The following is a 72,089-nucleotide window of genomic DNA, read 5'->3' as shown; positions in this document are numbered from 1 at the left end:
GAGTCACGAGGGCAAGCAGGCTCTGCGTCTAGAGGCAACAGTGCTGGTCATGGACATGGTGCATCCTCATCAGCACGTGGCCGTGGGACACGCTCGTCCTTGTTTTCGGCAGTTGGCCGTGTTGAGCCGCAACATGCCAAAGACTTAGTAGAGTGGATGACGGGCTCATTCCTGCACTCCAACTAGAGTATCTGTGAGGGGTTGCAGTGTTGTGGCACCAGCACCACCACCAACAAAGGCCCAATTTTTCTGCCTCTGTTCAACAGGGGCATGTAATTACAATTCTTGATCTAATATTTCACAGCAGGGCCCATTCCTGTGCCCACCAAGAGTAACTGTGAGGGCTTACAGAGTTGTGGCACCAGCGCCAGCACCAAAGGCCCAATTTTTCTACCACTGTTCAACAATGGCATGCAATTACAATTCTTGATAGTTCACACAACAGGGCGTTCCAGCCCCCACCAAGACTAACTGTGAAGGTTTACAGTGTTGTGGCAACACCAACACCTAGGGCCCAAATTTCTGCAGAGTATATACGGCAGGCTCATACTTTCAAACATCCAACTTACAAACGACTCCTACTTGCAAACGGAAGGAGACAACAGGAAGTGAGAGGAAATCTACCCCTAGGAAGGGAAATACTCTTCTGTAAGAGGTGTCTCCTGTCCACTGATGCTGTATCACCAATCCTGGTTTCACTAAAAAACCCAAATTTTCAAAACATCATTTGTCATTGGGACAAAAAGTGAATTGCAATCTTCTGAACAGATGCACACAGACAACAAAACAAATGTTTACAGGGGTGATAACCCTTCTCTATCTTTTCAGAAAAGCTTAAAAATAGATTTATTGGCTGGAGCTACACTTTAAAAAAGTACCAGGTCAAAATTACAAACAGATTCCACTAAACAACAAACCTACAGTGCCTGTCTTGTTTGTACCGCCTGTATAATGCTGTTTAAAGTATATAGGGCCAAAGGCGCTTGTAATGACCTGGGCGAAGTGGGGGGAAACCCATGCTATTTTTCTCAATGATTTTCATCCATATTTTTTAAAACTTTTTTTTCCATTGATACATGTTCCCTGGGGCAAGACCCGGGTTCTCAAACCTGTTTTCTGACAATAACTTGCATATTAGCATTTAAAATTAGCACTTTTGAATTCGAACGTTCGAGTCCCATTGACATCAATGGGGTTCTAAATGGGGTTCTAAACCAAACTGGGGGGTGTTCGGCTCATCCCTACTGGTTTATCCCCGGCCTGTGAGATTATATTTAAGATACAAATTCCCCACCCTCTAGTCCTTAATTAGTAGATCTCCATTTCCGTTGGAGTCTTACAGCTTTTTATTGTAATCATTTTCATCTAATGTTTTTGATTGATTCTTACTGTTCCGTTGCCTCAAAGTCACATCGAGGTGTGTTTTCCGCTGTCATTTTTATATGCAATGCGTCAGTGCGTCACCTGATCCCCTGCGATTACGTCTTTGTGAGACGAAACTAGAGGTCGACCAATATATCGCCCGATTTTTGGCACTTTGGCAAAAAAAATACAGAAGTCAATTGCAAATTGCCTGAAGTTTCTGGAGCGACTTGTCTCTGGGCAGCCTGCCAAGTTTGAGAAAATAATACAATGTTGCTACTTATCAATGAACTGAACTCCAGTGTGTAGAAGTTCTCAGTTTAACCATTTAAAGACTAAGGCCCGGATTCACGAAACACTTACGCCGACGTATCTCGAGATACGCCGCGTAAGTGTAAATATGCGCCGTCGTATCTATGCACCTTGCCCATAAAACTAGATACGCCTGAAAATAGGCTTCATCCGACCGACGTAACTTTCCTACGCCGGCGTATCGTTGGCGCATATTTACGCTGGCCGCAAGTGGTACTCCCATTGATTTCCTATGCAAATGAGGGAGATACGCCGATTCACAAACGTACTTGCGCCCGGCGCATAATATATGTTCTACGTAAGTCATACGTCCGGCGTAAAGTTATTCCCCATATAGGAGGCGCAAGTCATGCAAAGGTATGGACCAGGGAACACAGCCGTCGTATTTTACGTTGTTTACGTAGTACGTGAATAGGGCTAGGCGTAGGTTACATTCACGTCGTAGGCAGTGATCCGACATATCTTAGGCAGTTGTTTCGACGTGATTCTGAGAATGTGCACTGGGATGCGTCCACGGGACGGCGCATGCGCCGTACGTTATTCATAACTTTATGACGCACAGTCCTTCATTTACATGGGGTCACGCCTCATTAGCATGGCTCACGCCCACTCCACCTACGCTGGCTTACGCTGAGGAAACCCAGCGTAGATTTAAGAGCGACTGGGGGCGAGTGCTTTGTAAATACTATGCTTGCCTCTGTGCGCTGCGTCGGCAGAGCGTATATTCGATACGCTACGCCGGCATAAATATGCGCCGAGGTATGTGAATCCTGGGCCTAAATCTTTTCTGACTTTTGTGACTTACAATTAAAAATCCTGTATTCACTTAGAACCCCAAACATTATATATATATATATATTTTTTTTTAGCAGAGACCCTAGGGAAAAAAATAGTGGTTGTTGCTATATTTTATGTCACACAGTATTTGCGCAGCGGTCTTTCAAACGCAATTTTTGGGGAAAAAATATACTTTTATGAATTAAAAAAATAAAATAAACAGTAAAGTTAGCCCGTTTTTTTTTTCTTTTCTTCATCCAAAAGTTAAAATTACCTGTTTTTGTGCCTGCTTCCTGATTCCCTTACCGAAGATGGCCGGGGCAGCACCCGAGAGCCAAAGGAGAGATCGGCTTCGGGTGCCGACATTGAGGGCGCCCAGGACAGGTAAGTGAGCATATATTAAAAGTCAGCAGATACATTATTTGTAGCTGCTGACTTTTAATATTTTTCTTTTTTCGGCGGAACTCCGCTGCTTTCACACTGGAGCAGGCAGGCGCTATTTGGCTGCTAGCGGGGCGCTTATAACCCAGCTAGCGGCCGATGAAGAGGTTAAATGCGTCCGTGTAGCACCGCTGCAGAAGCACTTTGCAGGTGCTTCGGCAGCAGTGCCTATTCATTTCAATGGGCAGGAGATGCTGCTTGCAGGACTTTTTTTAACCTCCTGACAGTGCACCGCCTCAGTGTGAAAGCACTTGGGCGTTTACACTGAGACTGCAGGGGAGCCCTTTTGCAGGCACTTTACAGATGCTACTTTTAGCCCAAAAGTGCCTGAAAAACACCCCAGTGTGAAAGGGGTCCAACTGTTGGATTTTATGAGATGAAGGGGAATTTTTTTTTAAATCGGCCTAACAAATCGGCCCAAACAAAATGGCATCATATATCGGCCATCGGCCACTGCAATTTCTAAATATCGGCATCAGTCAGAGAAAAACCCATATCTGTTGACCTCTAGACGAAACGATCGTCGGGAGGTTGACGCACTGACGTCATCGCCCATAGGACGGGTGTCCGTACGCTGGCCGGCTTGTTCTCCATTGTTTAACTGCGTTTTTAATCAGATGTTTGTGAATATATCTGTTTTTTTTTATTAAACATGTGCATACAGTATTATGATATGTGAGTATTCTTTCCTTTGGTACTGCATGAGGTATTCGTTGATATTGAGGTGATCGTCTTCATTTATTCGGATTACCTTATACCCACTTCCCTGCTGTATGAATAACATCATCCAGGAGTTTTATTGATCGTAAGGCTTATCACAGTCTGCGTTCTGGTAAGCAGGCCTGTTTATCTGGTGGAGGTGCACGTGTGTCATCGGGTGATACCATAGGTTGTCTTCCAACATTCCTACCACTGAGGATTTGCTGCTGTTAGCCACTTATCAGGACTTTCATCCTTGCTGTCATTATTTGCTGGCATTTGGACTTTTATTTCATTTGGTTTAACACTATACACGGTGTATTTAAAAATATGTTTTCATATATTTTTTTCACTTTATTTTCACATTTAACGTGTATTTGATATTTACCACAGTTATACATACATGTTTGGTTTATAGCGCCGTTTTTTTGCCCTTTTCCTCTATCTTATGGGATGCCCTTGCTCATAAGCCCAGGAGCCATTTTTCAATTTTCCCAGCTGAGGGACCAGCTGGATTTTGGTGGGGGGCTAGTGTAGCACCCTCTACTTAGGTAGGTGCTAGTGTAGGATTTTTGTTCTGTAGTGTAGGTAAATTTAGGCAGGCCTGGCTGGCAGCTACTATTATGTCCGCCGGTGTCCTGTGATTGGGTCACGGAATGGCAGAATGGGGGGTGCCTTTGTAAACAATCTCCCTGTTCTGCCTCTCGTCGGGAGCAGCGATCAGTTAGAATCACTCCCTAGGACACACTTAATACTCCCCCCCAGTGGTTAACCCCTTCACTGCCAGTCACATTTATACAGTAATCAGTGCATTTTTATAGCACTGACCGCTGTATAAATGTGAATGGTCCCAAAATAGTGTCAAAAGTGTCCAATGTGTCCGCCATGTCACAGTCACTGCCATAACAAGTAAAAAAACGAATAATAATAAAACCTATAACTTTTGAGCAAACCAATCAATATATGCTTTTTATGGCCCATCCTGTTTAGCTAGAGGTTATATATTAACTTAAAAATTTATGATCGTCCTTTGTATTTAATATAATACAATGTAGATTGGTTCCGTTGTGGCATGACGACTTTCCGGTGTGGACCAGTACTATACGATCTGGAACGCAAGCGTGACTTCTGGTGCGGCATAGTAATGTGTGGACTGGAACGCACGCACTATGCGTTATGACTTTGGTATTTTAAGTGTAAGGTTTTGGTCCCCTCAATAGAGAGATTTAAATTATATGGTGCGTGCCCTTATTCAATGAATTTAATTGCAAGGTATATGCCAGAAGTAATATTACTTGGAGTCTGGCACGCATTTATCATTTCCGGTTTCAGGTCTTCAGTCAGAATGAGGCTTGAACCGCACGCTGTAGACGCCATCTTAGTAAACCCGTAAATGGTAACCCCCGAATGTTGTCTTTCCATTGAAGCCATAATTGGGTTATGTTTTTTTTTTTAAATCTATATAAGGGTACTCATAACAGTGGGCCAGTGCCCCAGATGATGTTCCTTAGAATGAAACGCGTCGGGAAGCAAGACTGATGCCACTGTTACCCTGATTTTATAAGCGCTTTTTTACATCACTGCAAATGTGAGTGTTTTTCTTCTTTTAATAAATGCTGTGAGATATCTTGCAGAATTACGCTATGTGCACCCCTGCGATTCTTCTTTTTTCATATATCTCTATCGGTTGGATGGTATGATACATGACATTTGATTGGGAGCCCCATCGCTGTGTCCTTGATATTTGTACTGGCTGGAATCCCTGTCTGGGTTTCTTAGGCCCTGTACACACGATTAGTCCAAACTGATGAAAACGGACTGAAGGTTCGTTTCATCGGTTAACCGATGAAGCTGACTGATGGTCTGATGTGCCTACACACCATCAGTTCAAAAACCGATCGAGTCCAACGCGGTGACGTAAAACACAACGACGTGCAGAGAAAAATGAAGTTCAATGCTTCCAAGCATGCGTCGACTTGATTCTGAGCATTCGCGGGTTTGGAACCGATGCTTTTGCATACTAACCATCGGTTTTGACCTATCGGTCAGGCGTCCATCGGTCCAATTTTAAAGCAAGTTCTCTTTTTTGGACCGAAGGACAACTGTCCGATGGGGCCCACACACGGTCAGTTTGCACCAATGAAACTGAACTTCAGTCCGTTTTCATCGGTTTGGTCCGATCGTGTGTACAGGGCCTTAGATCTACAAGCCTGAGGTCTCATTGAGATTGTTCTGAACCGCCTGTGACATCCCTTCTATGGTGTATCGACTTTTACAAGCCTGATTGACCTAGTGGGTGTATGCTCATCTGGGTTCAATCCCTTTGGTAAGCCTTATCACAACATGGTGGTGGATCTTCTATCAACTAGTCACTATTAGAATGTGTTCATTCACTTAAAAATTGGACTATATAAGGACTTGGTTCATGCATTACATTTTTTCACGAGTCTTCTCACTACGGTGGTTATACAGTATGTGGTGATGACCATAATCACTTATTTTATCTTCTGATATCTGTTATTTGATGTTTGTCATACATTTAGTGCTGCACTTTTTTCTATGTTTATTTTTTGCAATATTTGATCTATTTTGCTGTGTCAGCTGCTGCACTCCTTCACTTTAAGAGATAGCGCGGTACTGTTTTTATTATTTTTTACAATATATGCTTATTGCAATTTTTTTTTTACCAAAAATATGTAGAAAAATATATATCGGCCTAAACTGAGAAAAAAAATCGCTTTAAAAAAAAAATGGGGATATTTATTATAGCAGAAAGTACAAAATATTGCTTTTTTTTATTTTATTGCAGCTGTATTTTTGTTTATAGTGCAAAAAATAAAAACCACAGAGGTGATCAAATACCACCAAAAGAAAGCTCTATTTGTGGGAAAAGAAGGACGTGAATTTTGTTTGGGAGCCAAGTCGCACGACAGTGCAATTGTCAGTTAAAGAGACGCAGTGCCGAATCGCAAAAAGTGCTCTGGTCTTTGGCCAGCCAAATGGTCGGGGGATGAAGTGGTTAAAGGGAGCACTGCACCATATTTATTGGTTCATTTTATGATTTATGTGAAGTGATTACACATATTGGTGTTAAGCAGCTCTTTTTTTTTTAGCTTAACCACTAGGGGCCAGATTCAGAAAGATCAGCGGATCTTTCTGCTGGCGTAACGTATCGCATTTACATTACGCCGCCGCAAGTTTTTCAGCCAAGTGCTGTATTCACAAATCACTTGCCTGTAAAGTTGAGCGGCGTGAACGTAAATTGACGACGTAAAAAAAAAAGCGCCGGGCGGTCGTTCGATTCTGAATCGGCGTAACTCCTCATTTGCATATTCCTTGCGTAATAATACGGAAGCGCCACCTAGCGGCCGGCCTGGAATTGCAGCCTAAGATCCAACGGTGTAAGTCACTTACACCTGGCGGATCTTAGAGAGATCTATGCGTAACCTGATTCTATGAATCAGGCGCATAGATACGACGGCCGGACTCAGAGATACAACGGCGTATCAGAAGATACGCAGGCGTATCAGGAGATACGCATGCGTATCTCTTTTCTGAATCCGGCCCTATGTGTTTTTGAGCTAATTTTATTTATTGTCATATATTGGTGTAGCGCGGGGGTTATACATATATTTAAATAAAAATTATTCACTCAAAATAATTTTGTAACTTTGATGTGTGCATTCTCTGCGTGGTGTATTATATATACTAAAAGATGGCCAAAGCATGCTTTTGTTCTTTAACCTTCTTTTCCAGAAGAAGCTGTTGGAATGCTTTTACTTGTCTCTACTCTTGAGAGTCTCTACACTTTGAGTCTGTCCCTGCCTAGTTTCACCAGTGCCGGCCCAAGACATTGCGCTGCCTGGGACCAAGAATGAAATGCTGCCCCCCCCCCCCAAAAAAAAATCACGCCAACCAAAAGGCCCCCACATTCATTATTTTATATCATGATAACTAAAGGGGACCCATCATGGCTCTATACATGTATAAAGGAGTATATAGAGGACCTGTCATTGCTCTATACATGTATAAAGAGGACCTGTCATGGCTCTATACATGTATATAGAGGACCTGTCATTACTCTTTACATGTAAAGGAATATCAAGAGGACCTGTCATGGCTCTATAAATGTATATAGGACTATAAAGAGTACTTGACATGGCTCTATACATGTATAATGGAGTATTACGAGGGCCTGTCATGGCTCTATAGATGTATAAAGAGAACCTGTCATGGCTCTATACATGTATATAGAGGACCTGTCGAGACTCTTTACATGTAAAGGCATATAAAGAGGACCTGCCATGGCTCTATAAATGTATATAGGAGTATAAAGAGGACCTGTCATGGCTCTATACATGTATAAAGGAGTATAACGAGGGCCTGTCATGGCTCTATAGATGTATAAAGAGGGCCTGTCATGGCTCTATACATGCATATAGGCATATAAAAGGACCTGCCATGGCTCTATACATGTATCCAGGAGTATAAAGGGACCTGTGAATTGCGGGCGGCCACAATGTCTTTTGCGAAAAACGAATCAATGTACGCTAATTGTGTTTTTTTTTGGTACCAAAAATATGTAGAAGAATACATATTGGCCTAAACTGAAGAAAATAGTTTATTTTTCTAAATTTTGGGGATATTTATTATAGCAAAAAGTAAAAAAATATATATTTATAGCACAACAAATAAAAACCGCAGAGGTGATCAAATATCACCAAAAGAAAGCTATATTTGTGGGAAAAAAAGGACATCAATTTTATTTGGGTAGCAGAGCTGGCGGAACGGGCTGGCGGGCATCAGTATGCTGCCCCCCCTAAAAGTGCTGCCTGGTACCCATGGTACCACCCGGTCCCATCATAGGGCCGGCCCTGAGTTTCACCCAGTGCTCCTTTGCAGTAAGTGTCTATTTCTCTATGTTTAATCACCAGTGAGGCCTCGTACACACGACTGAACATGTCTGCTGAAACTGGTCCGCGGACCAGTTCCCGCGGACATGTTCGGTCGTCTGTATGGGCGAGCGGACCGGATTCCCGTCCGAGCGGACAGGTTTCCAGCGGACTAATGTTTCTTAGCATGCTAAGAAACATGTCCGCTGGCACCATGTCCGTCGGACATGTCCGATGGTCTGTACGACTCATCGGACATGTCCGCTGGGCCGCAATCCCTCGCATGCGTCGAAGTGATTCGATGCATGCGTGGAAGCATTGACCTTCCAGGGTCGCGCACGTCGCCGCGTCATCGTCGCGGCCACGTCGCGACCACGTCACCGCGTTTGTTTTCCGCGGGGATTTTGTTCTGATGGTGTGTACAGCCATCAGACCAAAATCCGGCAGCGGACATGTCCGATGAAAACGGTCCGCGGACCGTTTTCATCGGACATGTTCGATGGTGTGTACGAGGCCTAAGGGTCACAGCCTGGGAGATTCACCCTCACAATTCTAATGTTACCACCAGGAGCAATGATGTAGACCAGACATTCTCAGGTCCTGTTTCCTTACAGTAAACACCTCCCACCCACTGAAAAAACTCTAGTTTCTGGTTCCTTTGGTCCAATTTTGAATGTCATAGTTCCTTAGTGTGATCTTGCCTACAAAATGTATATCCTGACCTTTTTTTGTCTGACATCTCCTCAGATTCCTTATTCTCTTGAACTGTGATTACATCTATGCTTTCCCTCTCTGCAGTAGGGGTGTCTACCCCCCCCCCTAACCTTAACCAGCAGCCTCCTGTTGTTTCGGACACACATTCTTTTACATGTAATGTCTTCTGTTTAACATATACAGTATATTCTGGGATAAGACTAAACTTTTCAGTGGAAAAAAAAAAGATATATTTTTTTTTAATTGCCAATATATCTACAATAATAGCAGCATTTTAATTAAACGTATTTTTACCTGCTTGAGTTCTTAGTGGTGTTTTTAAGTAGCGCTGGAAAAGTGGCTCATTGTTCAATTGCCATTTTAAACCAGGAAACAGAAGCTCCTGTGGGTCCAGAGGGAGGCTCAGGCTGGAACATCTGGACCTAGATGACATTTGCATTCAACCGCACCAGCATCAAATTCTTGCAATACGAGTAGCATCATGTCACGACTTGGGATCCGACTTGTGAGACTCTAATGCCGCGTACACACGACCGTTTTTCATGGCGAGAAAAAAGCAATTTTTTAAATTGGTAATTTAAATGACCGTGTGGAGGCTCCAGAGCATTTTTGTAGATGGGGGAAAAATGGCCATTAAAAATTTAGAACATGCTCTATTTTTTCTCGTAGTTTTTACGTCATGAAAAACGGTTGTGTGTAAGCTTTAAGTATGGGGAAAAAAGCATGCATGCTCGTAAGCAGGTTATGAGAAGGGGAATTTGCATAATCAGCCCAAAGGGTGTTGCCAATCGAATGGAACTTCCCCTTTATAGTCCTGTCGTACGTGTTGTACGTCACCACGCTTCGCTTGAGCATTTTTCTTTCACGGTCGTGTGTATGCAAGGCAGGCTTGACAAGAATCACACCGAGAAAAACACTGTTTTTTCCATGACATTAAAAACGGTCCCGTGACATGGGTAATCCCATGTTAGTCAATGAGAGCTGTTTTAATTAGCACTACTGAAGTCGCTCCGACTTTAGAAAAGGTTCTTCTACTACTTCAAGGTGACTTCTATTCGACTTGTGCCCATAGACTTTAATGGAAGTTACCTCTAAGTTGGATCCTTATCTTAAATTATGTGATTTGGATCTGAAATTACAGAAAGATTACCCACTTTCAGGTTGCAGCAGTGTGAATCGCCTCTCTTCTCTTTTATACTCTGTAGCTCCTGAAGTGCAGGTTAATTTTATTTCTTTTTACAGTACACTTTATACTCTATTTTGCATGGCTGTAATTATTTTTATATGAATAAATGGCTGTGGAACGAATCATCTGAGTACCCATTATTTCTTATGGGGAAATTCGCTTTGGTATACGAATGCTTTGGATTACAGGCACATTTCCAGAATGAAATATGCTCGCCATCCAAGGTTTTACTGTAATTTGTAAAATTAAGACATCGCTGAAAAAAATGCTCCAGGACTCCAGGTATTTTAGGGATAAAAAAGAACTGGGGACACAAGCAGTTAATGTTCTACAGCTCCTAAATGATAAGTTCCTAAACTGACATTGAACTGTGATGCATTTAATGTCTTCTTCAGTTTTTTTTTTATTTAGACAATGCTTTTTGAACAAAGAGATGAATTAGATCAAGGATGAAAAGCATTCAACACTCCAGCTGTCTTGAAACAATAGTTCCTCTAATGCTCCGCAGCCTACTTACTTAGACATCAACATCTAAAGCATTAATATTTGCTAGTCCATTCGATACAATGACATGCATAAATAATCACAAATGTTTAGCAATTGACAATATTGAAATAATTAAATATATCCCCCAAAATAACCTTTAAAAAGAATATGGTCAATTACTAAAATGGTAAGTGTTATAGCTTACAAAGTGCTCATTCTGCTGCTGCAATTCGCTGATCTCACACAGGTACACAAACCTTTTATCTTTCACACCTAGCACTTCATTTTGCCTGGTTAAGTTTCTCACATTCACACTTTTTCACAATCCGCCCTTTCCTTTCAGGTGATTGCCTTATGACATCCCTTTCCACATATCTGAAGTCTTGTACACATTCCTCCCTCGTCCCATTATCCATCCTACCATCGTAATAGGACACCTGAACTGATTATCCAGGGGCGGCACCCGCTGGAGCCCTTGTTGGGTTATAAATGGGAGAGCATACATGGCTGGGATCTTTCATTTCACTCTCACTTCTCATGGGACAATTCACTCTACTGCTGCAAGCTACTGGTTCTACACAAGTATACATATTTCATGCTTCTAATGCACTCTCTTGTGCCTGGTTATGTTTTTTTTTCTTTTATATTTACACTTTTTCACATTACCCCTTTTTTTCCTTTTAGGGATTACCTTTTCTTGCCGATTGGTGAGTATGAGGTCTATTCTTTTTCTCTATTCTGACTCCGATTGTTGTGAAGTGATTTATCCCTTGTGAGACCTCTATGCCTGGCCTGTATAAACAGATATAATCACTGAGGACAATCCTTATCAGATAGCTTGAACTCACCAATACCGATTCTATTCGCAGAAGTTGCTTTAATCCAAACATCAGAATACATCAGATAACAGGTTACAGCAGATGAACAGGTTGTAGTATTGTGCGGTCAAAAGATGATACTGCCTGTAGCTTACAATGCATAATACATGTGCCCTCGTTACATGTGGCCTGATAAGCTGTCTCCATAGACAGGAAGTACAAAACTGAGCAAGAACGGTCGAGCATTACACAGAAAGGAAGTGTGTCATAGATCAGACAAAAGAAAATACAGAAACTGTGCATTACCAAAAAATGTCACTAGATGGCAGCATGTAAACTAAACATAATGTACAATATGAATATATAACAAATCTATGCCCATTTGGCAGCACACTCCCCATCTGGCATTGTAAATGTCACTATATATATCAGAACGGTAGTGATGCAACTGCAAATAACAAACAGTGGTATTTGCCTTGATGTCTTGAAAACCTGAAAGACATAAAAAGAACATGCATGTATATGCAACAATAATAACTTTGAGATTAAGGCTTCAAGTTATGACAACTAAAGTTCAACACACTTTCTTCTTGAAGTCACAAGTAGGATCCAGCAGCGTAAGCAAACAAGTTCATTCTCCAAAGGGCAAGAGCAGAACAAGTTCTGTCATAGGTCTGATGAAAGTCTTTACAGTTCCTTGTCTTGAAATCTTCACCTCCACCTTGTGTACATTTACGTCATCAATAGGAATGCTCTTTACAATAAGTCCCATGGGCCATTCAATTCTTTCAGCTTGCTGGTCCTTAAGCAGAAGGAGATCTCCAACTTGGAGGTTAGGGTTCAGATCAGTGGCAAATGTCTTGACTTCAGGACGGATCTTTGGATCTTTGTCAGGTTCTAGAAGACTGAAGACATTGGCTGTGGTATCTTCTGGATGGTCAAGCAGGAATTTAGGACCCGTTAACCAAGAAGAATTTGCAAAGACACTTGCAGACTTTCGCCTAGTGGCATGATCTGCAGGGTTAATTTCAGATGGAACATAATGCCATTGTTCAGGTTTAGATGATTTCCTGATTCTCTCTACACGGTTGCTGGCATAGACGTAGAAACGTTTAGTCTATTTGTATATGTAGCCCAGAACAACTTTGCTGTGTGTGTAGAATTTGATGTCATCTATCTGAATGTCTAGTTTACGCAGTATGAAATCTGCTATTTCTACAGCTAGCACAGTTCCACAAAGTTCAAGCCTGGGAATCGTGTGTTTAGGCTTTGGTGCTAACTTAGCTTTCCCAAACAGAAACCCTATGTGGGCTTGATTAGAGGAGTCTCTTACCTTGAGGTAAGCGACAGCTGCTATGGCCTCAGTATATGCATCTGAGAAGATGTGAAGCTCTTTCATTTGACTTGTAGCAAGGGAGGCAGGAGTGTAGCAGTGTGGTATACAGATTCCATCTAAGGCATGTAGAGATTGTTTCCAGGACTTCCACTTTGAAAGCTGGTCTATTGGTAGTGGAGCATCCCAATCTTTAATAGTCTCTGAGAGCTGTCTATGTAGGGATTTACCTTGTATGGTGATGGGAGCTACAAATCCCAATGGATCGTATAGACTCTTCACCACTGACAGATCACCACGTTTGGTGAATGGCTTGTCTGTAGAGCTGACTTGAAAGCCAAAAGGTATCTTCTAATAACTTCCACCGTAGGCTAAGACTTCTCTGTACAGGTGGTATGTCCATTCCCAGATTTAAGTCTTTAAACCCTGTGACATGATCGCCAGGTTGAAAGGCTTTCATAACAGCAACACTGAGTGAGTGTAAGTGAGAAACTTATATAGCGCAACACATGCAAACTGAATCGCCTCTGGGCGCTTAGTATCCAATTCACCTACTGTACATTTGCCTTCAGAAAAGATGGGTTTTAAGTTAATTTCACCTCCATTCGGATGCTGGTTGGTAAAGCGTTCCATAGTCTAGGTCCTTGGACCGCAAATCTTTGTTCTCCTTTGGACTTGTATCTGGCTTTGGGTATCTGAAGTAGATTTTGGTCGGTGGATCGGAGAACGCGATTGGTGTTGTGACATTTTAATTTTTCGCATTGATATTGGGGGGCAATTCGTTGAACACACTTATGCGTCAGACAGAGTGCCTTAAAGGTAATTCTATCTTTTACTGGCAACCAATGAAGGGATCTCAGTGAAGATGAGATTGATTCCCATGTTTTTTTCCCAGTCACGAGTCGAGCGGCCGTATTTTGAACGACTTGCAGACGAGTGATTTGGTATTTTGGGAGTCCGAGGTACAGGGCATTTGCATAGTTGAGTCTGGAGTTGATAATTGTTCCCACCAGACTGCTATGTCTTCTTTCGGGATAAAGGGAACGAGTCTACGTAGTAGGCGCAGCAGATGGTGGGATCCGCTGACTACTGACCCTATTTGTGCATCCATTGTCATGTGGGTGTCAAAAATGACTCCGAGACTTTTGACTATTTGAGGCAATCTTGTGTAGTCTGAGGTTGGCCTCAGAAAGCATACCTTGTGTTTTTCGGAGCAGGTCTATGGCTTCTTCATCTGTAGGTAAAGATTTAAGTCCATTGTCCACAAAGAAGTCTCTCTCAACGAAGTGTCGAGCATCCGCACCATACTCCTTTTCTCCAACAAGGGCAGTCCTTCGTAAACCGTATGTTGCAACAGCGGGTGAGGGACTTTTTCCTAAAACATGTACCTTCATGCGGTATTCAATCATCTCATTGGGCCAGATTCACAAAAGAGATACGACGGCGTATCTCCTGATACGCCGTCGTATCTCTGTTTTCGGGCCGTTCTAACTATGCGACTGATTCATAGAATCAGTTACGCATAGTTTGCCCTAAGATCCGACAGGTGTAATTGAATTACACCGTCGGATCTTAGGATGCAATACTTCGGCCGCCGCTGGGGGGAGTTTGCGTCGTAAACCAGCGTCAGTTATGCAAATTAGCAGTTACGACGATCCACGAAGATTTTTCCCGTTGTTACGTTGGCGCAAGTCGTAGATTCCCTTCGCAAAGTTAAGCAATGTTTTTCATTGCTTAACTTTACACCAGCCATGTTAAAGTATGGCCGTCGTTCCCGCGTCGCTTTTGAATTTTTTTTTCCCGGCGTAAGTACACTACGGACGTCGCGATTCACAAACACGTCGCGCCGCCGTAGTTTCGTGCAAAGCAAAAATGCGAACGGAGCATGCGCAGTACGTCCGGTGCGGGAGCGCGCCTAATTTAAATGGTACCCGCCCCATTTGAATTGGGCCGCCTTGCGCCGGATGTGTTTACGATACACCGCCGCAAGTTTCCAGGTAAGTGCTTTGTGGATCGGGCACTTAGACTGAAAACTTGCGGTGGTGTAACGTAAACAGGGTACGTTGCGCCGCCGCAATTGTACCTGAATCTGGCCCATTGTCCTTGTTGTCATGGTGCCACAGAAACCTTAGGGCCTAGTACACACGAGAGGATTTATCCGCGGATACGGTCCACCGGAGAGGATTTCCACGGATTTGGATCCGATGGAGTGTACTCACCATCGGATCGAAATCCGCGCCAAAATCCCCTCGCGATGACGTGACGCGGCGACGTGCGCGACGCTGTCATAAAAGGAATTCCACGCATGCGTCGAATCATTACGACGCATGCGGGGGATCCCTTCGGACAGATCGATCCGGTGAGTCTGTACAGACCACCGGATCGATCCGCGGGAGCCAATTCAAGCGGATAGATTTGTAGACATGTCTACAAATTTTTATCTGCTGGAATTGGGAAATTTCCGCGGATAAATATCTGCAGGAATGTACACACCATAGAATCTATCCGCTGAAACCGATCCGCTGAGATTTTTCAGCGGATGGATTCTATCGTGTGTACGGGGTCTAGGAAGTTACTATGGTCTTCACGTACAATGAAGCAATGAAACATTTGTTCAATGTCAGCAGTTATGGCAACTGGCTCTCTTCTAAACCTCATAAGCACACCTACAAGGTTGTTGGTTAGAAGAACATCGTTCAGGGATACACCTTGATGCTTGGCACTGGAGTCAAATACTACCCTGATTTGCTTTGGCTTACGTGGATGATACACTCCGAGGAAAGGCAGGAACCAGCACTTATCATGTCTTTTAAGTGGTTGAGCTGGTTCGGCGTGATCATTGTCAAAGATCCTTTTCATAAAGGTGATGAAATGGTCCTTCATTTCAGGCCTGTTCTTTAGTGTTCGCTGAAGTGAGTTGAATCTGGATAGAGCCTGTTCACGATTGGTTGGAAGTTTAACCCTTGCAGCACGAAGAGGTAATGGTGCAACCCAGCTGTTAGACTCATCCTGGAAGAATTCTTTGTCCATTATTTTGATGAACTCTCTGTCTTCAACTGACAAGGCTATTTTGTTGTCATCGCTTGTAGTACAAAACACTGTGGTACCTAGGTTGTCATCACAAAGGTTAGGAGTGACATCAGGTACTTGGATGATGTCAAGAGGTTTCTCTTTTACTTCATAATGGCGAGGGCACTGTTTGAAGAGGGATGCACGTCCATTTCCCACATGAGTGGATCTTGCATTCCATCCAAGCATACATCGCCCACGATTACCCAGCCTAGATCAAGTTTTTGTGCGTAAGGGGCGTTATCAGGTCCATTGCACTGCTTGCATACTTTATGTACTCTGAGAACATATTTTCCTAGAAAGATCAAGATTTCAGCATTCACATCCATTGCAGGAATCTCATTAACAAGGTGCCTTAAAGCAGTTCTCCACCCTAAAGTGAAGTCCCGCTGATCGGAACCCTCCCCCCTCCGGTGTCACATTTGACACCTTTCAGGGGGGAGGGGGTGCAGATACCTGTCTAAAAACAGGTATTTGCACCCACTTCCGGCCCGGCATTCACGGGCAAAAGACGGGCATTGCGTCACATCCCGTCACCCTCCCCGTTGTGTGCTGGGAACACTCGGCTCCCAGCACACAGCGGGAGCCAATCGGCGGGTGCGGCGCGACTCGTGCATGCGCCGTAGGGAACCGGGCAGTGAAGCCGGAGCGCTTCACTTCCTGGTTCCCTCAGCGTGGATGGAGGGGGGAGCAGCAGGGTGATGAGCGATCGCTCGGCCTCTGCTGCGGACGCCGCTGGACTCCAGGACAGGTAAGTGTCCTAATATTAAAAGTCTGGAGCTGCAGTATTTGTAGCTGCTGGCTTTTAATATTTTTTTTGGCGGAACATCTGCTTTAAGTGAAGATATGCAGCCTCTGGAGTAGGAATTTCTTTCCTTTCGTCTGGTATCTGGTCACACTAAACTAATGTTGGTAGGGGTATGCCCTCTTTCTTATTGATATGAGAGACCATGAACCCAATGACCCTTCTGCCTTAGGTCTCTTCACGAGCAGAACAGGTTCTGAGAGTATACGGTGATGCATGTCCCTCTATACCAAAGAGCTCAAAGAATTTAGGCTTAACCAGGGATCTGTTGCTCTGTTAATCTATTATGGCATACATCCTAATAGCTTGCTCAGGTTGGCCCTTTGGGTATACCTTGACTAGGCATATCTTAGCACAGCATTTGTGATCTAAGCCTTCTCCACAGACTTTGTGCATGAAGAGGAAACATTAGCTGTGACTGGAGCATGACCTTGTTGCTGCCCGCCATGATTTGAGACAGGGCTGGAGATAGGAGGCTGCTGTGAATTGTCTGAGGGTGGGCCCGGATGTATGACTGTAACATGTCTGTCGCTACTGCATTCTGTGCACTTGATGACAACTTTACAGTCTTTAGCAAAATGTCCATAACAAGCACAGCACCTGTAGCATAGTCCAAGTTTCTGCAGAATCTCCCACCGCTCTTGTAACATCTTTGCCCTAAGCCCACAACATTTCTTTAGGGGGTGAGGCTTCTTGTGAATAGGGCACTGATGATTATGCCGCGTACACACAATCATTTTTCGGCATTAAAAAAAACGAAGTTTTCGGCATGTAGAAAAAACAACGTTTTTCCAACTTCATCATTAAAACGACGTTGCCCACACACCATCATTTTAAAAAAATGCTCTAGCAAAGCATGGTGACGTACAACACGTATGACGGTACTATAAAGGGGAAGTTCCATGCGGATGACGCCACCCTTGGGGCTGCTTTAGCTGAATCCGTGTTGGTAAAAGACGATTCACACTTTTCTGTCTGTTACAGCGTGATGAATGTGCTTACTCCATTACGAATGGTAGTTTTACCAAAACGAGCGCTCCCGTCTCATAACTTGCTTCTGAGCATGCGCAGGTTTTTAACATCGTTTTAGCCCACACACGATCATTTTTTACAACCCAAAAAACAACATTGTTTAAAACGTTGTTATAAAATGCAGCATGTTCGAAAAAAAAAAAAAATTGTCGTTTTTCAGAACCCGAAAAATGATGTGAAGCCCACACGCGATCATTTTAAATGACATTTTTTTAAAACAACGTTTTTTTCATGCCTAAAAAAATGATCGTGTGTACGCGGCATTAGAGTCTTTATCTCTGTCACCCGAATCGCTCTGGTGAGCAGGAGAGGGTACAGGTGGTGTGATGTCTGTCCTTTTAACAGATATTGCTCTATTAAAGTCTTTACATTTAGCTGCTGTGTTATCATACTTTCATAAAGATGATGAAGCAGGCAAGTTGGGTTCACTGAAGCTGGGATCGTTTCTCATCCAGGCTTGATCACTGATGAACCTGCAAAAATATATGCGAATAGAGGAAAAGATACTTTATAGTCTCTTTTGTACCTTGAGCCCTGTTGTTCCAATTTCTCTTGCAGGCTGTATGGCAGTTTAGACACCACTGGATTGACACCATGAGCAGTGTCCAAAAAGCTTGATCCAGGTAGACGTGGGTCTGTCTTTGACAACTCTAGCTCCATGAGTAGGTCACTCAGATCTTGGAGCTTGCGATAGTCTTTGTTCCCTATTTTTGGGAAGTTTTGCAGTCTCTTGAATAGAGCACTCTTTATGGCTTCAGAGCTACCATAGGCTTTCTCAAGTCTTGCCGATGCGGCAACAAGACCTGCAGCTTGGTGGTCAACATGCACTGTTCTCAGTCTTTTAACACGATCTGTAGATTCTGGCCCCAGCCACTTTACGAGCAAATCAAGTTCATCTTTAGTAGTAGGGTTGAGATCAGCAATATTAGCTTTGAAGGTTTATCTCCAAGCCCTGTAGCTCTCTGGACAGTCATCAAACCTTGAGAGGGTAGTGTTAATGAGCTCACAGCATATCATATATCTGGTTAAGTCATTCAAGTCTGATCTCTCCCTGTTTGTTGCTACAGTAACTTGTTGAACCCCTCAGGTGTGAAAGTTCTTTGGTGAAGTAGGGTGAGGGTTAGCAGGATAAAATGATGTTGCAAAAGCGTTTAACTGTGGTGTAGTCCCTAAGGCTTGTGCTGGCTGTGGCTTGAGGTGTGGCTTGATACTGGAAGTCACCTTGTTGTCGGCTGGAGGTGATGTGGTTTGCTGCATAGATGTACTTGTGTTGTAGACTTGAAGGAGCTCAGGCATTTGGAGCTGAGAGGTCTCTGAGTTGAGAGTCAGAACAGTGTTGTTAGTAGGACGTACAGAAGATGAATCTGTATCATTGCAAACACTATGCTTTAGTACATATTCACTGGTGCGTTCAACTGGGTCTTGCAGTTCTGCTGGGATGGAACAGTCTGAGTTAGCACTTTCTCCCATCACTTGTTCAAGGACCCTTAGCCTTGCTAGGGCAGCTGTTTCCTCCTTTTCCATTTGCAGAACCTTTATTTGGGAATCTGCCTCTGCCTGTTGAGCTGCCATCTTTGCTTGGTGAGCTGCTTGTTGAGCAGCCATCTCTGCTTGGTGAGCTGCTTGTTGAGCTACCATCTCTGCTTGTTGAGCTGCTTGTTGAGCTACCATCTTTGCTTGACGAGCTGCCCTTTGTGGTTCTATTTCTGCTTCCTTTCTGGTAAAGGAGCTTTATTTTCTTCCAGATGTGCACGGGCCTCTATTAGCTTGTCACTTAATGTGGAGTTCTACCTTATACTGAGCATTTTGCACTAAGAGATCCCTTTGTTGGTTTAGTGCATCAGCCCTGGTCAGTTCTACTGAAGAGTCCTCTATATTACAGTCCTACAAGAAAGCTGTGTATTTGACAAACAGCCACTGGTAGTGTTCATACGCGACAGATAAGCGATCTATAGAGTCTCTTAGTTCAGCTGGTTGATCATTAAAGTGTGACAAAACTGACATGCAGTGTAAGGTTCTGTCCCATAAGCCTGACCGATTGCTGGAGAGCTCATCTCTAGTGGTTTCATAGTTTTCTCTGAGTTTCTGTGTCGGTTTCATAGTACGTTTGGGTCTTACCCTCTGTTCGGCAATATCTGCAGAATCTGCTCCCTGTACATCTGCGGGTTCAGAGGCATGATGAATCTGCGTTGGTTCAGCCACATAAAGGTGCTCATAGTCTTTTGTAGACATCTTTCAAGTGTTTTACAAAAAATGGTACTGTCTCTTTAAGAAGACGAATAGCAGCTTAGACAGGTTAGGTAACACAGTTCAATGCAGAGAAGCCGTTTTTAACATTCACGTGAGGTGCAGTAAGCTTGTGCGACCATGTGCTTTCACAAGATGGCGGATGGCGCTGAGCTTGATTGCAGATAAGGCACACACATATACACAGCAGTTTGTAGGAATTCTATACATCTTTTGACTAAGCTTGAATGCAGATAAGGCACACATATGCACAGCAAGCTGTAAGAAAATCCATCTTTTGATTAAACTTGATTGCAGATCAAGAGCACACATATGCACAGCAAGCTGAAGGAAGACATCTTTTGACTATTCTGACTCCGCTTGTTGTGAAGCGAGACCTTGTGAGACCTCTATGCCTGGCCTGTATAAGCAGATATAATCACTGAGGACAATCCTTATCAGATAGCTTGAACTCATCAATACTGATTCTATTCGCAGAAGTTGCTTTAAACCAAACATCAGAATACATCAGATGACAGGTTACAGCAGATGAACAGGTTGTAGTATTGTGAGGTCAAAAGATGATACTGCCTGTAGCTTACAATGAATAATACATGTGCCCTCGTTACATGTGGCCTGATACGCTGTCTCCATGGACAGGAAGTATAAAACTGAGCAAGAAGGGTCGAGAATTACACAGAAAGGAAGTGTGTCATAGATCAGACAAAAGAAAATACAGAAACTGTGCATTACCAAAAAAGGTCACTAGATGGCAGCATGTAAACTAAACAAAACGTACATAGAAATGGTTGAGAAACAAGGGGCCGGATTCACAGACAGCTTACGCCGACGTATCTATTGAGTTCTAGGAATACGCCGTCGTATCTATGCGCCGTATTCAGGAAACAAGATACGCCTGAATTTTGGCTTAATACGACCGACGTAAGTCTCCTACGCTGTCGTATCTTGGGTGCATATTTACGCTGGCCGCTAGGGGCGCTTCTGTTGATTTACACATTGAATATGTAAATGACCTAGATACGCCGATTCACAAACGTACTTGCGCCCGTCGCAGTAATCTACGCCGTTTACGTAAGGCGTACGTCCGGCGTAAAGTTATCCCACCTAAAGCGGGGGTAAGTCATGTTAAGGTATGGGCGCGGGAACAGCGTTGTATTTTACGCTGTTTATGTAAGTCGTACGTGAATGGGGCTGGGCGTAGGTTCACGTCGTACGCATTGAGCCGTCGTATCTTAGGGAGGATATGCGACGTGATTCTGAGCATGCGCACGAATGCGCCGTTCGTACGACCATGATTTACATGTGGTCACGATTCATTTTAATACAACACTCCCACTGCCTTGCTACTTTGAATTAGGCGTGCTTACGCCGGCCATTTTACGTTACGCCGGTGCAAGAAAGGGAGCAAGTGCTTTGTGAATACAGTACGAGCCTCTCTATGTTACGTCGGCGTAGCGCATATCAGATGCGCTACGCCGCTCTAAAGATACGCCGATCTCTCTGAATCTGGCCCAATATGTATATATAACAAATCTATGCCCATTGGGCAGCACATTCTTTAAAGCCCTTCTTACCGCTTGTCCATCATTTATTCATGTGTGACATTACCTTTTTGGTCATTAATTTCCAGATATATCCTACATGCATCCACCCCTGAAGAGTGAGTAACATTTTGCGAAACGCTCTGTGTATTTTAGATGTTATGTATACTCATTTATTTCTAATGCAATGCAATCTTTTACCATATACAATTTGTATTGGCTTTGCCTTTGTTTATGCTACTCTTTTATGTGTGATTATTTCTGTAATAAATGTTTTATTGTGCTTATATTTGTGAATTTCATCAGCCTATTGTGCATACCTCATATAAAGTCCCAAAAGGAGATACCTTCGTTTTTTATTGTACTATTATGCCTTGTACACATGATTGGATTTTACGATGAAAAAAATCAGACAGAATTTTTTCATCGGATATTCCGACCGTGTGTGGGCCCCATCGGACTTTTTTTCGTAGGAGTTTAGAAATAGAACACGATCCTCTGTGTGGAACTCCGACAGAGAAAAAAACACGCATGCTCAGAATCAAGTCGACGCATGCTCGGAAGCATTGAACTTAATTTTTCTCGGCTCGTCGTAGTGTTTTACGTCACCGCGTTTTGGACGGTCGGAATTTGGTCTGACAGTGTATATGCAAGACAGCTTGAACAGAATTTCTATGGAAAATTCCATCGGATTTTATCCCATCGCAAATTTCGATCGTGTGTACAGGTCATTAGGGATGGAGGTGTGTCACTGGTGACACCAAACATTTATTTTATTTCCTTAATCTACATGGAAGTGTTCAGTCAAATGAAAAATATACAATTTGCTGATTCTCCTGATATAATCAAGATTGAACTGGTGAAAAATAAATTATGATTTATAAACAAGTCCGTATTAACATACCTAGGTAGATCAAACATTTGCAATCTGCTGATTCACCTTAACGTATAACTAAATAGTTAATTTTTTTTTAAAGTTTTACATGAAGTAGGACATTAAAACTCCTGTTAAGTTTTCAGTTATATCGGGAAGTGAGAAGACATCTCTTTTGAAAGCCACCCTGGCTTTGGCCAATTATGGCTCTCTTTGCTTAAGGCGCTTTGATTGGCCAAGCATGCGGGTCATAGTGCATGCTTGGCCAATCATCAGCCAGCAATGCACTGCAATGCCGCAGTGAATTATGGGCCGTGACGCGCCACTCGAATTTGGCGCGAAGGCCTATAATGTTAGAAATTCGGCGAACGGCCAAACAGACAATGTTCGAGTCGAACGTGGGTTCGACTCGAACTCGAAGCTCATCCCTAGTGGTGTACACTCGTGTAGGATACTTTTGAGGACGAAAATCACTGTGATGGAAGTGTGTGGAATCACTGATTATAGGAAGAATTTCCTGTTTCAGTGGACTATTTATTGTTTATTTTCATGATTCGTTATTATTATATATTTTATCATTATTTAATTTGGTTTATATACATAGCGCTACATTAATTTACTATAAAATAAAAGTGCAAGTACCTAACTTACCAAATTAACAAAATACAAAGGGAAGGGGGTGGGATGGGAACTTATAGAAAGTTATAATACAAAATAAAAATCTAGGAATGTAAAGTTCATTAGTAAACATATTTGTTTATCAAGTTACAATGTTTAGCCTTTACAGTCAATTTAGACCCCTTTGCACAAAGAATCTTGAGGAGCCATTTATCCTCCAATCCTGGCATTTTGGTATGCCCAGGAGGCACAAGTGTGGTAAGAAGAAGAGGGGGTGTAGTGGCGCTTGCCAATATGAAATTAATATATGGTCAATGTATATAAACACACATAAACGTAAACGCACATCAACGTAAATGCCTGACCAGTGTATCCAATTTAAACGTGTTCCACTCCTATTTCCTTATATCCCACCATACATCAACAACCATGATTTGAGGGATGGATAACGTGAAGATAATGAGATCCAAAATGAGTGACTGGAAATAATTTTTCAGTCATCAAAATGTGTTGCAATAATGAATATAAAATGTGCAAAAAACTCCTTAATAAGTGAACAGTCCCATGCAAAAAAAATAATATAATTATAAATATAATAAATAGTGAAAAGGTAAAATCCAGAATAAATAATCAATAGTAAATAATTTCAAAAGAGTCTATATGTGCACAATAACGTGGTAAAATAAATAAATAGTGTTCAAAATAATCTATCAGTGCTTCAATAAAATTTCCAAAGTGCACAGTGCTCCAAAAAACAAAGAGGCAGATTCACGTAGCTTGGGCGCAGTGTAACGTAACCAGTTTACGTTACACCACCGCAAGTTTTCCGATTTAGTGCCCGATCCACAAAGCACTTACCTGGAAATTTGCAGCGGTGTATCATAAACACGTCCGGCGCAAGGCGGCCCAATTCAAATGGGGCGGGTACTTCTCCGCCTGACACGTTGCGTGGCAGATCGACGCCACTTAGTCATAGGTTGACTAAGTGGCGTCGATCTGCCACGCAACGCGTCAGGAGGAGGAGAGCCGTTGGTGATGTCATCTCCGCTCGCGGCCGAGAGCGGAGAACTGCTGAGAACGTATCCTAAACACTGTCATCATCTGCATGCTGATCACAGCTATTTTAAATGTGAGTGCTATATTATTTTTTATTAAAACGTTATTTGCCTACTACACTATGGGTATTCCACTGTGTTTTCATTGAGTGCCAGTTTTGGAGCAATCTGGGAAATCTGCGGTCTGATGATTGGAGCAAGCTGGGCTGACCTGGAGAAACCGATCTGCAGTTGAACCTGCTGGGCTTCTTTGACATCATTAATAAGCTCAATTTAGCCTTGTTTGAGGTGAGAGGCTAGGATTACCTTATAATAAGGCTTGATCTGCACAACTACACTAAATGATCGTGCGGTGGATTGCAGCATCATTTTTTAAGCACTATTGCACCTTGGGGATTATTCAATCAAGCACTTGATTACCATTGTTTTTTAGAGCACTGTGCACTTTGGAAATTTTATTGAAGCACTGATAGATTATTTTGAACACTATTTATTTATTTTAGCACGTTATTGTGCACATATAGACTCTTTTGAAATTATTTACTATTGATTATTTATTCTGGATTTTACCTTTTCACTATTTATTATATTTATAATTATATTAATTTTTTTGCATGGGACTGTTCACTTATTAAGGAGTTTTTTGCACATTTTATATTTATTATTGCAACTAATTTTGATGACTGAAAAATTATTTCCAGTCACTTATTTTGGATCTCATTATCTTCACGTTATCCATCCCTCGCATCATGGTTGTTGATGTATGGTGGGATATAAGGCAATAGGAGTGGAACACGTTTAAATTGGATACACTGGTTAGGCATTTACGTTGATGTGCGTTTACGTTTATGTGTGTTTATATACATTGACCATATATTAATTTCATATTGGCAAGCGCCACTACACCCCCTCTTCTTCATATGATCTTCGGTGTGTGAGCACCTTTTAGTAGTGGCTGCTGCTTTTAATTTTTATTAATTTTATCTTAGTATTTTATTATTTAGTTTTAGTGCCCTTGTTTAGAGTGGTTTTGCGCATTAGTTCCCCCCCCTTTTACAAGTGTGATAAACATCCCTACTGTCAAAGTCTATGGCAGGTTAAAACACACTGTAGCTGGACAGGACTTAACACTGTGACAACTCTCTTTCAGGTTCCTATGCATTTATGGGTGGAGTACTAGATGACCAGAGAACTAGAGTGGTACTACAATTTAGGGCTGTATGCACCCAGGGATAAATGACCAGAACACAGACGTTTTACATTGTAGGCATTTACTCCTGGGCGCATACGATCCTAACCGTTAGTGGTACACCATCCAGCTGCAGCAGACTTCAGCTTCTCACAGATGTTTAAAAAGCCACATGATAAAAAGCCACATGTCATCTGTGGTCAAAATAAGCAATGACATGTGTGTTGGTATATACGGGCATTAATGCATATTTTAATTATTTGTCATGAAAAGTAGAGGGCCCCTTCATTTAGGCCTCCTCTGAGCCTTCTCTTGTCTAAACCCATCTCTCTCTCTGCAAGTTTAAACATTGCACATAAAATGTACACTATGACTATTCTTCTATATGTGGGCACTAGATGGTGCTATGTGTATACAAATGTAATGTTAGAAAAACTATTGTCCTAATAGGTAATCTATACACATAAAACGCTTCTGCGTGAGTTTGTTGGATATAAATTAATTATTCCAGCACCAAAGAAATTATATGTCTCTAAGAGAAAGATTATTCTAATTTACAAATCACTTTGCTAATCTGAGTGATTATATTTATAGTACTTCTCTCCAGTTTTACTGTATCACTCACCACTGACAATCATCACATTTAGAATTACCTTTTTTAACACACCTCTGTATTTCTTCCTAGAATTTAAAGCTTCTTAGCATAAACTCTGCAAAGTTTATGCACATCAAATAGCATAGCATAGCAAAGAAAGAAAATTAAGTCATTGAGAGTATTCATAAAATAGCCACACAACAACTGGTTCTGGATTATAATTAGGGATGAGCCGAACACCCCCCGGTTCGGTTCGCATCAGAACCTTTGAACGGACCGAAAGTTAGAACCCCATTGAAGTCTATGGGACTCGAATGTTCGAAATCAAAAGTGCTAATTTTAAAGGCTAATATGCAAGTTATTGTCCTCAAGCGGGTTTGGGGACCCGGGTCTTGCCATAGGGGACATGTATCAATGCAAAAAAAAAGTTTTAAAAACTAAAGTTTTTTCAGGAGCAGTGATTTTAATGATGCTTAAAGTGACAAAAAAAAAGAAAAATTCCTTTAAATATCGTACCTGCTGGGTGTCTATAGTATGCCTGTGAAGTGGCATGTGTTTAGAACTGTCCCTGCACAAAATGACATTACTAGAGGAAAAAGTAATTTAACCTCTTTAGCGATATCCCCGAGCATGACTCGGGGTGGTTTTTCCATGCTAGGATTGGTATCCCCGAGTCACGCTCGGGGTAGATGTGCAGAGCGTGCAGCGGCGCGGCTTACCTTCTCGCAGCATCCACAGGCAAAGTTACTTACCTTGTCCCTGGATCCTGCGATGCATCCCTGCTGTGTGAGCGAGCGGCGTCCTCGCTCGATTCACAGTGTCCCCGTGTGCCGCCGATCTCCGTTCGCATAGGGGCGGAGAACGGCGCCAAATTCAAAAAAGTAAACAAACACCTTACATACAGTATACTGTAATCTTATAGATTACAGTACTGTATGTAAAAAATACACACCCCCTTTGTCCCTAGTGGTCTACCCAGTGCCCTACATGTACTTTTATATAATAAAAACTGTTCTTTCTCCCTGCAAACTGTAAATTGTCCATAGCAACCAAAAGTGTCCCTTTATGTCAAAAGTGATTTTAGAGCAGCTAGAAAACAGCGATAATAAATTATAATCACTTGCAGAATTGTGCGATAGCGATTTGTGGGGAAATTCGTCATAAAAAAAATAAAAGTAATGACAGCGACAATTCTGCAACTGAGCACATTTCTGTGATTTTGAGTTGATTACATTATTGAATAGTTTTTATTATAAATATATTATTATTTGTTATAATTATTTATAATTATTTATTATATTATAATTTATAATTTTGTTTTAAAAAAAAATTCATACCCGGGATGCCTACTAGACTCTTGTTTGGTCAGATTTAAATGAGTTATTCCTAAGAATTGCAGGCCTACAGTATAAAACGCCAAATTTCCTTGCAAAATAAGTGTACCGCTTTTGGTACGTAATTCCAGACAGAATCATACAGCCAGGGAGGTTAAAACTGCTTGCGGCTTTAATGTAATGTCTGGTCCCTGCAATATGGATGAAAATCATTGAGAAAAATATCATGGGTTTCCCCCCGCCCTCACCTCAGGTCATTACCAGCCCCTTTGGCCCTTATATACTTTGAACAGCAGTATACAGGCAGTGCAAACAAGACAGGGACTGTAGGTTTGTTGTTAAGTAGAATCTGTTTTTAATTTTGAACTGGTACTTTTTTAACCACTTCAATATCAAGCACTTACGCACCTTCCTGCCCAAGCCAATTTTCAGCTTTCAGTGCTGTCGCAATTTGAATGACAATTGCGCGGTCATGCTGCACTGTACCCAAATGACATTTTTATAATTTTCTTCACAGAAATAGAGCTTTCTTTTGGTGGTATTTGATCACCTCTGCGATTTTTATTTTTTGCGCAACAACTAAAAAAAGACAGAACATTTTGAAAAAAAAAAAAAAAAATTATTTATTTTTTTGTAAATAAGTATGTTTTCTTCTTCAATTACGGGCACTGATATGGCTGCACTGATGGGCACTGATAAGGAGGCACTGATGGGCACCGATGAGGTGGTGGCATTGATGGGCACTGATGAGGTGGCACTAATGGGCACTGATGATGGTCATTGATAGGTGGCACTGATGGTCACATATAGGCGGCACTGATGAGCACTGATAGGCGGCACTGATGAGCACTGATAGGTGGTGCTGGTATGCGGCACTGATGGGCACTCATAGGCAGCACTGATGGGCACTTATGGGTGGCACTGATGGGCACTTATGGGTGGCACTGATGGGCACTTATGGGTGGCACTGATAGGTGGCACCGATGGGCACTGATGGGCATGGATGGGCACTGAGAGGTAGCACTGATGGACACTGAGGGGTGGCACTGATACTGATGGTGGCATTGCTGGGCATCACTTTTTTTATGTTGTGCCCATGCTACCAGTCAGTGCCCATTTGTGGGCACTGATTGGCATCTATTGAGAAGATTTTTTAACATGTGGATGGCCATGGGGTACATACCATCCACATGTTGCCCCCTTCCCTGGTGGTCCTGGTGGCTTCCCTGGTGGTGCAGTGTGGGCGTCCGCGGAGGGGCTACGCTGATAAACAATCAGCGTATATCCCCCCTGTCAGGAGAGCCACCGATCGTCTCTTCTCTACTTGCGTCTGTCAGACGCAAGTGAGGAAGAGCCGATCAACGGCTCTTCCTGTTTACATCGTGATCAGCCGTGATTGGACACGGCTGATCACATGGTAAAGAGCCTCCGCCGGCGGTTTCCGAGTTTGGAGATGCAGGGTATCAGACTGACACCCCTCATCACCGATTGCCGCGCTGCGTGCCCCCACGGACGCGCGCCAGCATGTTATCCTGCTGGACGTCAATAGACGTCCAGTCAGATTAACTGAACCACTTCCCCGACGTCAATTGTCTATTGACCGGGCGGGAAGTGGTTAAAGTGTAGCTCCAGCCAAAAATCTATTTTTAAGCTTTTTGGAAAACATAGAGAAGGGTTATCACCCCTGTAACATTTGTTTTGCTGTCTGTGCGCATCTGTTCAGAAGATTGTACCTCACTTTCTGTCCCAATGACAAATGTCTTTTTGAAAATGTGTTTTTTTTTGTGAAACTAGGATTGGTGATAAAGTATCAGTGGACAGGAGACACCTCTTTCAGAAGAGAATTTCCCTTCCTAGGGGTAGATTTCCTCTTACTTCCTGTTGTCTCCTTCCGTTTGCAAGTAGGAGTCGTTTGTAAGTTGGATGTTTGAAAGTAGGGGCCTGACGAAATTTGCGCCCTAGGTGTTGGTGTAGCCACAACACTGTAAGCCCTCACAGTTAGTCTTGGTGGGCGCTGGAACGCCCTGCTGTGAACTATTATATCAAGAATTGTAATTACATGCCATTGTTAAACAGTGGTAGAAAAATTGGGCCTTTGGTGCTGGCGCTGATGCCACAACACTGTAAGTTCTCACAGTTACTCTTGGTGGGTGCAGGAATGGGCCCTACTGTGAAATATTAGATCAAGAATTGTAATTACATGCCCCTGTTGAACAGGGGCAGAAAAATTGGGCCTTTGTTTGTGGTGGTGGTGCCACAACATTGTAAGCCCTCACAGTTACTCTTGGTGGGCTCAGGAATGGGCCCTGCTGTTAAATATTAGATCAAGAATTGTAATAACATGCCCCTGTTGAACAGGGGCAGAGAAAATTGGGCCTTAGGCACTGGTTCCACAACACAGCAACCCCTCACAGATACCCTAGTTGGAGCATACTAATGAGCCCTGCTGCAAAGTATTGCATCAAAAACTGTAATGACACGCCCCTGTTAAACAGGGGCAGAAAAATTAGGCCTTAGGCACTGGTGCTGGTGCCACAACACTACAACCCCTCACAGATGCTCTAGTTAGAGTGCAGGAATGAGCCCTGCTGCAAAGTATTGCATCAAAAATTGTAATTACACTCCCCTGTTAAACAGGGGCATAAAAACCAAAAAAATGTCCTTACAAGCTATCAGCATGATCATTGAGGAGGAAAAGGATAGTCACTTAGCATAACAGGATAGTCACTCAGCATCAGCATAGGCAGTCTTGAAGGGATCTGACATTTCCCCAAAAAAATTCAGTTACATCAGCATCAGGTGCTTGGTAGCTGGTGGTGATCTAAGCCTGATTCATTTTTATTAAGGTCAGTCGATCAATGGAGTCGGTGGAGAGGCGCACCCTGTGATCGGCTACAAAGCCTCCAGCAGCACTGAATGTGCGTTCCGAAAGAACGCTGGATGCAGGACAGGCCAGTTGCTCAATTGCATACTGTGCAAGCTCTGGCCAGTAATCCATCCTCAAGACCCAGTAAGCCAGAGGATTTTAGGTGGGAAAGGTGTCCAAGTCGGATCTTGCCCCTAGGTATTCCTGCACCATGTAAAACAGACGCTGGCGATGGTTGCTGGAACCGGTCATACCTTGGGGCTGCGGACAAAAAATTGTCTGAACGCATCGGTCAGACGGCCACCTTCTCCACCACTCCTTCTGTGACTGACCGAAGCCTCAGCAACACGTTGTCCAGGACCAGGATTTTGTAACCTCCCAGTATCTGGGAACGCGTTGCACAGACCTTTCTGCAAGGCCTCCCGAAGATGTTTCATCTTCTGCTCCCTCTGTGCCGGCAAGAAAAGGTCCGCAACCTTACTCTTGTAACGTGGATCAAGGAGGGTTGCCAGCCATTAATGATCCCACTCCTTCATAGCACGAATACGAGGATCCTTCCGCAGGCTTTGCAGGATCAGGGAGGCCATACAGCGTAGGCTTGCTGAGGCATTCGGTGCAGAGTCCTCTGGGTCACTGAGGACGACATGATTCGCAGCCACCTCCTCCCAGCCACGTACAAGTCCATGGGTTCCTTGGGACTGTAATTGATCCCTTGAAGACTTCTGCTGGTGCTGAGTGCTAGGCTCCACCATGCTGACACAATCCTCCTCGTCCTCTTCCTGTGTTAAAGGTAAGGAAGTCCTCCTCTTCCTCCCTCTGTTCTGCCTCAAGGGCCCTGTCCATTATTCCATGCAGCGTGTGCTCCAACAGGTGGCTAAGAGGGACAGTGTCACTGATGCATGCATTGTCACTGTTTACCATCCTCGTGACCTCCTCAAATGGTGAAAGGACAGTGCATGCATCCCTGATCATGGCCCACTGGCATGGGGGAAAAAACAAGCTCCCCTGACCCTGTCCTGGTGCCGTATTGGCACAGATACTCATTGATGGCCCTCTGCTGTGTGTGCAGCCGCTGCAGCATGGCCAACGTAGAGTTCCACCTGGTGGGCATGTCACAGATTAGGCCAGTGATGGCGAACCTTAGCACCCCAGATGTTTTGGAACTACATTTACCATGTTGCTCATGCCTTCTGCAGTGTAGTTGAGCATCATGGGAAATGTAGTCCCAAAACATTTGGGGTGCCAAGGTTCGCCATCACTGGATTAGGCGGTTCTTGGGCAGGTTGTATTCCTTTTGGAGGTCTGCCAGCTGAGCACTGGCATTATATGACCGTCGGAAATGCACACAGAGTTTCCTGGCTTGCTTCAGGACATCCTGTAAGCCCGGGTACCTGCCCAAGAACCGCTGCACCACCAAGTTAAGGACATGACCAAAACAGGACACATGGGTCAGTTGTCCCTGTCGGAGGGCGGAGAGGAGGTTGGTGCCATTGTCGCAAACCACCATTCCTGGTTTAAGCTGCCCCTGCAGAGCTGACAGAACCTCTGCCCCAGTGTGGCTCCCGTGCCCCAAGCACACCAGCTCAAGCACCAAATGGCATCTCTTTTGCCTGCGTAGCCCCTTGAACGCCTACGGACGGAGCACCGCTGGTTCCGAGGACAAATCAGCACAGGAAGAAGAAGAGGAGGGGGTGGAGGAGAGAGGTGTGTCACAATCACCAGTAGTAGCATTTTGGAGGCGTGGTGGCGGAACAACCTCCTACACTACCTTGTCCTGCATCCTTCCCAGCTGCCAGCAGAGTCACCCAATGCGCCGTGAAAGATAGGCAACGTCCCTGTCCATGCCTGCTGGACCATGAGTCAGCGGTAATATGCACCTTACCACTGACCTCCCTGTCCAGCGAGGCATGGATATTGCCTTCCACAGAGAGCCGGAATCGCCTTCCGTGAGAAAAAGTGGCATTTGGGAACCTGCCACTGAGGTACCGCACATTACACAAACTCACAGAAGGGGGCAGAGTCTACCAACTGAAAAGGCAGCAGTTGAAGTGCTAGCAATTTAGCTAAGCTAGCATTCAACCGCTGGGCATGTGGATGGCTGGGAGAGAACTTCTTTTAGCAGCAGCTGGGGCAGGAAAATTTGCCTGGTACAATCTGACATCGGTGAACCGATAGTAGATTGCCCGCAAGTACTTGGCTGTGACACACCTAATTCTACACCTTCAATCTTATCAGTGCAGGCTTCAGAGAGGACTGAAGGTATAGTGGGGTTGGAGATCCCAACTGATGAGGAGCAAGGAGAGGTCTGCTTTGTTCTTTGATGTGGGCCTTTGAGGTACGCTTGCCAACGAACTGCATGGCAGGTCGACATATGTCTGGTCAAGCATGTGGTGCCCAAGCGGTGATGTTTTGGCCACGCCAGATACGTTTTCGACATATGTTGCAAATAGCAGTGGTGCGATCTGATGCACTCATCTCAAAAAAGGCCCACACATGCGGAGCTCTGCGTTGTGATGCAGTTGGTGTGCTGCCCTTAAGCTGGCTCCTGGAGGGCATCCTGCCTCGTTGGAGATGTGCCACCTCCTCTCTCCTATCAGGCACCCATGTGGAGTCAGTGACCTCATCATCCCCTCCCCCCTCATCACTGTAGAAAACCTGTATGCTGCAGCTGGGGGAACATGACTGCCAGATTGCTGTCCTTCTTGGGCACCCCCTCTCTCTGGGTTCATGTTACTGCCTTCCTCTAGCTGTGTACCATCATTGGAGCCTTCAAAACGCTGTGCATCCTCCTGCAGCATGTACCCAACACTGTGATCAAACAGTTCGGGGGACTCCTCAGGAGGACATGGTGGGGCTAGGGAAGGAGTGACTGATGCCATTGAGCAGAGGGAAGAGGACGCGTTGGCAGCTGCTTTGCCAGACAAAGTATCCTGAGCCTGGGCGAGAGAGGATGAGGAGGATGAGGACGACTTAGTCATTCACTCTACCAAGTTTTCGGCATGTTGCGGCTCAACACGGCCAGCTGCCGAAAAAAAGGAAGAGCGTGGCCACGTGCTGATGAGGATGCACCATGTCTACGCCCAGCACTGTTGCCTCTAGACGCAGAGCCTGCTTACCCTCTTTTATCGGCTCGTGACTCTCTGCCTCTCCTTGTTGTCCTTCCAGACATACTAATGGCTTGCAGGGACCCTGGCTTTGGCCAATTATGGCTCTCTGTTTTTTGCAAGCTGTGATTGGCCAAGCATGCGGGTCATAGTGCATGCTTGGCCAAGCATCAGCCAGCAATGCACTGCGATGCCGCAGTGAATTATGAGCCGTGAAACGCAACTCGAATTTGGTGCAAACGGCCCAGAACGTTCGTAATTCGACGAACGATCAAACATACGATGTTCGAGTTGAACATGAGTTTGACTCGAATACGAAGCTCATCCCTAGTATTAATATGAGAACACCAGCAATTGTATTCACGTAGCTTTAGGTGCACACTGTGCAGAGGACACAGTACACCAAGTCAAAATACTTGCTGATCAGTCACTGCCTGTGGTATTAATATGAGAACACCAGCAAATGTATTCACGTAGCTTTAGGTGCACAATGCGCAGAGGACACAGTACACCAAGTGAAAATACTGCAGCTAGCACAATCACCTGCCTGCCTGTCAGTATATTAGGAAGAGCGGATCTAGCTAAACTCAATACAGTGTATAAATATATATACAACACCTGGGATGCATATATATCCAGTACACACTGTAACTGACTCGCCTGCCTGCCTGCTCTATCTAACTCAAAATAAATGACACTCTCTCTCTGTCTGTCTTTAACTACCGCAACACACTACACAAGGCCACCACAGAGGCGGCCTTATATAGTGTGGGGCGTGTACTAAACCCCCTGAGACATAATTGGCCAAAGTCACCCTGGCTTTGGTCAATTATGGCTCTCCGTTTTTTGCGCGCTGTGATTGGCCAAAGCATGCGGGTCATAGTGCATGCTTGGCCAATCATCAGCCAGCAATGCACTGCGATGCCGCAGTGAATTATGGGCCGTGACACGCCACTCGAATGGCCCATAATGTTCGTAATTTGACGAACATTTGAACATACAATGTTCGAGACAAAGCTCATCCCTTATTATAATGGAACATCTGCTTAGTGGTTTGACATCCTGAGAAGATCTATGGATTTCCTAGGCATTTGTTTGTTTTGATTATGTAACATGTATTGAAAATAATCTCATAAGTGATAGTGAATAAATTAAGGTTTATCTGTAAAGTTTAGAGGCACTTTCAGGTCTCTAAAGAGTTCAAGCAGATTCCTGCAAGAGACGAGCTCTCAGACTTATCTCTCGATGGGCTTAAATGTCACTGAAACTTAGCTAAACTCTCAAATAGAATTTGCAGTTGGAGTTTAGCAACAAAATCATTTGAAATGAAAATGTGGTCATAGGTGTACAACCCTGTATGTTGGAGGCATTGGACAAGTACCATTGGTAGCAGCAAGCCTATGAGCCCCAATAACATGAAAGGACTGCAGTTTATTTACTTTGTTGCAACAATGTATCATGAGTATCAGGGGTGGTTTATGAAATCACTGGGCTTGTGTGCCAGATCATAAGCGTAGTTACCAACATTGTCAAAATGTAGGCGGAGTCTTATTCTAGTTAGGGGCGTGGCATTCATTTTTAGGCGGGGTGTAATGAGAAAAGGAAAATGCAGCTTGCTTTGCATTCCACACAATAAATGGGCGTGGTTTAAATGGGGGTGTGGTTCGAGTCTGAGATGAATGAGGGATGGAGGGAGAAATAAATAAATAAATAGGGAGGGAAGGAGAGAGAAGGAAGGAGGGATGGAGAGACAGCAGGCCCACATCCTACACCACAATAGCAATATGTGTATTCCATAAAGTTTAACAATTAGCAGATAAAGATACTCCAAACACCTGGTGTTGGTGCTTCAATCATCCCGGAACCATGGTTGTTGTGGTGTCAGGATGATTGAAGCAGATTATTTCTATTATTATATTGCAATAAAAAATTAAATCATTCAACTCAGCATAATAAGCCCTGAGCGTGCCACCGTCGCTTGCCAACAGATGCTATGAGGTGTCCCCAGCAGAGTCCCTCCTTACACCAGGCATTCTCAGCAGAATTCTTACTTACATCAGGTGTCCCCAGCAGAGTCCCTCCTTACACCAGGTGTCCCCAGCAGAGTCCCTCCTTACACCAGGTGTCCCCAGCAGAGTCTCTCCTTACATCAGGTGTCCTTAGAAGAGTCCTCCTTACACCAGGCATCCCCAGCAGAGTCCTCCTTACATCAGGTGTCTCCAGCGGAGCCCCTCCTTACATCAGGTGTCCCCAGCGGAGCCCCTCCTTACATCAGGTGTCCCCAGCGGAGCCCCTCCTTACATCAGGTGTCCCCAGCGGAGCCCCTTCTTACATATGGTGTCCCCAGTGGAGCCCCTCCTTACATCAGTGTCCCCAGTGGAGCCCCTCCTTACATCAGTGTCCCTAGTGGAGCCCCTCCTTACATCAGTGTTCCCAGCGGAGCCCCTCGTTACATCAGTGTCCCCAGCGGAGCCCCTCGTTACATCTGGTGTCTCCAGCTGGAACCGCTCCTTACATCAGTGTCCCCTGCAGAGACCCTCCTTACATCGGTGTCCCCAGCGGAGCTACTCATTACATTAGAGTCCCAAGTGGAGCCCCTCCTTACATCAGTGTTCCTTCTCGTTGGACACACGGGGCCGAGGGTTGGCAGCAGCTCCATTTCCCCCCAGCTCCAGATCCAGAGTGACATATTAGATGTCACGGAGTGGTTTCAATACTTTAATAAAGCAGGTTTAGGACTGCTAGAATACATGGCTGGTAAAAAGAAACAACAATTATTAAAACTAGATGAGGAAATCCGCATGAGAGCTTTTGGTCAAGAAAAAGACCTTGTGTATACTCCATTGCAGTTTTCCCAACAGGAAAACTGCTGGAAAAAAAAGAGAACCAGCTCTCTTTTTTTTTTCCCACCGGGGTTTCCGGTGTTTTTTAACCCGGCAGTTTTCCTATGGGAAAAACTGCGATGGAGCATACACAGGGCCGGGATTCCCGACCAAAGCTCTCATGCCAGTTTTCCTGTCGGGATACCTGGTCACGTGTAGGGGGAAAAAGTTACCAAACAGGTTCTCGGATTTCCCCTCAGGTTTCCCGGCAGACTTTTTACTGCCGGGAATCCTGTACGTGTGTGTACGAGGCTTTGGGGATAAACTCAACTCCACTAAAGGGAGTGATGATTACACTAAGAGGTCTGAGAATTTAAGAAAGCACTTTGAGAAAGAGGATTAGGAGCAGAAAAAGAAGAAAAAGACCTAACTGATTACAGAAACAATAACGTGTTTAAGTGGTAGAATAATGAAACAATAGGTGGCGAGAAACCCAGAGCTCCAGGAGCCTCTCAGACAGTTTATGCTGGTAACCCTCCAGGCACTCCGGGCCATAGTTGTTCCTTTGGTTGGAACCCCCTTTCAGGTCTACCAACCACCCCAAAACCCCTCTTATAGGGGAGCACCCTCTGTAAGGGCTAGGGGGAGGGGTAGAGGTAGACGCCCTTCCTTCTCTAATGGGAATCCTATTAGAACCCATAATAGGTTAGACCCCTTGGGTGTGGACCAAAGGTATATTACCCTACACCCTTCGGATTGGCGTCAGGAATGGGAACAAGGAAGGAATTACTCCCTGGGTTATCAGAATGAGGGTACATATTGGCCTGTACATGATCACCTTCTGGTGCATCAAAATTCCACCAGGGGTGGTTCTAATTGTGGCTATTAACATTGCAATAATTTTTTTCACAGGGGGCCCCAAAACATAAAAAGATCAATAGATCAAAAAGAGGCTCCAGAGGGGGAAGGCGGGTCTGCTCAAAAAAGAAGGCGGATTTGAGGGACTCTGGCCTTTTTAATCTAAGTACAGCAATAATTTCCAACGATGAAAAACACGTTTTAAATCATGGTCTCAAAATTGTTCAGCCACGTGCATTGAACAAATTTGATATTCAAAAATGTGTCAAATTTATATCAAGAGATATCTAGTAACCAATCCTTTGAGGTTAAAAAAAAGTGTCCCTTCGGATATCAAGAATACCTCTTTAGCTAATGCTTTTGTTTTCAACCCCCCCGGACATTTGGCACCCTCTATCTCCGTCTACAGAGATTTGATCAGCAAGGACCTTGAGCAGTTGGAGCTCGAGAGAAGTAGGGGTGACCTTTCATTTAAAAGGCGTCTTGAGCTGTTAAAAAGCCGTAGGGACATAGTAGTGTGTCCTGCGGACAAAGGAGGAGGCATAGTTATATTGGAGTCTGAAGCATACAATCTGGAGTTGTTGCATCTCCTTTCAGACAGAGATACTTATGTTCCCCTCACAGGAAACCCCACAGTCAAATACAAAAAGGACCTTGTGTGCCTTGTGGAAAGTGGATATCAACAGAACATTTTAAACAAAAAGAAAAATATATTTTTGTTTCCGGAGGTCTCTAGGGTAACGGTAATGTACTACCTTCCCAAGGTGCACAAGGATCCAGTACACCCCCCTGGAAGGAAGATTATCAATGGTATTGATTTGGTTACTTCCAGGGTGGGCAAATACATTGATCATTTTTAAACAGCCTTTAGTGCTAAAACTCCCTAGATTTTATGAGATTTCATGCAGGTCATCAACATCCTTCAGCATATTAAGTGGAAGGATAGCTACATCTTTGCAACTGCGGATGTGGCTTCCCTCTACATCTACACCATCATTTCACATACACATGGTCGTGAGGCTGTTGAACACTTTCTCGGAAGGGAAGATGTGGTGGATGACCAACGCGGAGTTCATTTTGTCATTACTTGATTTTGCGATGACACATATTTATTATTTATGGTATGGGGGTTCCTACTAATTACGGAACAGAGGAGTGGCCATGGGTGCTAAGTTTGCACCAAGCATTGCACTTTGAATGACAATTGCGTGGTCATGCTACACTGTAACCAAACAACATTTTTATCATTTTGTACCCACAAATAGAGCTTTCTTTTGGTGGTATTTGATCACCTCTGGGATATTTATTTTCTGCAAAAAAAAAAAAAATGACCGAAATTTAAAAAAAAATTATGTTTTTTTTTTGTTTCTGTTATAAAACATTGTAAATAAGTACGTTTTCTCCTTCACTGATGGGCACTGATGGTACTGCACTGACGGGCACTGATAAGGTGGCACTGATGGGCACCGATGAGGTGGCACTGATGTGGTGCCATTGATGGGCACTAATATGCGGCACTGATGGGCGGCACGGATGGGCACTGATAGGCGGCACGGATAGGCGGCATGGATGGGCTTGGATAGGCGGCACGCATGGGCACGGATAGGTGGCACAGATGGGCAAAGATAGGTGGCACGGCTGGGCACGGATAGGCGGCACGGATTTGCGGCACGGACGGGCACGGATAGGCGGCACGGATGGGCACTGATAGGCGGCATGGATGGGCACTGATAGGCGGCATGGATGGGCACTGATAGGTGGCACGGATAGGCATAGACAGGCACTATTGTATGTGTTGTACTAATGGATGCCAATCAGTGCCAAACAATGCCTGCCAATCAGTGATGCCCATTGTGGGCACTGATTGGCATCCATTGCGGTACTGATTGGCATCCATTTTTTGTGTCCTCCTCATCCCTGGTGGTCTAGGGTGGCATCTTTTTTATTTTATTTCTGGTGGTCTCTATGGCCATCCCTGGTGGTCCAGTGGGCATCCCTGGTGGTCCAGTGGGCATCCTCGAGGGGGCTGTGCTGATGATCGATCAGCACAAACCCCCCCTGTCACAGGAGCAGCCGATCGGCTCTCCTCTACTCGCGTCTGACAGACGCAAGTGAGGAAAAGCCGATTACCGGCTTTTCCTATTTACATCGTGATCAGCCGTGATTGGACACGGCTGATCATGTGGTAAAGAGTCTCCGTGAGAGACTCTTTACCTTGATCGGTGTTGCGGGGTGTCAGACTGACACCCTGCAACAACGATCGCCGCGATGCGCGCCCCCGGGGGTGCGCAGCGGCTCAGAATCCTGAGGACGTCATATGACGTCCAGTCAGGATTCTACAACCACTTTGCCGACATCAATTTGTCATTGGCGGGCGGCAAGTGGTTAAGATATCTTAAGGATCCATCATCACGGCTACCTATTTCAAACACTTCCTTACCGAGTCATTGTAAAATGACGTTGGCGGAAACCCTCTCTCTCTCCGGGTGGACGTCATATGACGTTCTGGGTTTCCCGGCCGTGCAGGGAGCGCGCGGGCCTCACCGGGACCCAGTGCTCGTGCCCGGTGGCCGCGATGTCCGCCGGACACCCGCGATTGCACACGATCACAGCAGTAAACACACAGATCCACGTCCTGTCAGAGGAGAAAAGACCCGCGATTGCCCATGATCACAGCAGTAAACACACAGATCCACGTCCTGTCAGAGGAGAAAAGACCGATGTGTGTTTCCAGTACAGAGTAACACAGATCTGTCTCCTCCCCTTGTGAGTCCCCTCCCCCTACAGTTAGAATCACTCCTTAGGGAACATATTTAACTCCTTCAGCACCCCCTAGTGTTAACCCCTGTCAGTCACATTTACACAGTAATCAGTGCAGTTTTATAGCACTAATCGCTGTATAAATGTGAATGGTCCCAAAAACGTGTCAAAAGTGTCCGATATGTCCGCTGCAATGTCACGGTCACAATAAAAGTTGCAGATCACCACCATTACTAGTAAAAAAAAATGCCATAAATCTATCCCCTATTTTGTAGATGCTATAATTTTTGCGCAAACCAATCAATATACGCTTATTGCGATTTTTTTTTTACCAAAAATATGTAGAAGAATACATATCGGCCTAAACTGAGGAAAAAAAAATTGTGATATTTATTAAAACAAAAGTAAAATATATTGTGTTTTTTTCAAAATTGTCGCTCTTTTGTTTTATAGCACAAATAATAAAAACCCCAGAGGTGAGCAAATACCACCAAACGAAAGCTCTTCATAAAGTGGCCGCACTGCTTCCGGTATGTGGGCGGCCGGCATTCTGCAACTATGGTGGGGGGGGGGGGGGGGCTCTGCTTCTAATTTTGACTGTCCTAACATCCTGGACCACAAACCTTCCTCACTGTGCTACAGCATATGTTTTCTTTTGCACCATTGACATGGTTATATCTTCTTAGTGTTCTCCATAAATTTATCAGAAATTTGTGCTTAGTAGAACTACAGTATAGGCAACCCTTTTTTTCATTTTGGATAGAGTAAGGGGGGGTTATAGCCCCTGTCAGTTTATTTTTTACCATCCCTGTCCCATTGTAGAGATTTCCTTTCACTTCTTGCCCCATAGCCTAACATGGAGACTTTTTGAGGGAGGCTGATATTCTTGGGGCAAGATTCCTTGAAGGGTTATGACCCATTGGTATTGAATCAAACACTTGGGAGTACTTCTATGAAGAATAGAAATGATTTGTTGATTCAGCGAATTAAAGAAACAAATTTAACCTGCAAACATCAATTTTTCACTGCATATTCTACCCATCAAAATTTGATTTAGAAGATTCTGTATAGACACTGGAACATTCTACAGAATGATAGAATATTAGGATCCCTTCTATCTGAGCGCCCAACAGTGTTTATAGAGGTGCGCCAAGCGGCTTCAAGTGGCTCTGAATGTAATTGACCCCCCTAATAGGGTGTAATTTTTTTCACAATATAGGGTTTTTTTATGTAGAAAATGCTCGGTTTGCAAAATCAATCTGCAGGGTAGAAGAAAGACTGATAATTTTCAGTCCAATTCTACCCACGAACATTTCTCTATAAAATCCTTTATTACATCTACTACTAAATATGTAGTTTACCTCATCAGGTGTCCATGTGGTTTGGAACATATTGGCTGCACCACACGTATGCTCTAGGTAAGATTAAAGGATCATGTTACTAAAATCAGGAATGACTATCCCAAACATAGCCTTTCAAAAAAGTTTCCAGGCTTGAGACTGAATGGATATGTAAGGTTAAAACCTATAATCCCTTTGGTATTAACGTAGAATGGGACGTGAATGTGTTTAATAATACTGCTTAATTCTGCTGCTATATTATATCTATTGTGTTAATATTAATTTGTTTATTTTCATGGTTTTGAAAACTTATATTATTATTTGTGTTTATTTTTTTTTATGAACGTTCCATAAGTTTGCGTTTATAAGCGTTTAGTTAAGAAACATCATAAGACCCTCCCTAAGTTCAAAAAACGTAAAAGTATTATTTAACCATTTCAGCCATTTTGTGAGACCAGAGTGAGTAGCAGCTGAGAGAGCAGCAGTGTACGTGTATTTAGCGTGTCACTTGCCACATCACCTACCACAAGCTGTGGATTGTCCACTTGCCACGTCACCTGCCACAAGTTGTGAATTGTCCACTTGCCACGTCATCTGCCACGTCACCTGGCCACGCTATCTGCCACAAGTTGTGGATTGTCCACTGGCCATGTCACCTGGCCACATCACCTGGCCACGTCACCTGCCACGTCACCTGCCACAAGTTGTGGATTTTCCACTAGCCACGTCACCTGCCACGTCAACTGGCCACGTCACCTGCCACAAGTTGTGGATTGTCCACTTGCCACGTCACCTGACCATGACACCTGCCACAAGTTGTGGATTGTCCACTGGCCATGTCACCTGGCCACGTCACCTGCCATGTCACCTGGCCACGTCACCTGCCACGTCACCTGGCCACGTCACCTGCCACAAGTTGTGGATTGTCCACTGGTCACGTCACCTGCCACATCAACTGGCCACGTCACCTGCCACAAGTTGTGGATTGTCCACTGGCCACGTCACCCTGACCACGACACCTGCCACAAGTTGTGGATTGTTCACTGGCCACGTCACCTGGCCACGTCACCTGCCATGTCACCTGGCCACGTCACCTGGCCACGTCACCTGCCACAAGTTGTGGATTGTCCACTTGCCACGTCACCTGACCACGTCACCTGCCACGCCACCTGGACACATCACCTGGCCATGTTACCTGCCACAAGTTGTGGATTGTCCACTTGCCACGTCACCTGGCCACGTCACCTGCCACAAGTTATGGATTATCCACTTGCCAAATCACCTGGCCACGTCACCTGCCACAAGTTGTGGATTGTCCACTTGCCACGTCACCTGCCACAAGTTGCGGATTGTCCACTTACCACATCACCTGGCCATATCACCTGGCCACATCACCTGCCACATCACCTGGCACGTCACCTGCCACAAGTTGTGGATTGTTCACTTGCCACATCACCTGGCATGTCACTTGCCACGTCACCTGCCACAAGTTGTGGATTTTCCACTTGCCACGTCACCAGACCATGTCACCTGGCCACATCACCTGCCACGTCACCTGGCCACGCCACCTGCCACAAGTTGTGGATTGTCCACTTGCCACGTCACCAGGCCATGTCACCTGGCCACATCACCTGCCACAAGTTGTGGATTGTTCACTTGCCACATGACCTGGCCACGTCACCTGCCACGTCACCTGGCCATGTCATCTGCCACAAGTGTGGATTGTCCACTGGCCACAGGACCTGGCCATGCACCTGCCACATCACCTGGCCACGTCACCTACCACAAGTTGTGGATTGTCCATTTGCCACGTCACCTGCCATGTCAACTGCCACGTCACCTGCCACAAGTTGGGATTGTCCACTTGCCACGTCACCTGACCACAACACCTGCCACAAGTTGTGTATTGTCCACTTGCCACACTACCTGGCCATGTCACCTGGCCACGTCACCTGCCACAAGTTGTGGATTATCCACTAGCCAAATCACCTGGCCACGTCACCTGCCACAATTTTTTATATATTTTTTTATTTTAGTTCTGTCAATTATTGACCATAGATGTTACTTGTCTGGTAATTACATGTCTGGTTTTGTATACCAGGCTAATTTCCTGTCAGTTGGAATGCATTTTTAGCATACATCCAGCATGTGGAAAGCACCATTGTCATGGCTGTGTACAATTTCCTGCCAGTTGGAACGCATATATCATTTCCACTGTAAGTTAGGCCTGTAGAAGGAGCTGATGACTCCGTGCGCATAGCCTATTCCTCAAAGTTCTCTCTTCCTCTGTGGTCATTCCGTTTCCGGTGATATCATCCCCTGCGTTCCACGCTGGCCCTGGCTGACTTCCTGGTGGCCACAGGATGGACCTGCTACTTACTCAACACCTGCCCACCCATGGACGTGATGCTTCAGAGACCGGACACAGATAAGCCTGTTTTTATCTGCTTCTTGTAAGTGCATTACTCACTGTACCAATAAACCTTACCTTACATATTACACTTAGGTGGCGCTTCCTGTTCCCTTTCTCACCCTGCTTGCAGAGTCGGCTTTTCTCTGAGGACAGCTGCCGCCCACCACCACCCCTCTCTAGGACTATTATTGTACCATTTCATATGGACCGATGAAACGTTATTGTTCATATATTGCCTATTGTATTTATATATGTACACGAGTAGTTGGGCTCACAGTTTTCTTTCTTTGTTAGTTAGTCGTCTCGCCTATATAATGCTCCTTTATGTACATCTGGCCACGCCCCTGACAATGTTAGTTCATGACAAAATGCGCAAGGCAGGTGCTAGTGACCAGACGTGGAGTTTGTGTATGCCGGGACGTGGTGGCCATCTTATTGGAGGTTCTTATGTTTTGAGACCATAACACAACCAAGTTTGAATCTACTAATATGTGAGTGCAATTCTTGTTATTATCTACAATAAATTGATGTTAATATTACTGCACCATGTGGCCTGTTCTTTTATGTTTCCTGGGGATGTACGCTGGCATTGCAACGCTGTTATGAGCATTGGGATTAACCTATGGAGATCTGGTTACCTATGTCTGTTATACCTGGCTTGATGTTACCTGGTGTGCTGTGTTTATGGATACCATTTATATCTCTGGCTGATCTGACCCCTGTAATAAGGGTCCACAGAGGAGGGTAAGGCCTCGTACACATGATCAGTCCATCCGATGAGAATGGTCTGAAGGACCGTTGTCATCGGTTAACCGATGAAGCTGGCTGATGGTTCGTCGCGCCCACACACCATCGATTAAATAACCGATCGTGTCAGAACACGGTGATGTAAAACACAACGACGTGCTGAAAAAAATGAAGTTCAATGCTTCCAAGCATGCGTCGACTTGATTCTGAGCATGCGTGGATTTTTAACCGATGGTCGTGCCTACTAACGATCAGTTTTGACCTATCGGTTAGAAATCCATCGATTAAATTTAAAGCAAGTTTTTTTTTTTTAACCGATGGTTAAATAACTTATGGGGTCCACACACGATCGGTTTTGACCGATGAAAATGGTCCATCAGACCGTTGTCCTCTGTTTAACCTATCGTGTGTACGAGGCCTAAGAGGTAGTGTGTTTGAGTAAGAAGGCATTGTATCATCTCCTCACTGCCCATTTTAACTTCCTAAATACTAGACAACTACGCTGCAGCCCTATATGTTCTGCTCAGTCAAAGAGTGGTGGCATTTTATCCCCATTCACATGAATGGGTCCTGCTTGCCAGGAGCTACTGCCCTCTGAGCACCACAGGGGGTATCAGTATTGCCATGGTTATCACATGTGTACACTCCTGGCCGCTGCCTTAGCAGAAAAAAAAGGGGAGCAGATGACGGGTGTTAGATATTTTTGTTAAGCCGACTGGTGCCTCCCATGGTTTAAATTTTGTCTGATTCAACGGGAATCAGCTAAAATCAAGCTATACAAGGCAGGCTCTGATACTAAACTTTATTTACTTATGAGGATTTAATTTTACTTCAATAATTGAAGCATGCAAATAACCAGTTGATGTAATTGATGTAAAATAAATATTCTCAGGAGAGGAGTCTTTGAACAGGTTGAGGAATATTATTTGTCAAACTTAAAAAAATGTCAAATGTGGAATAATTATCAGTACCAATTTCTCTCTCCATGTGCTGTATGTATGCCCACATAGGGTATATGGGCTGCTGACAGAGTAGGAATACCACACAGTTACTTGCTTCTAAGATACCAAACCATATGCTTGGTTTGCAGAGTTTGTTAGTTAAGTTACATTTTGAAAAAATAAAATTGTGTAAAATGGACAAAATCCTAGTTGGATCTCAAAGAACTTTGTTTGGCAGTTTCCAAGACATAACTCCTTTTAATACTTCAAAGTTTGGTATTGCTTTATAATACCATTGCACATTTGTTCAGGCAGGTTAAACAATACATTACAACGTTGCATATTTGATTGACTATGACATATTTCCCAGTTCATGAACTTAATTCCTGAGAATGCTTCCATCTTGTTCACATAAATAAAATGTTCTTGCTCTTGCACAAATTTGCAATGAATCATTCATAAAGCATTAATATTTCATTGGTGCATCGAACATATCTATCATTCAGCTACTCGTAAAGTGATGGACAGTGTCAGAATCAAGACACAGTGAGCAGAGTGACGAGAAAGGCAAATCCCCATGTACTTTGTTGTCACTGAGCATAAATCAAGTGAGTATAACAGTAGCTAGGTACATTTCCACAAAAGTGTATTCCTGAGCTTACATTAACTGAAGTTAAAGATATGCTGTATTAATGGAAGCAGAATGACAGCTATAAGATGAAGATAAAGACATGCCAACATATAAAACCTGTCCACTTTGTTTGTTAACGTTCTGTTCTCAAGATCTTATTTTTCTGCCTTCACTATAGGGAAATCAACAGGCAGCTAAATGTCTTCCTATTGCTCCTATTGAAGACAGTGTGAAAACTTGGAATCTCTATTGACAGAAAGCAAGGAGAAATGAATGTAGGATAAAAATGCAATATCATATGTGTAGCACTACCCCCAAAGGAGCTGCTGGTTTGATTTGGGTGGCATATTACCTTTAATTCTCCTCCGTCTAGGGCAGTGTTCATCAACCCTGTCCTGCAGGGCCCACTAACAGGCCAGGTTTTATGTATTACCTTGGGGAGATGCAGTCTAAAATACTGCAATCACTGAGGAGCAAATGATATCAGCTGTGATGTATTTCAGTTATCTTGCAAACCTGGCCTGTTAGTGGGCCCTGCAGGACAAGGTTGATGACCACTGGTCTAGGGTACTGGATGAGAGCTGTAAGAAAGTCAATGTCCACACTGTAGGCATCTTTTTCTGTGCTTTATTACCCAACAGGGTAAAAATGGTAAAAGTAGTATTAGGTGAGTAGAGATGGCCTACCGGTTCACCAGGCGGTCGTTTCGCGTCGATCTTTGGTCGTTCGTGGTCCGCCAAACCGTCTGACATCTGGCGATGTTCGCGGCGGTCCGCAATGTTACATGGGTAAGAACTTTGACCTATGACACATTCAACAGGTGGTGCAGGACAGCCAATTGAGACATTTCAGCACATGGACATACCCCCTACCTTATAAATAGACCTGATCTGGCGTCCATCTTACATTCTGCTTTTTGTCAGTGTAGGGACAGGGTGCTGTTTGGAGCAGGGACAGGCTGTATTCATTCAAATAGCTATCTAAAAGGTCCACAAAAGTCCTTTCAAGCACTGGTATAAGTGTGCTACTTTCTCTAGTATATAGATGTCTAATACACTCATATACTTTTTGTCAGTGTAGAAAGAGGGTGCTGTTTGGAGCAGGGACAGAGTTTAGCGACACAAATCGCTACCTAACAGGTCCACAAAAGTCCTTTCAAGCACTGGTATAGGTGTGCTACTTGCTGTGCACTGCAGTATATAGGTGTCTAATACATTCATATACTTTTTGTCAGTGTAGGAAGAGGGTGCTGTTTGGAGCAGGGACAGAGTTTAGCGACACAAATCGCTACCTAACAGGTCCACAAAAGTCATTTCAAGCACTGGTATAGGTGTGCTACTTGCTCTAGTATATAGGTGTCTAATACATTCATATACTTTTTGTCAGTGTAGGGAGAGGGTGCTGTTTGGAGCAGGGACAGAGTTTAGCAACACAAATCGCTACCTAACAGGTCCATAAAAGTCCTTTCAAGCACTGGTATAGGTGTGCTACTTGCACTGCAGTATATAGGTGTAATATACACTTATTATAATATACTTTCGAATATAGAAAGCATATTATAGTGGATTTGTATTGTGCAGTATTGTGACTGGTGGTGTATTTGGTTACTGCTGGATTTTTGCCTCTTTCACTGCGTTTCCTCTGCTACACACGTTAGATTATGTCAAAGGACGCACCAGACTTGGTTGAGTGGCTTGCCACCAACACCACCACCATATACCCCCTGCTTGAGTCACCAGAATTATTTTCCGATCCATCAGAAGACATTTCGGATGTGCAGCCATTCTCGGAATTGGATCAGGAAGAGGAGGTAGCAACAGCCGGCACTCAGCAGTCTGACGACAGTACTCAGATCAGCCCAAGGAGGTTGGTGCCTGCTGTTGCTGCCTACTCCGAGATCTCTACTGTTAGTGATGGGGAAGGTGACGTCGATGATGACGTGTCTACAGACGTCACGTGGGTGCCCACAAGAGAGGAAAAGGAGGGGGGTTCAGAGGGAGAGATGGACCAGCAGATAGGGAGGAGAAGCAGGCCGAACTTTTATTGCACAAGAGGGACAAAGCAGACTCCTAATGTATTAGGGGCGAGCCATAAACCATGTATGGTCACATCTGGCGCTCCCAGGACGCAGGCTCATGGCTCAGCAGTGTGGGATTTTTTTAACATGTCCGCTGCAGACAATAGTGTTGCCATCTGCAGCCTTTGCAGTCATAAGTCGCGGTAAGCCCAACACTCACCTAGGGACGACCGCCTTAAGAAGACACCTGGTCTCCCATCACCGAGCCCAGTGGGAGCAATGCCATCAGAACCCACAAAGCCACACTCCAGGCTCTCACCGTCCAGCCTCTTCTCCTTCTCCTTCCCCTCTATGTTCTCCACTCCACATTTAATCATGCCTTCCTCACGTTTTTCTGCAAAAAGGCAGGCTTCCATGGCCAAAATGTTCGATCGTAAAAAAAAGATAACGCCGGATACCCTCTTGCCCAACGGTTGACCGCTGGCTTGTGGGAACTGATAGCCCGCCAACTACTGCCATATAAACTGGTGGAGTCAAAGGCCTTTCGAAAATTTGTGGCCATTGGAACACCACAATGGAAGGTCCCAGGAAGGACATTTTTTTCACAGAAGGGCATCCCAGAGCTATATGGCCATGTTCAGCGGCAAGTGAATGTATCTCTGGCACACAGTGTCGGTGCCAAGATACATCTGACCACAGACACGTGGTCTAGCAAACACGGGCAGGGAAGGTATATAACTTTCACTGCTTACTGGGTGAACCTTCAGACAGCCGTCAAGCATGTAACCGTGGCACCCATGTAGATTTGGTTTTACCGCCACGGATTGCATGCAGGCCTGCCTCTTCTTCTTCTCCTCCTCCTACTCCATCCTCCCTCTCCTCCTCGGCTGACTCCTCATTTTCCGATCCTAACGTCTCTTCCGCTGCGCCGCCCAAGATCCCAGAACCTATTCGACATGCCGGGTGAGACGTTGCCATGCTGTGCTGCATCTGTTGTGCCTGGAAGACAAGAGCCACACTGGTCCTGCACTCCTTTCAGCTTTGCGTTCACAGGCAGATCAGTGGCTAACACCACTCAATTTGACAGTTGGTAATGTGGTGTGCGACAACAGTGCCAATCTGCTGAGCACGCTAAAACCTGGCAAAATTACACACGTGCCATGCATGGCACACGTCCTGAACTTGGCCGTGCAGCGATTCCTTGCCAAATACCCTGGGCTCCAGGACGTCTTGCTGCAGGCCAGGAAAATCTCGGCCCATTTCAGAAGATCTTACACGGCCATGGCTCGCCTTGCTGGCATTCAGCGGCGACACAACCTGCCGGTCAGACGTCTTATTTGTGACTGCCCGACGCAATTGAACTCAACATTGTATATGCTTGATAGGCTGCTCCAGCAGAAACGTGCAGTTAACGACTACCTGTACAAACTCTGCGGCAGGACAGGTTCTGGAGCTTGTTTTTTTTTGCACCGCGCCAGTGGCTGTTCATGCGCGACTCATGCAGACTTATGCGGCTATTTGATGAGATCACCAAACTGGTCAGTCGCAGACAGGGCGCCATCAGTGACATCGTACCTTACGCCTTCTTTCTGGAGCGTGCATTGCATCGTGTCATTGATCAAGCCGACGAGGAGCAGGAGCAGGAAGATGAGGAAGTTGCAATGCTGGATGAATTCCCAGGGGTGGCTACTCCACCTGAGACAAGTCAACAACAGGAGTCTGAAGAGGAGTCAGAGGAGAATGGTGCCGGGGCAGAGGGGGAGGAGCAAGAAGAGCATGCTTTAAACCTTTCTGGGATCCCTGGTGTTGTCCGTGGATGGGGGGAGGAGAACGAGGACAACATTATCCTGGATGATGAGCATGAGCCAGGCCAGTACAGCACTTCCAGTTTAGTGCAAATGGAGGCCTTCATGCTCCAGTGTTTTAAGAGGGACCCCGTATAAAAAGCATAAAGGGCAAGGACCAGTACTGGGTGGCAACGTACTTAGACGCCCGGTACAAACAAAACATGGCGGAAATGTTACCACCATCACAGAGGGCTATCAGAATGCAGCACTTCCAGACCTTGCTTCGAGAAATGCTGCATTCTGCTTTTGCGTCCGCTGGCAGAGGAATTTCCACTCACAGAGAAACAGTTTCGGGTACCAATCCAACAGCGCCTGAAAGAAGAGGGCGGTTTGAAGATGTCTTGGTCACTAATGATATGAGATCATTCTTTCAGCCGACCCATCGACAGCTGTCCTCTGGATCCAGCATCAGGGAACGCCTAGACCGACAGGTCTCCGGCTACATCGGGTTAACGGCCGATGTGGACGCACTGAGAAGTGATGAACCCCTGGACTACTGGGTGGGCAGGCTTGACCTCTGGCCAGAGCTTACACAATTTGCAATGGAACTGTTGGCTTGCCCCTCATCCAGTGTCCTGTCCGAAAGGATGTTCAGCACAGCAGGGGGGGGGGGGTTGAGACCGATAAGCACACTCGCCTAGCTCACAACAGTGTCGACTACCTCACATTTATAAAAATGAAAGACCATGTTTCATTCAAATTCAGGTGAACGCCTGTGGGCTACTTTTTTGGGCCTGTATTGGCCGACACTTACTTCTATATCCGGTGAATGCCTAATGTACCACCAGCCACAGAATACAAAGTTGTTTGCTGTCCAGTGAAGGCCTGTGGGCTAATTTTTGGGGCATGTACTTACTTCTGTTTCCGGTGAATGCCTATTGTACCACCAGCAACAGAACACAAAGTTGTTTGCTGTCAGGTGAATGCCTGTGGCCGTGGGCTAATACTATATGTACTCTCAAAGTACATGAGCTATATTGCCTCTCATATGCAATTAATACTTGTTAATACTATATGTACTCTCAAAGTACCTGAGCTATATTGCCTCTCATATGCAATTAATACTTGCTACTACAAATACTATATGTACTCTCAAAGTAACTGAGCTATATTGCCTCTCATATGCAATTAATACTTGTTACTACAAATACTATATGTACTCTCAAAGTACCGGAGCTATATTGCCCCTCATATGCAATTAATACTTGTTACTACAAATAATATATGTACTCTCAAAGTACCTAAGCTATATTGCCTCTCATATGCAATTAATACTTGTTACTACTAATACTATATGTACTCTCAAAGTACCTGAGCTATATTGCCTCTCATACCTTTCTATTAGTTGCCAGTACAACTTGTGTATTATACGTGTATCCTCAAAGTACCTGAGCTACACTATCTCTCGTATGCAATTAATAATTGTTACTAAAAAAACAATTTACTACGTGCTTGACAGAAGTATAAAATACTTATAGGCCTTGTCCTAATTGTTGAACATATTCGCTCTAACTTTTCTATGCTAGGGGTTGATGCTATTTCATAGCATCTCCCCTAGTGGCCTAAATACATGCTAAGGTTGATATGATGTAGAGAACCCCCAAACTCCTGTTGCTAGGGGTGACGTGTGGGGTCCCTTACTGATAATCACCTGCATGTAGTGGTGTATTGGTATATTGACATTGAACTAATTTTAAACGCTAAGCCTTGGTCGCATGTTGTAATGCGTCCATGCTTAGTAGTTCAACACCTTTCTTTATGTGACACAAAAAAGAGTGAATACACTGCGCTGCCAATTATGCGGTAATGGTAGCTGCTAACACAGCTTGTTCAAAAAAGCAAAATAACAAAAGAATACGTAAGTGTAGCGCTTAAAATGATATAGTGAGTATCAAAATACCATATTGTGTGTAATGAAATAAAACACATAAAACACTAATAAATGTTAAACTCAAATCAAAAACATGTGTAAATCCCTTTGGGTGAAGAGAACGGTGCCAACCTGGCAAAAAGTCTATTGCACCTAATGTGATATCAAGTGAAGTACAAGGTCCAATAAGGCTCAGTGTTATGATGATTAGATATGTATAACGAAAATCGTCATCATCCACACATCCATCAGGTGAGTGAAAAAATAGGTGACTTTTATATCGTGACAGTCCCACCACCGATAAAAGTGCAGGCTTACCGGAACTGATTGACCACTGATGGCGTATGCCAAAAGAGATCGATCAAGGCTTTATATGACAGATGTCAAAAAAACGATCCTTGGCAGGAAGCGTAGGCCCAATTGGTTGAAGTATCTTTGGATGGAATGGGTCCCCAGGAACAAGCCGGAAGCTGTGCTGGTGTTGGACTCCCGAGACCAATTAGCTCAGTGTAATAATGATGCGTAAAGAAAAGAGAAAAAAAAAGGGGGGTGGCCACATAGCGTAACTCCGTATGATAAAAAAATACGTATTTATTCACAGCTGACAAACTTACATTTGGCTGGAAGTAAAAGAGCTCTTGCATGCAAATGGGGCGACAGTGGAGTCCTCCCGACGCGTTTCGTGGTCAAAAGCACATCATCTGGGGTATCTCTCCACTGCAGCCCACTCCAATATATATATAATCCATGTATCCATAACCAATCAAATGAAGATCTGACTCACCCTCAACAATCAGCAATCACAAGCAGCACTTCCTGAATCCAAGATGGCGCTGCAGCTTGCACTCCAAGCCTCTGTGTGGAACATGAACCTCACAGCATAAACCGGAAGTAAATGTGATATATACTGTGCTAGCTGATGTGATGGAATCATCAGGAAAGGAAACACGGAAATAGTAGCCGCAATAAATTAAAATCAACCGGCCATTGAAATCCATGAGATGTGTGGTGTGGCTATAAAGTATGGTGTAAGATTACAGAGCGCCGCAATCGATAACCGGAAATGCGCGTGCGCCGCAACCAAGCCTCGTTTCCATACCAAAACAGGATGATCCGGCCCTGTTTGTAAATCTCTAATGACAATGTGCTCCTGCGCGTGTGCGATGACCAAGCCTCGCTTAGAAGGTTACATTATAGTGAAATCATGGACGCTCCACAGCCGAGGAGCGCGCACATGCGGGCCAAGCCTCGCTCTGACAAAATGTAAACATTAGATAACAAAGACGCGTGTGCGTATAAGCCAAGCCTCGTTATAAGAGAAACCACGCTAGTTTGGACTCAGGGGGCTCCTATAAACAGGAGGCACATGTCCAATCACGATGGACACTGGAACAAATAGCCAATCGCGATGGACCATGGTACTAGCTCAAAGACTAGAGAAATTATATATTATAATTGCGGAGCCAGCAAAAAGTAAATGCGGAGCCAGCAAAAATAAAAAAAGGGAGAGGAAAATAACTTGGTTGCACCACTTACAAAAGATGGATATATGGACTGATCATAAAAATTAAATAAAAATCGAGTATAAAAATGTCAAATCTGAACCGGAGAAATATTTAATAGCATTAACCCCGGATCAGAAACAATAGACATAAATAATGAAACTATGTTTATTGTGTTAAAATAAACTGTAACAATTGCGTCATTGTATGAAGAAGTACGTATAAATGTCGCTAACTGTCCAATCTGATGCGATAAAATCGCAAATATAAAATAGCATAACATTTAATGTGCCCATACGCCCTCATATACTCAAAGTACTGCCTCATGTATGATGTGAGTCAGATCGCCACATGTATAGACCTACATAGCATCAATGGTTATAAAAATAACAGAATATGAGATAAAACATTAAGCGCATGTATGGTCATTAAACATAATATATTGAATTTCCAAAGACCCAGAATATGTAGGGACAATATACAATAAAAGTAAAAAACAGCAAAACACTCATGACATATTAATAAAAGAATTTATATCCCATTCGACATTCATTCCAAACGGGGTATATGTCTGAAGTTCATATATCCAGAACGTCTCCAAGCGCGAAACACCCCTAGTCATGGCTCCACCTCTCCATGGAGGGGTATATTTGTCTATGACAACGAATTGTGTTCTCTTGGGGTTTCTATGATGGAATTCTCTATAATGTCAGGGGACTGGATGTTTAGTGTCCCCACCTATTATAAGTGCAATGTGTTCGCTTACTCTAATGGAGAAAGTGCGAATGGTCCTGCCGACATATTGCTTACCACAAGGACACGTTAATAAATATACGATGTACATGTACAAAATGTCTTTATAGTGTACTGCTTGCTGGTGACCATGGAGGAGAATTCCCAAATTTTTCTGGTGGTCAGAACATTATGTTGACATACCTTACATTTCCTGCAAGGAAAAAAGCCCACTAAATTGTGGAAAAAAGAGCTCTTAACAGGAGGGTTAATTATATTAGGACCAATTTTACTTTGTAAGGAAGGTACTCCTCTGAAAACCCTCTGGCCCTGTTCAGGTAACAATGGACCTATAACTCTATCACCTCTAAGTATGTTCCAGTGCTTATTAAAAATACTCTTAATTTGTTTTATATTGAGTAGAATAGGTAGTCAGCATGAGAATTTGAAACCCTCGTCTGTGGGATGCTTGGATTTGACAGATATTAGTGAATTCCTACTTAATGAAAGGACTCTTTGTAGTTCTGAATCTACAATCACTAGAGGGTACCCCTTCTCGAGAAACCTAGTTTTAAGAATCTCGGCTTGGGCTAAGATAGGAGTTATCATCTGTGCAATTCCGACGGAGTCGAAGGAATGGCTACGGGGGGACCGACCGGAGCCAGATGGATGATGGCAACTACCCATAGGGATATACCCGTTGCGGTCGGTCGGTTTGAAGTAAGTTTTGAAAGTGAAACTTCTTGCCAACTATGGTTATCTCCAAATCCAAGAAAATGAATCTTGGTTGGACTAAACTCGTATGTTAGGAGTATAACCCCTATCATTACTGTTTAAAGAGTCAAAAAAAGACTTTAATGACTCAGGGCTACCATTCCATAGGAGGAGGATGTCGTCTATATACCTGGCCCATAGGCCCAACGACGGGACTGTCTGGGCATAGACGACATCCTCCTCCCACTTGGCCATGAAAAGATTCGCTACACTTGGTGCGAATTTGGCGCCCATTCGCCACTCCCCTTAGTTGTAAAAAGTAGCGTTGATCGAACCAGAAATAGCTATGTTAGTAGCAAAGTCTAGAAGTCAATTAAGTAGTCACTTGAAATGAAGCAAGAGATTCCTCCATTTGCTTTTAGAAAGTGTTTTACCCGCTTGTATGCCTAGATTGATGAGGGATGCAAGTATATAAGGAGGGCCACATCAGTACCAGTGACCATAATGCAACCTTCCGGTACCTCCAACCCCTCCAAAAGGCGGATGAGATCGCCTGTATCTTGATTGTATGAAGGGGTTCGTTTCCACCAAGGGCTGGAGGTAGAAGTCTATGTACCGGCCTATTCGTGAGGTGACAGAGTCGATGCCACTCACGATAGGCCTGGCCTGGTGGTGTGTGTAGGATGTTTATGATTTTAGCAAATAATATATTGTCAGATTCTGGGTACTTTGGGAACTAAATAAAGTTTCTCTTTTTTGTTGAGAATCTTAAGATCAAATCTTTATGACAAGAATTTGTAGTTGTTTCTTATATGTGGCAGTGGGGTTACTGGGAATTTCTTGATAAGTGCCAGGTTCCCCAAGAATACGATTCATTTCTTGTTCGTATTGTGACCTATCTAGGACGACTATCCCCCCGCCCTTGTCTGCCGGACGAATGATCAAATCCTTGTTGTCACACAAGGAACGGACGCCTTGGCTATACAAGGGCTGCGAGGAGTACCGTCTTTCTTTCAGTTGGGACAGGTCTTTGAGGACCAGCTCCTTGAAGATTTTAACAGCAGGAGCCACAGCGACGGAAGGATTGAAAAGGGATGGGTTTGATAGTCCCGAATGAACCGTTCCTGAAGTTGCTGCCCTGTTGTCTGTTGAAAATGGATTGGAAACCATATAGCGCTGAATATTAATTTTGCGTATAAATTTCTGCACGTCAATAAACGTGCCAAATTTATTTAATGGTTTTGAGGGAGCAAATTTGAGACCTTTGTCTAACACGGACTGTTCTGCCACTGTCAGTGTTTTGGAACTCAAGTTAAATACTCCTTGGCCACTTATGTTCTCCTTCTCTTTTCTCTTCTGTATGCGCCGTCCTGCTCTACATCCTCTCTTTGGTTTGGACCTTTGGAGTACCAAGGGCGGTCTCCGTGAAAACCCTGTCCACCTTGGGCGTTGGTGTCACGGAGGCCGTAGCGGTAAGGTGATTGCTCATAACCACCACGTATTTGTTGTTGCCCATAATCTCTGTGGTCTCTGAGAGGGGAGAATCTGTTATGGACAGGTGCTGCAGGTGAATTGTAATATGATTGGTGGGGGGTGGCGATCATCATATTGTTCTTTGTATGGAGCTGGGGACGCCCATCTGGAATGACCCTCCTGATCTCGAAACGGACGTGGTCCAGAATGATGGGAATTGCTCTAGTATGCCCTTTCCCCCCAACGTTTGCCCTGTTGTTAGCCCTTCCCCCTAGCGGGGTAATGAGGCGTGCGGGGACTCTGATATTGTGGCATCTGAGGCATTGGAGGCAATGCATGGGTTGGCAAAACACTCAATGGGGGTAAGATTTGGCACCAAATTGAGATGCCAAACTCGTAGTACCACCTGTAGATGTTGATGGGTACCGCTGGACCCTGCATTGACAGCAGGAACGTGTCCATCGGATTGGTAGTTATGAGTGTCTTCTGCCACCCAAAGACAGTGTTGATTTGTAAATCACCCACGTCCTCAGGCATATTTCTTATGTTTTTTTATTCTCTGGTCCTTGTCCTCCTTTCCCAGATGACTCTGCAGATTGGAGGACAAGGAATTATATTCCAGAGAATTCTTATGTGACATAAGTTTCTCCTTAAGTACCTTGATTTCTTTGTCCAACACAAGTAATCTATTCCTTTTCCTGGAAATAAGAAACCAAGAAAGTTGGTACCAGCCTCATTGAAATATTTATACCATGATTCTAAATCTGGGTCTCCTTGTTGGGGATGAATCTCCCAACGGAGACTACGTGGGACCATTTGTTCAGAGATATATTGTTCCAGGAAGATCAGATCCCACTGGAGATGTATCTCTGAAGTCATGACATTTTTTAAACACATGAACAACCCACCAAGTTCGGTGTCATTGCCCGTGACGGTGAAAACGCCATCAAAATTCAAGGTACGGGATGCTCTGTACTCAAATATATCCATATCACTATGAATGTATCGCTGAGAAAGCTGCTGCAGTGTAGATTTTGAATGTAAACAAGAACAAAAAAGAGTGAATACACTGCGCTGCCAATTATGCGGTAATGGTAGCTGCTAACACGGCTTGTTTAAAAAAGCAAAATAACACAAGAATACGTAAGTGTAGCGCTTAAAATGATATAGTGAGTATCAAAATACCATATTGTGTGTAATGAAATAAAACACATAAAACACTAATAAATGTTAAACACAAATCAAAAACATGTGTAAATCCCTTTGGGTGAAGAGAACGGTGCCAACCTGGCAAAAAGTCTATTGCACCTAATGTGATATCAAGTGAAGTACAAGGTCCAATAAGGCTCAGTGTTATGATGATTAGATATGTATACACGAAAACTGTCATCATCCACACATCCTTCAGGTGAGTGAAAAAATAGGTGACTTTTATATCGTGACAGTCCCACCACCGATAAAAGTGCAGGCTTACCGGAACTGATTGACCACTGATGGCGTATGCCAAAAGAGATCGATCAAGGCTTTATATGACAGATGTCAAAAAACGATCCTTGGCAGGAAGCGTAGGCCCAATTGGTTGAAGTATCTTTGGATGGAATGGGTCCCCAGGAACAAAGCCGGAAAGCTGGTGCTGGTGTTGGACTCCCGAGACCAATTAGCTCAGTGTAATAATGATGCGTTAAAGAAAAGAGAAAAAAAAAGGGGGGGGTGGCCACATAGCGTAACTCTGTATGATAAAAAAATACGTATTTATTCACAGCTGACAAACTTACATTTGGCTGGAAGTAAAAGAGCTCTTGCATGCAAATGGGGCGACAGTGGCGTTTCGTGGTCAAAAGCACATCGTCTTTGGAAATTCAATATATTATGTTTAATGACCATACATACGCTTGTTTTATCTCATATTCTGTTATTTTTATAACCTTTGATGCTATGTAGGTCTATACATGTGGCGATCTGACTCACATCATACATGAGGCAGTACTTTGAGTATATGAGGGCGTATGGGCACATTAAATTTTATGCTATTTTATATTTGCGATTTTATCGCATCAGATTGGACAGTTAGCGACATTTATACATACTTCTTCATACAATGACGCAATTGTTACAGTTTATTTTAACACAATAAACATAGTTTCATTATTTATGTCTATTGTTTCTGATCCGGGGTTAATGCTATTAAATATTTCTCCGGTTCAGATTTGACATTTTTATACTCGATTTTTATTTAATTTTTATGATCAGTCCATATATCCATCTTTTGTAAGTGGTGCAACCAAGTTATTTTCCTCTCCCTTTTTTTATTTTTGCTGGCTCCGCATTTACTTTTTGCTGGCTCCGCAATTATAATATATAATTTCTCTAGTCTTTGAGCTAGTACCATGGTCCATTGCGATTGGCTATTTGTTCCAGTGTCCATCGTGATTGGACATGTGCCTCCTGTTTATAGGAGCCCCCCTGAGTCCAAACTAGCGTGGTTTCTCTTATAACGAGGCTTGGCTTATACGCACACGCGTCTTTGTTATCTAATGTTTACATTTTGTCAGAGCGAGGCTTGGCCCGCATGTGCGCGCTCCTCGGCTGTGGAGCGTCCATGATTTCACTATAATGTAACCTTCTAAGCGAGGCTTGGTCATCGCACACGCGCAGGAGCACATTGTCATTAGAGATTTACAAACAGGGCCGGATCATCCTGTTTTGGTATGGAAACGAGGCTTGGTTGCGGCGCACAGCGCATTTCCGGTTATCGATTGCGGCGCTCTGTAATCTTACACCATACTTTATAGCCACACCACACATCTCATGGATTTCAATGGCGGTTTGATTTTAATTTATTGCGGCTACTATTTCCGTGTTTCCTTTCCTGATGATTCCATCACATCAGCTAGCACAGTATATATCACATTTACTTCCGGTTTATGCTGTGAGGTTCATGTTCCACACAGAGGCTTGGAGTGCAAGCTGCAGCGCCATCTTGGATTCAGGAAGTGCTGCTTGTGATTGCTGATTGTTGAGGGTGAGTCAGATCTTCATTTGATTGGTTATGGATACATGGATTATATATATATTGGAGTGGGCTGCAGTGGAGAGATACCCCAGACGATGTGCTTTTGACCACGAAACGCGTCGGGAGGACTCCACTGTCGCCCCATTTGCATGCAAGAGCTCTTTTACTTCCAGCCAAATGTAAGTTTGTCAGCTGTGAATAAATAAGTATTTTTTTATCATACGGAGTTACGCTATGTGGCCACCCCCCCTTTTTTTTTCTCTTTTCTTTACGCATCATTATTACACTGAGCTAATTGGTCTCGGGAGTCCAACACCAGCACAGCTTCCGGCTTGTTCCTGGGGACCCATTCCATCCAAAGATACTTCAACCAATTGGGCCTACGCTTCCTGCCAAGGATCGTTTTTTGACATCTGTCATATAAAGCCTTGATCGATCTCTTTTGGCATACGCCATCAGTGGTCAATCAGTTCCGGTAAGCCTGCACTTTTATCGGTGGTGGGACTGTCACGATATAAAAGTCACCTATTTTTTCACTCACCTGAAGGATGTGTGGATGATGACGATTTTCGTTATACATATCTAATCATCATAACACTGAGCCTTATTGGACCTTGTACTTCACTTGATATCACATTAGGTGCAATAGACTTTTTGCCAGGTTGGCACCGTTCTCTTCACCCAAAGGGACTTACACATGTTTTTGATTTGTGTTTAACATTTATTAGTGTTTTATGTGTTTTATTTCATTACACACAATATGGTATTTTGATACTCACTATATCATTTTAAGCGCTACACTTACGTATTATTTTATGTGACACAAAGATGACACAGAGATGATGTATAGATCCCCCAAACTCCTGTTGCGAGAAGTCACGCCTGGGGCCTAATACTGAGTTGTTGCATAGAGAATCGCATTGAATTCCTTGCTAAATCTGTTCACCAGTGCTGTTACAATGCCTAATGTACCACCAGCCACAGAATACAAGGTTATTTGCTGTCAGGTGAACGCCTGTGGCCGTGGGCTAATTTTTGGGGCCTGTAATGGGCGGCACTTACTTCTGTATCCGGTGAATGCCGAATGTACCACCAGCCACAGAATACAAGGTTGTTTGCTGTCAGGTGAACGCCTGTGGGCTAATTTGTGGGGCCTGTAATGGCCGACACTTACTTCTGTATCCGGTGAATAGCTTAATGTACCTCCAGCCACAGAATACAAAGTTGTTTGCTGTCAGGTGAATGCCTGTCTGCTAATTTTTGGGGCTTGTAATGGCCGGCACTTACTTATGTATCCGGTTTTTCACTTAATACTTCTGGTAAAGCATTGGTGTAAAATGAAGGATGGATGGCCGCACTCCAAACCAAACAGGTTGTCTTTATTTAAATGAACAGCAAAAACATACCAGATCAAAGCAACAGAAACAGGAGGATAACCGACGTTTCGCACTGACTTAGTGCTTATTCATGGCTTCTTCTAATACTTCTGGTAGGTCAGTGTCCATGTTGTGGGACTATTTGTGCACAGCTAGTAAGTATTTTGTGGCTTCAAATATGACCTGAAGGTTTTTAAAATTCGCCTGCCATTAAAGTCAATGAGGCCCGCCGCGAACTTGTGGTTCACAGACATTTGCGAAAGTTCACGGTTAGCGTTCGCGAACCATCCCGTCAGATGTTCGTTCATCACTAGTCCTGCAAAGCTTTCACCACCAATATGTTGAAAGCCATCATAGCCCATTCACCTCCCACTCGCATTTCTGGGAACACTGATACAGTGTACACCAGGGATCCTCAAACTACGGCCCTCCAGCTGTTGCGGAACTACACATCCCATGAGGCATTGTAAAACTCTGACATTCACAGACATGACTAGGCATGGTGGGAATTGTAGTTCCTGAACAACTGGAGGGCCATAGTTTGAAGACCCATGGTGTACACTATTGTCCACCCTGTAAAGAAAAGTAAAGGAAATATTTGAAAAACCTCAAGGAATGGGATCATGTAGGCAACACACAAAAAGCTTCAAAATATATAAAAAAATATATCGATTTATTACAAAAAATATAGAAATATTACACAATACAAAATATCAAAATATCAAATATGGTCATATGTATACACAATATACAAATCATATATGATGTAATTACTGTCCAGCATACAGTACCATCACCAAGATTTGGGAGGTAAGTTGTAGCAGATAGCCAACGCGTTTCGAATGCTAGGCATTCTTCATCAAGGCATGTGCAGGTATTACATCTAAAGTGAATCAAGATATATAAATATTAAACATACATATAATGCAATATTGTACTGTCTACTCGATTGAACTTAATAGTTCTGTCCACCCTATGAGTAAAGGAGACATGGAATTCTGTGTTGACCCAGCCTGCATTTGAGACATCTGCACCCCATGATCCCCCCCGGGGGGCCCCTGGGCTCAGCCTCTTCTGGGCACAAAGTTTTTAAACAGTAGGTGAGTTTTTTTTACCAATGTATGTTACTCTTCTACTTAATGTAGACAGTACAATATTGCATTATATGTATGTTTAATATTTATATGATATCTTGATTCACTTTAGATGTAATACCTGCACATGCCTTGATGAAGAATGCCTAGCATTCGAAACGCGTCGGCTATCTGCTACAATTTACCTCCCAAATCTTGGTGATGGTACCGTATGCTGGACAGTAATTACATCATATAGGATTTGTATATTGTGTATACATATGACCATTTTTGATATTTTGATATTTTGTATTGTGTAATATTTCTATATTTTTTGTAATAAATCGATATATTTTTTTATATATGTTGAAGCTTTTTGTGTGTTGCCTACATAATCCCATTCCTTGAGGTTTTTCGAATATTTCCTTTACTTTTCTTTACAGGGTGGACAATAGTGTACACCATGGGTCTTCAAACTATGGCCCTTCAGTTGTTCAGGAACATAATCCCATTCCTTGAAGTTTTTCAAATATTTTCAATAATCATGGGATGATGGCAACTACATGCCGTTTTGTATGAGTTGGTCCTTTTTCTAAGAAAATTAAAGGAAAAACAAAAGTAAAGGTCTAACGTGAGATGTCCTTGAAAAAAATGGAGCTTCCTTAAACCCTCTCAATTTGGTATATTGTTTCAGACTGGAGTGCAGTTTACACATTATACTCACTTCCTTGTAATCCACATATCTGTACTTTGCAATTGGAATTATTGGATTCTCTTAATTCAATAATCATTTGCATTATTTTTTACTTTGTCTTGTTATTGGTTTGATAGTACATGAACAGTAGAACCTTGGTAAGGGGTAACGTGAATAATAAACAAGATATCATATTTCACAATTGTTATAGAGAATTCTTTGTTTAAAATTACATATGGTGCAGGTACTGTACACCAACATAGATATTAGCATACATATGAAAGAATAGATCAAGAACCTTATAGCAAGGCTTATAAAAAATAAAACAAAATAAATATCTTCTAGAAACATTTGCTAAAAGTGTGATAGGCTATAGGCCAGTAATAACATTTATCTAGTCATTTTAGGGACATTGCCATATTTTCTGAGATGCTACTCATTGGTTTGTTTATCCAGTGGGTTACACCTGTTATTCCAAGGATATAAAAGATCTTTGCAATTTTTTGGTCATGAAACGTAATAGAGGGCCTTGCAAACAACACGATAAAAGTGTAATAAAGTACATATTTTGCAACATCTTGTGTGCTAGTTTTTGTACTTCTGGTATCCATCCAGGTTTGCTATTTTTAAACACAAAAATACTTTAATGTATATAGTATTCTTCAACAATAGGGATTGATTATTATCAATCTCTGAGTTATTTTAATTGAAAATTGAGCGGTTGTGTGACACTTTACCAAAATACTATTTTTGTACTTCTTTTTTCACACAAATAGAGATCTCTTTTATACCAATTTGATCACCTCTGCGGTTTTTATTTTTTTGCGTTATAAACAAAAGAAAGACCTACAATCTTTCTATAAAACATACCCAATTAAAAAAAATTAAAAGAAATCTAATTTCTTCATCAATTTAGGCCAATATGTATTCTGCTTCATATTTTTGGAAAAAAATCCCAATAAGCTCATATTGATTGGTTTGCGTAAAAGTTAGAGCGTGTACAAATTATAGGATATATTTATGGATATTTTTATTTATTCATTTTTACTAATAATGGCGCCAATCAGGTGACTTATAGCAGGACTGCGATATTGCAGCGGACAAATCAGGCACCTGACACGTTTTGGTGACCAGGAACACTAATACAATGATCAGTGCTAAAAAAATGCACTGTAACTGTTCTGTTCTCGCTACACGTTTGCGTATGGCGTTGACGTATGTAGCTCAACATACAGCTTAAACCTTGCATCCTAAATAACCAGACTCTCTGTAACTTTGGATCTTTATTACGATGCGTATGAATAATGGTCAAACTAGAGATAAACAAATAAATAAACAAACATATAAGAATTATATGAACACAAACAAATGTCTACTAGGCATATAGGGCCAGATCCACAAACAGCGGCGCAAATTAAGTTACTCAAAACTTATGTCATTTAAGTTACGGCGCCCTAAGTTGGTGTCGTAATTGCCGTATCCACAGCGCATTTGCACACAAAATTGTGCTTGCGTAACTTAAATTCCGAGGCGTAAGGCGGGGTTATTGCAAGTGGGAAGGAAGTGGGCGTGCTTCATTGTAATGAGCCGTGACCCCATGCAAATGAAGGTCCGGCCGTACTGCGCATGCGCCCACGAATCTGCTTCTCACTGGGCATGTGCAGAACTTTGCTCAGCGCAATCAGTGAGATAGGTAAAAGGCCAAGCGTACTTAGTTTGAGGATCGCCCTGATAGATAAAAAGTCTTTATCATACCAGCAATGCTGTCCCAGGAGGATCAAGACCTAGGAAACATGTGGTGCAGGCTTAGCCGACTCCATGTGGACTGTCCAGTAGAAAAGAGATGAAAGATGATAGGAAGTGAAGACAGTTTTCAGTAACACAACAGGAAATGTACATTACCATAGAACACTGCCCATCAACAGTACTTTGTTAAGAGTAATATCTAGTGGACAATATTTGAATTACAAGTCCAGAAGATATTACTGTATTTCCTTGTATGCCAAAGTAATGACAGTAACCGTACTAATGACACTGGCTGGAAAGAGGTTAACAACAGGGGAAATAATAGGGGCAACTGTGTGCCTAGCCTGTGCTTACTCACTGTGCGGTCGGTGATTTGACTAGGGAAAGGCATTGATCCAGGATCGGTACCTTCCTTTCTGACAGAACAACAATCTGCCTTGTTTACATAGGCAGGTTGCCACTCCGCCTGTGTACTGTCTAATCGGTGGGTGCTGGTGCACATCAAGGTTGTGGTAGCTGGTTGCCAGCTGCAAGTGCGCGCCCCAGACCTGGAAGTGTCAGATCACATACTAGCTACGTGTCTTGGCACAGAGCAGTTGCCCTGCCAAAGTATATGTAGGGTGGGCGGTCCACAAGTGGTTAAGCTAACCAGTGACTTTCTAGAGTGAATTTGTTTAATGAAAATAATTGATCTTGTTAACTTGGCACTTAAAACAAATCTGAAATGCCTTCATTTTTTTTCTCTGTGAGCATTTGATGTTATTTCCAACTGCTATTAATTTTTATTTGAAGTACTTTTTAGTGAAGCTGAACCTTTTAACATTATCATGTCTATGCAGAATTCTGTGTCTTAATCATCAACGCATCAAGTTAATTATATAATACAATATCATAGAATTAGTGTCTCTAGGAAAGAGCTAGGGACTTTTGCTATAAAATCTGTCACAAATAGCCACACAGTAAATGGACACACATGAATAGCATAATAATAAGTTGCAAACGTTTGCTTATAAGACCTTTTAGAAAAGACACTCTTTTATGCACAGTATTTCCTGCAACCGTTAGACCCCTTTCATAATGTTGCGTTTTTCAGGCACTTTTGTGCTAAAATGGAGCCCCAGTGTGTGAGCCCGAGTGCTTTCACACTGGGGCGGTGCGCTTGCAGGACGTAGTGCCCACCACTATATCGTGCAGTTCCTACCATGTAATGTGCTGTGCCATGCAGTGCCCACCATGTCGTGCAGTGCCCACCATGTAAATTGCTGTGCAGTGCCCACCATGTCATGTACTGCGCCATGCAGTGCCTACCATGTAATGTGCTGTACACACCATGTCATGTGCCATGCAGTACCCACAATGGAACATGCTGTGCAGTGCCCACCATGTAATGTGCTGTGTCATGCAGTGCCCACCATGGCATGTGGTGTCGTGCAGTGCCCACCATGTCATGTGGTGTCGTGCAGTGCCCACCATGTCATGTGGTGTCGTGCAGTGCCCACCATGTCATGTGCAGTGCCCACTATATAATATGCTGTGCCCACCATGTAATGTGCAGTGCCCACCAGGTAATGTGCTGTGTTCACTGTGTGCATGTGCTGTGTTGTGCCCACCATGTAATGTGCTGTGTTGTGCAGTACCAACCATGTCATGTGCTGTGCACACCATATGTGCTGTGCCCACCACGTAATGTGCTGTATTGTGCAATGCCAACCATGCAATGAGCTGTGCCATGCTCACCGTTAAATGTGCTGTGCAGTGCCCACTGTCATGTGTTGTGCCCACCATGTAATGTGATGTGCTTTGCCCACCATGCAATGTGCTTTGCTATTACCCCTTCCCATGTAATATACTATGTTGTGCCCCCCACAGACTCCCTCTCTCTCCCCTCTCTCTCTTTCACCCTCTCTCTATTCCCCTTTTTCTCACTCCCTCTCTCTCACCCCCTCTCTCCCCCCTCTCTTTTAGCCCCCCTCCCTCTCTCTTTTATTTAAATTGTTTCATAAAAAGGCCCACCAAAATCCTCAGCACCAGGCCCATAATGCTCTTAATCCGGCCCTGCCCAACTGCTATCTTTCTTCCTTGATATCAGTGTTTGGCAGAGTGATCTGTAAAGTGCTGTGGCTGCTCTTTTTTTTCAGGCACCAGGACTGATGTGAGAGAGCTGACAGAGAGGGAGCAGTAAAACGAATACGAGCAGAGCGGCGATAGCCGTGACAGGCACTGAGCAGCACACATCAAGTGAGGTGTCACACCCATTGTGATATCCTAAAAGAATCATCCAAAGTCCTCACAGTGCCTTCTAACATCTTAGGCCGCGTACACACGGTCGGACCAAACTGATGAGACTGGCCCGTCGGACCGTTTTCATCGGTTCACCTCTGAAGTGGCCGTACGGCCTGATATGCGTACACACCATCAGTCCAAAATCCGATCGGGTCAGACCGCGGCGACGTAAAACACACGACGTGATGAAAAAACGAAGTTCAATGCTTCCAAGCATGCATCGACTTGATTCTGAGCATGCGCGTGTTTTGAACCGATGCTTTTCTGTACTAACCATCGGTTTGGACCGATCGGGCAGCGGTCCATCGGTTCGGTTTTGACGCATGTTTAGAAATTTTGGACCGAAGGAAACCAGACCGATAGCCTATACACACGGTCGGTTTGGTCCGATGAAAATGAACTTCGGTTCATTCTAATCGGACCAAACCGACCGTGTGTACGGGGCCTTATAGTTTTAGGATAATCATCCACACTGGACAGAACCTGCGAACACACTAAATGTTCGTGTGAACTTTAGAACCCTGTTAAAGTCTATGGGACTCGAACGTTTCAAATCTAAAGTGCTAATTTTAAAGGCTAATATGCAAGTTATTTTCCTAAAAAGTGTTTGGGGACCTGGGTCCTGCCCCAGGGGACATGTATCAATGCTTTTTTTTATTTTTAAAACTGCCAATTTTTCGGGGACAGTGAATTTAATAAGGATCTCCCTGTCCCATCCTGCGATCTCCCCATCCCATCCTGCGATCTCCCCTGTCCCATCCTGCGATCTCCCTGTCCCATCCTGCGATCTCCCCGTTCTATCCTGCGATCTCCCCTGTCCCATCCTGCGATCTCCCCTGTCCCATCCTGCGATCTCCCCGTTCTATCCTGCGATCTCCCCTGTCCCATCCTGCGATCTCCCCGTTCTATCCTGCGATCTCCCCTGTCCCATCCTGCGATCTCCCCATCCCATCCTGCTATCTCCCCGTCCCATCCTGCGATCTCCCCTGTCCCATCCTGCGATCTCCCTATCCCTTCCTGCAATCTCCCCGTCCCATACTGCGCTCTCCCCTGTCCCATCCTACGATCTCCCCATCCCTTCCTGCAATCTCCCCGTCCCATCCCGCGATCTCCCCGTCCCATCCTGCGATCTCCCTGTCCCATCCTGCGATCTCCCCATCCCATCCTGCGATCTCCCCATCCCATCCTGCGATCTCCCCATCCCATCCTGCGATCTCCCCATCCCATCCTGCGATCTCCCCGTTATATCCTGCGATCTCCCCTGTCCCATCCTGCGATCTCCACATCCCTTCCTGCAATCTCCCCGTCCCATCCTGCGATCTAACACCTCATACACACAATCAGAATTTAGGACGACTTTTCGTCCGTTTTTTGTGGCATGCTAGTCTCATGTCGAAAGTGAAGAGGTTACTCGGCATACAAAAATTTTGTCAGAAGAGACGTAATGTTTTGAATAGTTTTGTATATATTCTTTAATTTTTGAGCATGCATAGTCTTGCTCTTATGATCTTTTTCAGACAAAATCCATACTAATTACACAAACCTTTTATGTTGTGTTCACATCCGACAAAAATTTTATAGTCTGCACATCCAGCTTTTGTTGGACAAAAAAGCGAATTTGGCTGTTGAAAAAGCACAATACTATAGAAAATCGGCAGATCGTTTGTTGGACTAAATTTTACTTTCGATTTTGATATCGTGTGTATGGGCCTTAAGGCTTGGTTCACACCTATGCAAATTGAATGCGCATTTCCCTGCATCCAATTCGCATAGTAGGAGAATTGTGACTGGCTCTCTATGGAGCTGTGGATGAAGATAATTATTGCGCTTAACCATAACCACAAAATAATTAAATAAGCTGCTACAGAAGAAAGTGACTAAAATTCTGTCTTCCTATACACCCCCCCCCCATCCCATCCTGTGATCTCCCTGTCCAATCCTGCAATCTCCCCATTCTATCCTGCAATCTCCCCATTCTATCCTACAATCTCCCTGTCCCATCCTGCAATCTCCCTGTCCTATACTGCAATCTCCCCGTCCCATCCTGCGATCTCCCCAAACTCCAACAGATGGGACCAGCTACTGCATAGCTATGAGGTAGATTGAAAAGCTTTGGAGGCTGCACAGTGCTGGAAGTAGTCTGAGCTTTCCCATAGACGATCAATCCCTGGGGCTTTGGAGTTAGGGAAGCTAGCCACTGCACTTTCCACTTCCAGTAAGTTTTTTTGAGCTTCTCCATTGTGTCTTCCATTCACCCCCAAGGGGTTCACCCATTGGAATCTGCCTAATACCATCTGAAGCAGCGCGGATCTCTTGGAGTTTGGTCTCCTCTATACGTCCAGGATACCACCTAGAGAGGGAACCCCAACCTTAGACTGTTGTGTCCATGGGTTATGTTTGTAGCTGATATCATCCAGAGTCTACTTGCCGATGGGATTATTCATGCTCGATTGATCCGTTGTCTTTGACAGACGGATCCACCGGTTCCGGTAAGCATATTTAGTCTTATCATACCTACCTGAAAGGAATTTCCATGTGATGATCTACACGGCTATACGTTATCTTCACCGTTACTCTTCACTTCATTTTGATGGACATTTTCACATGTATTGTGTCTGTGGACTTATCACTTTAACAATAATATTTTTTTTCTTCACTCTATAACCTTGTTGGGTATACATCCTCTAGTGATATAGAGCTATTTCACTATAGTTGTTTCTTATTTAGCGCCACACCTTTATTTCCAGTCTCTATGGAGCTGGTTCACATATCTCCGCAGCAGGTCCGGTGCGGTGTGCAGGAAAAACGTGTGCCTTTTTTTGGTGCGTTTTAGGTCTGAATTCAGCCCAAAACTCGGGCTGAAATCGGACACCAGATCCTTGCTGTGCGATGGATGCGGCGATAGTGTGAACCGAGTTTAATGCCGCGTACACACTATCGTTTTTCGGGTTGTAAAAAAGTTTTTCAGGCCCTGGAAAAAATGAAGTTTTTTTCAACCCGATCATTAAAACGGCCTTGCCTACACACGATCATGGAAAAAAAATGCTCTAGCAAAGCGCTGTGACGTACAACACTTACAACGGCACTATAAAGGGGAAGTTCCATGCAGATGGCGCCACCCTTGGGGCTGCTTTTGCTGATATTGTGTTAGTAAAAGACGATTCACGCTTTTCAGTCTGTTACTGTGTGATGAATGTGCTATCTCCATTACGAACGCTAGTTTTACCAGAACGAGCGCTCCCGTCTCATAACTTGCTTCTGAGCATGTACGGGTTTTTCACTTTGTTAAAGCCCACACACGACCACTTTTTACAACCTTAAAAACGACAACGTTAAAAACGTTGTGAAAAAATAGAGCATGTTTGAATTTTTTTTTGGCCATTTTTTAGAACCCGAAAAATGCTCTGAAGCCCACACACGATCGTTTTTAATGACATTAAAAAAAACATTATTTTTTTACAACCCGAAAAAACGATCGTGTGTACGCGACATAAGTGTCCCTCATTGTCAAGTTCAAAAGTTGGGAGGTATGGAATGGTGGCAGTGCAGAATGAGTGATGTTAGTGGGCAGAGAGGAAGCCCCTTGGTACTGGACCCAGAAGACAGTGGCTATCATTGTACTGTAGTAGCATTGACTTCTACATGGATTGTCAGCTTCCCCATCAGCCAATCGGGTATAATATGTGCACACTTTGTGCCACGCTGGACTAGTGCAAGTATGCAACACAGATCATTCTTGGTGTTCAACTTTAAGGTCATGTTCAGCAAAGTAATTTTCTATGTGCATTAATTATTCAGTAACTAAGATTCAATCCTGTTTCTGAATAACATACTTATGTTCCAATTCTATTTCTACATGCAAAGCCATTTGTTAATATGGGATACCTTATGTCTGGTCCCAGATTGTAATCATTTTCACCTCCAATTTTTATTGCCGCCCCACGTTTTTATTTAATATGTATTTATGGACAGCATGTTCTACTTTAGAACATCTGCTATTCAAAAATTAAGACACCAGTCAGAAAACAAAGTTCTGGGAATTGTAATTCTGAATTTTAACCACTAGAGGTCAGTGTTGCAATGCTTTTGTAACTTGATGTCAGTCTGCAAAAATACACTTTAACATTTCATGGTTGGGAAAACGATTAGTACATATCAAGCCATTTCTTTTTTGCACAGAAAGACAAGTACAAAGATAAATATTTGTAATTTGCGGGAAGGTTAAACCTTCCGGGGAATAAAAGACTCAATCATTTTTTTTTTGTGTATTCTACAAACACAGTAAATGAATTGAATGTGCAGCAATTTACAGAGCTTTTTTTGTGTGTGGTTGCTATTATCAATTATTCTTTGCTCTTCTATTCTCAAAAGGGCTCCCAATAAATGTGTTTCCATGCTCTAGGTGATATAATCAAGAAATAAATAGTTTTGCCTAATCTTGTTGATAGTTTCATATATTACCTTGCAATATGCTTTAGATAATTTTTTTTTTATTTTTTTTTACTACTGACTACAGAAAAAAAGGCAACTAAATATAAAGGAACTGAACAACCAGTACCTTTTCTATATTCTGTTGTGTACAGGACAATTCTATCTGATTGGTTACTTCCATGCTGGCCTAGTATGCTATTGATACTGAAGCAAACAATTTCTACCTCTTTAATAAAACTTTGGTTCGGCCACTCTTTGAGTATGCCATCCCATTCTGGTCGCCAGATCTCCAGAAGGTTGTGCTGGTACTAAAGAGAGTCCAAAGAAGGGCAACCAAGCTAATAAGGGGGCTAGAGGACCTAATTTATGAGGGATGACTACAAACATTACTGGAGAAGAGACGTTTAAGAGGAGATGTGATCACGATATACAAATATCTAAATGGTGATTATAGCACAGGAGGCAAATTATTCAATCTTGGGTCTTTTAGGAAGACACACAGCTGCTCAAGTTAGATAAGGGGTTTATCCTTAAACTGCGTAAGGGGTTCTTTACTGTTAGAGCGGTAAGGCTGTGAAACTTCCTTCGACAGTTGGTGGTGTCAGCAACAAGTGTTGATAATAATAAAAAAAAAACTTTTAGATGGGTATCTTAGCAAATGCTATGTACAGCAGGGACCTGCGGTGAGGTCAGTAGCTGGTGAGGCACAGGTTACATACGCCACCAACGTTAGAGTGAGAGCAATAATTCTAGCACCAGACCTCCTCTGTAACCTTAAAGGGGTGGTTCACCCTAAAAACTGCTTTTTTTTATTACACTGCCCCCCCACATTACAATCCGATTAAGGCTATTATTATTTTTTTCATGCTGTACATACCTTTGTACAGCATATTCACCCGTGCATCCGGGTTGCGAGTCCCGCGGGAGTGGGCGTTCCTAACATGTGTGTGATTGACGTTTTGCCCAAAAACGAGCTCCCCCCCGTCGCGTAAGCCACGTCACGGTTGGCGAAAGGAGCCGAACGGCGAGTTGGCGCTATACTGCGCATGCGCATCGCCGTTCGGCTCCTTTCGCCAATCGTGACACGGCTTACGCGACGGGGGGAGCTCGTTTTTGAGCGGATGGATTGAGAGCAGCGCAGCCATTGGCTGGCGCTGCTGTCAATCACATCCAGTGACGCGGCGCGCCGAGGGGCGGGGCCGCGTGGTACAGTGAGCGGCTATGGCCGCTCGCTTTATCACGGGAGCGCGCCCGCAATTACTCACCACCATGCGAGCGCTCTCGCATGACGGTGGTCAGTACTTGCGGGGAGGACCAGAGACAGCCACCGAGGGACCCCAGAAGACGAGGATCGGGGCCGCTCTGTGCAAGACGAACTGCACAGTGGAGGTAAGTATGACATGTTTGTTATTTTAAATGAAAAAAAAAATTCCTTTAATAACACTTTAAACATGTAA

The sequence above is a fragment of the Rana temporaria genome, chromosome 2 (assembly GCF_905171775.1).
Source record: "Rana temporaria chromosome 2, aRanTem1.1, whole genome shotgun sequence".
Lineage (NCBI taxonomy): Eukaryota > Metazoa > Chordata > Amphibia > Anura > Ranidae > Rana > Rana temporaria.
Note: the sequence above shows the minus strand (reverse complement) of the source record.